The sequence below is a fragment of the Bufo gargarizans genome, chromosome 2, assembly GCF_014858855.1.
Source record: "Bufo gargarizans isolate SCDJY-AF-19 chromosome 2, ASM1485885v1, whole genome shotgun sequence".
NCBI lineage: Eukaryota > Metazoa > Chordata > Amphibia > Anura > Bufonidae > Bufo > Bufo gargarizans.
In genome coordinates, this window is record NC_058081.1 from 716,616,459 (window position 1) to 716,688,547 (window position 72,089).

General features: G+C 43.8%; 1 protein-coding gene across 1 annotated transcript; it reads right to left on the minus strand.

Moving 5' to 3' along the window:
* Positions 1-545: 545 nt before the first annotated feature.
* LOC122929132 (phospholipase A2 inhibitor and Ly6/PLAUR domain-containing protein-like) lies at positions 546-53,713 on the minus strand. The gene is made up of 5 exons (XM_044282626.1): positions 53,121-53,713; positions 37,785-37,916; positions 36,760-36,906; positions 33,826-33,969; positions 546-1,220 (listed from the first exon to the last, which is right to left on the minus strand). The coding sequence occupies exons 1-5, from the start codon at positions 53,161-53,163 to the stop codon at positions 1,030-1,032; spliced, it is 657 nt and encodes a 218-aa protein (XP_044138561.1). The 5' UTR covers positions 53,164-53,713; the 3' UTR covers positions 546-1,029.
* Positions 53,714-72,089: the final 18,376 nt, after the last annotated feature.

Below are 72,089 nucleotides of genomic sequence, written 5' to 3' on the forward strand. Positions count from 1 at the left end.
TGTAGTAACTGTCTACATACCTTATATTGGTACCTTGTCCTGTACTGATTCTGAGTTACATCCTGTATGATACTCCAGAGCTGTACTTATTGTTCGGCCGGTGAAGTCACTGTCTACATACATTACATTTCTTATCCTGCACTGATCCTGAGTTACATCCTGTATTATACTCCAGAGCTGCACTCACTATTCTGCTGGTGCAGTCACTGTGTACATACATTACATTACTTATTTTGTACTGATCTTGAGTTACATCCTGTATGATACTCCAGAGCTGCACTCACTATTCTGCTGGTGGAGTCACTGTGTACATACATTACTTACAACCGAACAAGAGAAAAGCCTAACTTAAACATTACTTATCCTGCATTATACTCCAGAGCTGCACTCACTATTCTGCTGGTGCAGTCACTGTTTACATACATTACAATACTATATACCGTACCACAGAACATAAGACAAAAAGTTTTGTCAAATGACAAACTCAGCTTTACTACAATACTGTTCTGTGGTATTAGTAATGACGGAGACCAGTGACACTATACTATGATTAGTCTTTTAATGAAAAAATCTGTAGAGAATATATACATTTGTCACATTATATTTGCGTCTTACATACTCTTTATGTTTGATAGCAATGCATGGTATAAGTAGTATCAGTACACATATACATAGGACTGGACAAGTACTGACTGTCCAAAAAGTTACAATTCTGTGCCAATGCTTATCGTCTTCACAACTATCATACCAGTAGATTGACTTACATCACTCAACAATACTAATGGTGTCCATTTGTGGAAGAATACAAAGCTTCTTGGATGTGGTCCTACAGAAATAGAAGTGTGAATCTGTGCTTTAGGTTCTACGTCTTTGTTTTTCATGGAAACTTTATAAAACAGTAAATCATAGTACATAAACAGTAAATAGTACATAAACAGTATGTCTACAAGAGATAAGTAAGGTGTTCTCGGGACAAATAAAAACTATGCAATGAAGAATTCAAAAAGTCATTATGGTCAAGTCATGTCCCTATTGTAAAAGTATTGATACAGTGGTTAGCACAGCCAGGAATGGCAGCAGAAATGAGTTGGTTCTCAAAGACTCCCCATTGTTTGTATTCTTCATCCCATGTACGGTGACTGAGGATCCCTGGAACGCTGCCCTCCCTTCAGATTTCTTCATGCTCTCTGAGGCGCAACCAGCCACTGTGATAGTAGATCCTACAAGATAAAATATAAGACACCCACTTATTATCAACCAGCATGAGTCAAGTGTCATAGTGTGTGTGTGTGTGTGGGGGGGGGGGGGGGTTAGAAAGAGTGGTAAAATGGAAGAAAAGAAAGCCAAGGAAGGGTAAATCAATTCCAAACTTTTGACCATTTGACCCACATTTTCGAAAAAGTTCTGATTTGAACAAATCCAAATTTTGTGTGACTATTCCACAGATTTATAGTTCTCACAGTGAAGAATCCTTGATACCTCAGGAGACTGAACTTTTTCTTCTCCAGTTTTTCATCATATTTTGTGTAAGGCCAATTTATATATTTGTATAGGTTAATAATGTCCCAACTTAGACGTCTCTTCTCAAGACTAAATACATTTATTTATTTTCATCTTTCTTCATAACTAGGACCCTCCATTCCTCTTATCAGTTTAGTCGCTTTCCTCTGTACTTTTTCCGGCTGCAGTGCGTCTTTTCTATGGACTGGAGCCCAGAACTGAACTGCGTATTCCAGATGAGACCGCACCAGCGCTTTGTAAGGCTGATAATATTACATCCCTGACCCCAGCAAGTCCATGCCTCGTTTAATGCATGACAATATTCTGGTGGCCTTAGAAGCAGCTGATTGACATTGTGTGCTGTTATTTAATCTGCCATCTTCAAGGACACCCAAATCCTTCATCTATAAGGGACTCTCCCAGTGTTACATCTCCTAGGACATATGAAGTACAGAGATTATTACTACCAAGATGCAGAACTTAACATTTGTCCATATTGAACCTCATTTGCCAAGTTGATTTCCAATCACTTCAGATTGTCCACGTCAGCTTGTAGTTTATGGACATCTTCCATAGACTGTACAGTTCTACACAGCTTAGTGTCATATGTAAAAATAGAAATGGTGCTATTAATCCTGTCCTTAATATCAATAATACATAAATTAAATAATAAAGAACCCAGCACTAAACCTTGGGGTCACCACTTATAACCCAGGACCATTCTGAATAGGAATCATTGACCACAACTCTCTGGACACGGACCTTCAGCCAGTTTTCAATCCAATTACAAACTATACTTTCCAAGCCTAGACCTTACTTTACTTATTTAGCGTCTATGAGGGACAGTATCAAAAGCCTTTGCAACATCCAGAAAGACTACATCCACAGCCGCCCCTCTGTCCAGGCTACTACTCACCTCACTACATCCACAGCCGCCCCTCTGTCCAGGCTACTACTCACCTCACTACATCCACAGCCGCCCCTCTGTCCAGGCTACTACTCACCTCACTACATTCACAGCTGCCCCTCTGTCCAGGCTACTACTCACCTCACTACATCCACAGCCGCCCGTCTGTCCAGGCCTCTACTCACCTCACTACATCCACAGCTGCCCCTCTGTCCAGGCTACTACTCACCTCACTACATCCACAGCCGCCCGTCTGTCCAGGCTACTACTCACCTCACTACATCCACAGCTGCCCCTCTGTCCAGGCTATTACTCACCTCACTACATCCACAGCCGCCCTCTGTCCAGGCTACTACTCACCTCACTACATCCACAGCCGCCCCTCTGTCCAGGCTACTACTCACCTCACTACATCCACAGCTGCCCCTCTCTTACTACTCACCTCACTACATCCACAGCCGCCCCTCTGTCCAGGCTACAACTCACCTCACTAGATCCACAGCCGCCCCTCTGTCCAGGCTTCTACTCACCTCACTACATCCACAGCCGCCCCTCTGTCGAAGCTTCTACTCACCTCACTACATCCACAGCCGCCCCTCTGTCCAGGCTTCTACTCACCTCACTACATCCACAGCCGCCCCTCTGTCGAAGCTTCTACTCACCTCACTACATCCACAGCCGCCCCTCTGTCCAGGCTTCTACTCACCTCACTACATCCACAGCCGCCCCTCTGTCGAAGCTTCTACTCACCTCCTCACAAAAACAAATCAGTCTGACAACTTCTGGCCTTGGTAAACCCATGTCGGTTATCACTTATGATATCATTAAGAGGTATATACAGTCCTTCAAACTTTTTTCCCAAAACAGAAGTTCCTTCAAAAATTGTAAGTCAGTGTAAGAATCAATAATGTTTTGAAGGCAAATAGGTAAATTAAATACCATATTGATTGGATATAGAATTCTATTTTCTTCATTTACTTTGCATTTTTTAATTGATAAAAAAAAAACTATTAACAATTCTATTTGTGAAAGCATCATTACTTTGCAGCATTTTTCCACACACAATTTTTCCACATGTCTAAAACTTTTCTACTAACTGACAGTACTGTGTAACACCTCTCTTATAACATTTGAAGTTCACACCATTGACAGTAGATGATGGAGCCAGTTCTGCTCCTCCTCCCTGCATGGTGACCTCTGCACATCTTACAGAGCATGCTCACAACAATGTCCCATAAGCTTCAGTAGAACACCTTATGAACCATGTGGTGATAGAGGGATCCAGATACTAAAATTATTGTTAGAAGTAGGCAACCCTTCCCTTTACATTCCATGTAGGGGGTCATCACCTCTTCCATGTCCTTCCAGGCCGGAGATTGTAGCAATAAAAACCAGTAAGATGAAACAACTTCATAGAAACCAGAGCCCTATCATAAAGTGTGAAGATGTTTGATACCAGCGTGATACAGACCAGAACCTTTAGAGGGGGCAGGAAAAGGGTAGTGTCTTTTCCATCGGAGGTCACACATGAACCATATACATGAAATAAATAAGTGAACAAATCCATATTTGAGCCATGCGCTTTCCCCTGAGAACAGGCCATGTATATGCTTCTATGGTATCAAAATCAAATAGATCTCAGCTCAGTAACAGGAAGCCATTAGATAACTCCATCTACCCTGCCATTACCTTTGCCATCTTTAGTACGCACGTGTGCTGGACATTCGGATGGGGTGGATGGAGGTAAGATGAAATTGCTAAGGTGAATACCCGAAAAGATATTTCGATACAAAGATTTTGAGGCAGACTTGGTTCCAGCAAGTGGTCGTAAAAACTGTCATAAAAGGTCATTACCATACTCCCTGGCCTCCTCTGATATCATAGGTTCATAGGGGGGGGGGGGGGACGGTGATGGGGGAAGATGCTGACACATGCATGGAGAAAAGCATTTCTTTAGGGATCACTAGCTTGATGGACCAATATTTCTGTCTTCCCCAGGAAACCGGACTTAAACATTGCGTAACGTATTAAGTTCTGTTTTTATCCCTTTTATTTTATAAACTGTTGTTTTGCACTGTATGTACAGTATATGTCTGTGTATTTTATGCTATATTATCTCTGATAACCTCATTGTTTGTACGCACTGTTCTTTTTTATATTAAAACTTCACTTTAACCTTTTAAAGCCTAAAGTTTTTTTTTTTTGCATTTTCGTCTTGCACTCCCTGCCTTCCCAGAGCCATAACGTTTTAATTTTTCTGTTCACATAGTATTTTGCGGGACAAGTTTTTAATTCCCAACGCCACCATTTAATATTGCATATGATGTAGTAGGAAGCAGGAAAAAATTTTCCAAATGGGATGAAATTACAAAGTAATTTCTACAGGTCAGTACGAATCCGACGATACCTTATATGTATAGTTTTTCTTGCATTTTGATAGTGATAAAAAAATAAAAAAGTGGGCAATTTAATTTTTTTTCGCCATATTTTCACCCCTGTAACTTTTTGGGAATTACGTGTATGAAGCTGTATGGGGGGCTCATTTTTTTGCGGAGCGATCAGAACTTTTTATTGATACCATTCTTGGGTGTGTATGACTTTTTGATCTATTTTTATTTAATTTTTTTGTAGAAAATGAAGCGATCAAAAACGTCGAATTGGCCATTTGGATGCTTTTTTCTGTTTTTCTGTTTGCCGTATGGGGAATATATTTTTATATTTTTATACTTTGCACATTGCGACACCCATGATGTGTATTTTTTTTATTTTTTTTGTTCTTTTATTTTTATTTTGGTAAAAGGTGATTTGCATGTTTATTTTTTTTATTTTTTTATTCATTTTATTTTATTTACACTTTTTTATAGTTCCCACAGGGAACTACAACATGCAATCATCTGATTGCTATTATCAAAGACTCCAATGCACTTGCATTGGAATCTATGATCATTTTACTAGTTTCCTATTATAGGAAATACTATGCAGCAGCCTCCTGTCATTTATAAAGACAGGGACTGCTGCATACACGCTCGGGTTCCTCCGATCATCACACCGGGGAGCCAGAGTGCAACTGAAAGGGCACACTTTCGGTTTCAGCAGCGCTCAGATGCCGTAGTCAGGAATTACCACTGCATCTGAGGGATTGAATGTCTGCGATCGGCATTACTGCCGATAGCGGACATGAGCAGCGGGCGTCTGCTAGAAGAAGAAGGTGGCCACCCGCGGCTATGGTGCCTGCAGTGGGCAGGAGCGTGCACCATCTCTAAACACCCGCCCAGAGCCGTACACTTACAGCGCTGGGTGTGAAGGGGTTAATAAGAGCCTTATTGTGTTCCAATGATTCCTATGACCTTAGAAGAAGTGTTACCCAGATTGACTTATTAACCCTGTGAATGCTAGCAGCTGCAGAGAGTACTTAGGTGTTATTCAATGTAATGGTGTCTCGTCAGCCTGATATGACGAGTGGTGGCAGCTAAGATTGATTAGTTTCAGGAAGGAGTGCTGACAGAGGGAGGTCCGGCGTGACCCTCCTGAATCTAAGCAGCGAATCCTGACAAACCACGTTTTTTATGTCCAAGATCTTGCTGTAAAGAAAATCTTTGGAACTATTGCTGCAGTATATCAAATAAGATTGTTTCCCATTATGTAAAGAAAATAAGAAAAAAATATATAATTTTCCTTTAAGCATGGGTGGAGCCCAAGGTCATCCATTACTGAAGCTGACGCAGGCTGCTTGTCGATATTTATAGCCCTAACTATGTTCAAGTTTTAAGAAGTTATTACACATGTAAGAAACTAATAATTATACAGGCTTGCCCTGTGTTTGGATAATTAAGAGGTTGAAAGCTGCCATGTTTCAATCATATCTTACATTGTCTTTCTGACATACAGTATAAACACTTATTCAAATATCTGTTGAGAAATTGCACCATTTTTCTATGACAAATCTTACAATTAACATCAATTTCAAGTAGTAATTGCTACAAGTTACGACGTTCTACTGATGAGAGAGGAGCTTCTGTGAGAACTGGAATGTCAAGGACTCGAGACTAATCATTATACTTTAATGTGACTGTAATTTCCATGTATGTCATTAGTAAGACATTGGTAATGCGGTGGGTGTGGACCCACTGTGCCACTTGACTTGGGGTTACTCCTGAGCGCGCTGTCAAGATGGTCCCCTGGTTTTTCACCCTGACACCCACATACTAGGATCAGAATATCATTGCAGGGGCAACCAGGTTGCTTCTCCTACATTCATCTAAAATCTGCTTTCAGAGGTTGCTGACCGAGGTGGGTCAAGTGACACTGGTGTATGGCAGAGGACAAGCCAATGTCAGGGCAAGCATTGCACGGTTATTAAGCAGAGGTTAGGCAAAGGAGGTTAGAAGACATAATAGATGCACACCCTTGCAGGAACTAGACAAACTAGCAACTTTTTTAATCACACACAATAAGAGAAGGTGCAAAAATACCCAAGAGAATGTTTCCATGGACTTGGCACAGATCAGGCCATGTGTGCACTAGCACCTTAAGAGTTAGGAACAGCAGGCACGTACACCCTATGGGAGTGTACAAAAGCTAAAGCAGGAGAAAGGAGGCAGGGGTGGATGACCCACAAGGGTCAAGAGACACCAGTGTGTAGCACCGAAGGGAAAGGCAAAACTTACAGTCAGTAAGATGCCAAGGTCGGGGCAGGAAGAGTATGTGCAAATCTGTGAAAGAAGCCAAAGGTGAAAGCATGCAGTGGAGGGTCAATATGTTTATCAGGCACTGGTCAGGACAGGCAGTGGAGAGTCAGGAATTGGGCAGAGGTCGGTACACAGGCAGACAAACAGAGCACCAAACCATATACAATGACTGTCAAGCTAGAAAGCTCTATTGCTCAGGCACCTTCCCACAGAAGAAGGTGCCTTAAGGACCCTAGGGTTGAGATCCATTGGCTAGTGAAGATCAGGGTGCACATGCTAGCCCTTTAAGATCTGAGAAGCATGTGCTTACTAAAGGGCAGGCTGGAGAGGAATGACTGGCAAATGCAGACCACGGCTTGAATGAAGAAGAAGGACATGGGACTCTGGAAGCTGTGCCTGCTGCTGGAGGGCAGAGGAGGGCAAGAGGGTCTGAATCACTGGAATAACAGAATAATCAGCTGAGTAACTGAAGCAACACTTGTGCCCACCTGGAGAAGCAGGATGGTGTTGAGCCCAGACTACTGATAAGACGTGAGTAGGAAGACATTACAATATAAAGGGTTGCATCGACAGTGTGAGCTGGTACTATAAGTAGCTTCACCCCTCCAACACATTATTCCAGTGGTCCAGTAAACATCCCAACGGAAAAGTTAATTCCTGTGAGCTTCTTAGTTTTGTGGTCCAACTGTAGGATATGGTTGTTGAGGAAATGGTATGACCAGGTTAATCCCAGGAGACCCCTGCAGACAGGAAGGCCTCTTGCACAATATATAGTATACTCTGTATTATTTAGTGTATTTTGTCTTACTTTTCCTTCCTACTTTCGCAATCAAGTAAGACTCCAATTGAGACTTCCCGGCAATCAGGTCTAGACCTGTATGTTGGCTGCATGTGGCCTGCATAGACCATTCAGATGCAGAAGTGCACAGTCAGCACTGTTTGCACGCTGCATATTTTACCTTTTGTAATTAAACTAATCCATGCAAACACCTTGTCATCTATAACACAAGAGATTATATCAAACAAGTTCAAGCAGAGATCCAATAGCAACAAAAACCAACAAGCCAAGTATGGCAAAGTTAATATATCACTAGGCAGGAGGCTAATATATATATGTAGAGGGAGGCATAAAGATAGTCTAAATGCCACCAGGCTTTGCCTCTCAGAAGACTATTGTGTAGCTACAGACCAATTTATGAACAGGTGGAAAGTCAAAATCACTCCTGAAGAACAACATATTGCAGTTTTGACCCTGTACAGTAGATGGAGCTGTTAAAGTAAGGATTGATTATACAATACAAGCTCTAAATACCACATAAAATTTTTGAGAGAACATGAATGCTGTGATCTCTAGTAGTGAATCATTCATTTAGGTATTTGCTTTATGCTCCCTTTTACTTTCAAACCATGATACTGCCACTCAATTGTCTTCTATTGTATCTTTAAATATTTGTTCATGGACTACTAATCTAAACCTAATACCCTGATTAACTCAGGTTACATTGTATTTTGAAATGTGACACATGATGAGTAAACTTTTCTTCTGTGCAGCCATATAAAAAGAAAACTAAAGCTGATTTATGAGATGATGATGTGAATGTATAATAATATTGTAAACATAAAACACAGAAGACCAAACAGCATATGGATGAACAACATGTTGGTTACAGGGTCAATCTGTCATACTGCTCCCACTGCACACAAATAGACCTACAATAATACTGCTCCCACTGTATGAGAGTATAATTACAATAATACTGCTCCTATGTACAAGAATATAACTACTATAATACTGCTCCTATGTACAAGCATATAACTACTATAATACTGCCTCCTATGTACAAGAATATAACTACTATAATACTGCCTCCTATGTACAAGAATATAACTACTATAATACTGCCTCCTATGTACAGGAATATAACTACTATAATACTGCCTCCTATGTACAAGAATATAACTACTATAATACTGCCTCCTATGTACAAGAATATAACTACTATAATACTGCCTCCTATGTACAAGAATATAACTACTATAATACTGCTCCTATGTACAGGAATATAACTACTATAATACTGCCTCCTATGTACAAGAATATAACTACTATAATACTGCCTCCTATGTACAAGCATATAACTACTATAATACTGCTCCTATGTACAAGCATATAACTACTATAATACTGCTCCTATGTACAAGAATATAACTACTATAATACTGCTCCTATGTACAAGAATATAACTACTATAATACTGCTCCCAGACACAAGAATATAACTACTATAATACTGCTCCAATGTACAAGAATATAACTACTATAATACTGCTCCCACTGTACAAGAGTAAAACTACTATAATGCTGCTTCTTTGTACAAGAATAATACTACTATAATACTGCTCCTATGTACAAGAATATAACTACTATAATACTGCTCCTATGTACAAGAATATAACTACTATAATACTGCTCCTATGTACAGGAATATAACTACTATAATACTGCCTCCTATGTACAAGAATATAACTACTATAATACTGCTCTTATGTACAAGAATATAACTACTATAATACTGCTCCTATGTACAAGAATATAACTACTATAATACTACTCCTATGTACAAGAATATAACTACTATTGGGGGGCGGAGCTTGACCGACGTCCTGACCGGCCGCATGTGAGAAGAGCTCTCCTCTCCATAGCCTCACAAAGTGGTTTATTTCGCGTACTGACTGCTGAATTATGGGGAAAATCTGCAAATATTTGCCCAAAGACCGTCCTGAACCCCTCAAGCAAGACCGGGGGCCCTCCGAAATGGAGAAATACTTTAATAAGCGGTCTGCAGCTCCGGTAGCAGAGCGACCTAAGATGGCGCCGCCGGATCCTGAGGACGGCATGGAGGAAGCTGAGAGAGCGGACAGCCCGCTTACTGAGGGCTCTCAGGGATCGCAAGCTGAAGCAGCCGAACCTATTTCAAAGCTTTTCCTGCAGCAAGCGCTCATGTCGGTGATACAGCCGGTGATGCAGGAGCTCACTGAGATAAAGGAGGACATTAAACACATCGGCCATAGAGTCGAGAGACTGGAATCTACACAAGGGGCCATCCTGGAACACACTCGCGTGTTAGGAGACAACAGCTCTGCTTACCTGTCCTCCCTGGATCACGCTTATGCCCTGATTGAAGATCAGGAATACAGAAGCAGGCGCAAAAATGTACGCTTCAGAGGCCTGCCAGAAGCGGTGCCACATGAGGACCTTCCTGCTGCTGCGTCCGCCATTTTCACATCCCTGCTGGGCCCTGATGCTGCGGCTGCAGTCACAATAGAGCGCATCCACCGCTCCCTGCGACCCAAACCCAGGGAGGGAGAACCCCCTCGTGATGTAGTTTGCGGCCTCTTGCGGTATGTTGATACCGCTGCTATTTTCAAAGCAGCCAGAGAGAGGGGAGAGGTAAAATACGACGGCAACAAGATTCTGCTGTTCCAGGACCTCGCGCCTTCAACCCTGAACAAGAGAAGAATTCTGAGACCTGTCACCGAGATCCTTCGCCACAGCAAGATCCCCTTCAAGTGGCTCTTTCCTTTCGGGCTTACTTTCTCCAGGGACGGCAAGAGGTGCACTATTCGAACCCCCAGTGATCTGCCGGCGGCATAGGAGCTGCTTAACACCACGCCACAGGACATACCATCATGGCTGCCCTCGGCGGACACTGGCGTCCCGCTCCCAGAACTCCCTGAATGCTCCAGATGGTCGAAGGTGCCATCCAGGAAAGGCCCAAGAGCAAAACAAAGAATTACCTGAACATTCTCAGCAGGTCGTATGTGGGTCTTTGTTAATGCAGGCTCCTCAGTGAATGCTTATTAAGGGGTTGGAGCGCATTTAAAATAAGTCAAGTTAGTGCCGTTCAGGCACATGTTGAGCGGTTGCATCCGCTCATTGTTGGCATGGGTGAACCCCATAGTAGTTATGGTTGCAATGCATTCTTTATGCTGGTACTAAGAGAGTACATATAATGTTTTGTTACTCCCGGTTATGTATGTATAGCCAGATTCTTTCCGGCAGTCAAGGTAGTGGCTTTGTCCACACAGATGAGATACCTTTTTGGCACACTTTGTGGGGCGGGAACCCTGATTTGTGATCAGGAGTAGTACTGCCTGACACTGAACATGTCAGCCTGCTCCCACCATGTCACCGGTGGTTCCTATGCTCCTGCAAGGAGTTCCATCATCTCCTTTGACCATATTGGGCTTGAAGAAGTTCCCGTGTTGTTATTTTTAGCAACCTTCTGGCTCAAAGGTACAAAGGAACTTGCCCAAAGCAAGGCGTTATTCTGTTTGTTCCCCCTGTTTTCCTGTCCATGTACACATTCTTCATCGTACGCAAATACTTGTATGTACCTCTACCATGATATCTGCAGTTAACTGTACCTCGTTTAATGTGAGGGGGTTCAATACCCCTCAGAAGCGTTCGCAGGTAATCAGACTATTGAAAAAGAGACGCACTGACGTCTGTTTTTTTCAAGAATTGCACCTTAAGCTAGGTCATGTTCCCAAACTCTCCCAGTCTTACTTTAGTCAGTGGTTCATCAGCTCTCACGCCAAAGCTTCCAGGGGCGCGGGGATTGCCATTTCCAAAAGGGTTCCCTTCTCCCTTACTTCGTCTCTAACCGACTCAGAGGGACACTTTATGTTCATAAAAGGTAAGATAGGGACTACACTTGTAACATTAGCGAGTCTATATAGCCCTAATCGGGGTCAAGGGGTTTGGTTGCGGTCCACACTGTCTAAATTGACTGCTTTTGCAGAGGGTATTTGTTTGGTAGGGGGGGATCTTAACGTGGCCTTAAACCCACTAATGGATGCTTCTGATCACTCCTCCCAACTGACTCAAGCAGCTATTGGTAGGATTAACAAGCATTTAGCAGAGGCCCATTTATTGGACACCTGGAGACTGACCCACCCTACAGATTTGGATTACACATTCTTTTCAGCCCCACATAAGGTTTATTCCAGGCTAGACTATATTTTCATTACTGACACCTACGCTGGATTGGTGAGTAGCTCCACCATTGATCCTATGACGGTGTCTGACCACGCTCCTGTCACGACGTCCGTGGTGTTCTCTGAATTACCCCAGCCTTCTCGACAATGGAGATTGAATGAAACTCTGCTAGATGATGAGGAGGTGGTGAGAGACATCAAGGCAAAAATACAACAATTTTTTGTAGAGAACTCCACGGACGACGTCTCTGTCACCACCGTCTGGGAGACGCATAAGGCGGTTATAAGGGGGGAGTTGATTGCCTTAGGCAGTAGGAAAAAGAAAGAAAGACCCCTCGTGGATAGAAGGGAAACTCTCTACCGCCATTCGCCCTAAGAAACCTCTCTCCACATTTTACAAAGAGCTACTCTCCTCTGCACCTCCAGATCTGTGGTTCCTAGCGGCCTGGGAAAAGGAGCTGTCTATGTCTCTATCGGAACCTGAAAAAGCGTTTATCCTCACACACTCGCACGGATTCAACCGTTGCATCAGGATTCAAGCTAACTCTTATAAATTACTCACAAGATGGTACAAAACGCCAGAATTCCTTCATAAGCTTAATCCCGCTATCCCAGACAGTTGCTGGAGGTGTGGAGGAGGACCCGGTTCTTTATCCCATATTTGGTGGAGTTGTGAGATAATTAAACCTTTTTGGGTAGAAGTGGTTACAACTATAAATAAGATATGTAATACCCAGGTTAGGCTAGATGTAAAGCTTCTATTACTTTGGTGCCCAAATAGCACGCTTACGCCTTCTAAGTTTAGCCTACCAACCATGCTTATAACAGCAGCCCGACTACTGGTCCCTCTCCTCTGGAAGAATGATGCGGCCCCTTCGGTCGTGATGTGGACCGAAAAAATTGACCAATTATACCGGTTTGAAGAGCTGGCCCACTGGGAGAACCATTCTAGAGCGACATTTGAAAAAATATGGTCCCCCTGGAAACGATATCGCAAGTTCTGAGCTTTGATTGATTAGATGGAAAGCTATAAGATTGACATCTACTCCACCCTATCTCTCCCTCCCCTAGTTTATCCTTCCTTCGTCTTGTCGTGTTCTCCCCATCACATATCTGTTTCACAGACTATTGTGTTTTGTGTTATGTTAGCCATCATTTGAGATGCAGTGTACTTGCTGATTAAGCCACTATCCAGCTGCGTCTGGTTCACGTGATGTATGTTATTTTACATAACTTTGTGCATTTCTTCAATAAAAAGAAATCTGACAAGAATATAACTACTATAATACTGCTCCTATGTACAAGAATATAACTACTATAATACTGCTCCTATGTACAAGAATATAACTACTATAATACTGCTCCTATGTACAATAATATAACTACTATAATACTGCTCCTATGTACAAGAATATAACTACTATAATACTGCTCCTATGTACAAGAATATAACTACTGTAATACTGCCCCTATGTACAAGAATATAACTACTATAATACTGCTCCTATGTACAAGAATATAACTACTATAATACTGCCTCCTATGTACAAGAATATAACTACTGTAATACTGCCCCTATGTACAAGAATATAACTACTATAATACTGCTCCTATGTACAAGAATATAACTACTATAATACTGCCTCCTATGTACAAGAATATAACTACTATAATACTGCTCCTATGTACAAGAATATAACTACTATAATACTGTTCCTATGTACAATAATATAACTACCATAATACTGCTCCTATGTACAAGAATATAATACGGGCGGAGCCTGACCGTGAAGCTGAATGGCAGCAGCTTCCTGAGCTCCTCACTTACGCTGGTGATTTAACCCCTTTTATCTGCTACAAAACGCACACTAATGGGGAAAACTGGCAAAGACCGACCCAGGGAACATCTGGAGCTGACGCCTGCTCGTTCACGACAGCCTGATATGGAGCAATATCTTAAGAAACAGGCAAAGTCGCGTCCCTCTGAGATCTCCAAGATGGCGCGGCATGCGCCTCAGCCATCAGACGCTGAAGACCCGTCAGAAGCGGGAAGCGCATCGGAGGCATCGGTCTGCGGGCTCCCGCGGAGACGCTCAAATTTATCTAAGGAAGTCCTCAGAGAACTGCTAGACGCCGCGCTTGCTCCCTTGAAGAGGGATCTGGAGGATATTAAAGAAGACCTCCGGGGCCTGGGCCATAGAGTAATGGCGCTTGAAAACTCGCAAGAGACGATCCTCCAGCATGAAGGAAAGACCTGCCAGGCTCTGCAAGCGCACCGAGACCTGATCAATGAAGCTCTCCTCCGGTTGGAAGACCAGGAGAACCGGAGCAGACGCCGGAACCTGAGGATTAGAGGCTTGCCTGAATCCATCGCGCACGAGGCCCTCCGCAAGGTAGCGTCTGAACTTTTCTCCCAGCTACTAGGCCCGGACCGGGCAGCCAAAGTGGTAGTGGAGCGCATGCACTGCGCATTGCGACCGAAGCCGAAGCCATCAGACCCGCCGCGTGATGTGATCTGCGGTCTGCTGAGCTATGTAGACACGGCAGACCTACTGCGATCCGGCAGAGAGGCTGAAGATTTGAGGTATGAAGATTCCTCTCTATTATTTTTCCAGGACCTGGCGCCCACTACGCTAGTAAAGCGGCGTATACTCCGGCCATTACTGGAGGCTCTAAAGGCATCCGCCACGCAGTTCCGGTGGTTATACCCATTTGGCCTAGCCATTTTGAAGAATGGAAGGCAGCTAACGGTCCGCACGCCGGCGGGTTTAAAATCCATCTGGGGCCCGCTGGGCCTGGCCCCTATTGATATCCCATCTTGGATGCCTGCAGACCAAGGGGAACCCTTACCTGCTCCCCCAAGAGTCGAGATCTGGTCCGATGTCTCCCCAGGGAAGGCTGAAAGAAACAAGAGAAGCCGCCTTGTTACCTGAAATAGCAAGTTTTAACCCTTTGCTACTGTCATAGGGTTCTTCTACCCACTTTGTGCAGCAGTTGCAGCTGTGCATTAAGTCACCGGGCTGTGTGCCCTTATCTCCGATCCTGCAATTGCATCCGAATGGAGAAGTTCCTGTTCAAGTTATGGACGTTACCCCACTTTGCTGTTCATAGCGGCCTGGATATCCAGTAAAAGTTTATGGCTGGACACGTGGCCTATTGTTCACAAGAGACCGTGAGTCCATGTCGCTGCGTCTTGGTTCGGACTGTCGTATTAGCTGAACTGTTTCCTACCCCAAATAGTTCAGTTATGGGGTTTCACCAGTCCCTCATCATATGAGGTACACCCCCCCTCTGAAAGCCTTTTGTCGGCTCTCAGTCGTCCCATGGAAGCCCCCCTCTGATGTTGGATCCCGGCTTGGAGTCGTGATGAAAAAGGGTCCGGCATGCATCAGATGTTTCATGGGACTTCTACAGTACGAGTTAGATTGTCTGATTCGATTGGACGTCTATTTGTTCTTATTTTGCTTTATCATTTATTTGTCGTCTTCCACTGTTTGTCCGCTTGTCTCCTTCCTTGTGTTCTCCTCCCCTGCTCTTTTAAGATTTACCATATATACGCAGAATGTACTTTTCAGGTCGTATATGCTCTTTCCCCCACTCTGTGATAGGTTGCCATGGCTGCCTTCGTAGTATCCTCACTAAATGTCCGGGGTCTGAACGAACCATGTAAGAGATCTCAGGTTATATCTCTTTTACAAAAAGATAAAACTTCTATAGCTTACTTTCAGGAAACGCATTTTAAAACTGGGAAGATCCCAAAATTACCTACTGCGAGATTCTCCCAATGGTACCATAGTACTCATTCATCAGCTAGCAGAGGGGTCAGTATTGCAATACACAAAGCTCTTCCGTTTAAGCTCACTGCGACTTCCGTAGATCCTGAGGGGCGCTTTCTATTCCTCAAAGGCCTGATTGCTGACACTTCTGTTACACTGGCGAATATATACGCCCCTAATAGAGGTCAGGTCCCATGGCTCGTTCAGACCCTTAGACAATTGGGCGCCTTCAAAGAAGGAATGCTTATTTTAGGCGGGGACTTTAATGTGGCCCTGGAACCGTCTCTGGACTCCTCCTCAGGCAGGTCGTCCATTACACACAGACTCTTGAGGCGTCTTAAGATCTCTTTGCGGAGGCTGGGTGTACTGGATGTGTGGCGAACATTGAATCCCTCTGGGAGGGACTATTCATTCTATTCTCATGCAAAAGCGTCATACCATAGAATTGACTATCTTTTTCTCTCATCAGCTAATGCCCCACTGGTGACCAGTGCTAAAATTGGGAATATTGTATTATCTGATCATGCACCAGTCTCCTTGACCCTCTCTCTGGCCGACCTCCCAAAGAAAGATTGGACATGGCGACTAAATGATACCCTTATTCAGGACCCTGATAGTGTCTCCAAACTGTCAGCTATACTGGTGGAGTTTTCTAAAATAAACACATCTGGTTCCTCTGCCCCATCTATTCCCATTATATGGGAGACACACAAAGCTGTGATAAGAGGAGAACTGATTGCACTTGGCTCTCATGTCAAGAAGAAGCGCTCTCAAGCCCAGAACCTGTTAATGTCCCGAATCTCGGCCCTTGAGCTTTCCCATAAACAGTCCCAGGCCATTCAGGTAGCTGCGGAGCTATATGAGGCCAGGAATGACCTGAAGAATTTTTTAAATGTCACTTCTGCCAAATTGCTGTTTAGAGCTAAATTTAAGGCCTACGCCCATGGTGACAAGGGAAATAAACTGATGACAGCGCTCAGCAAACAGCAGCAGACGGAATCCTTTATTCCGGCCATTAAGGACTGAAGTGGCAAAGGCCTTTTGTGCCCTTTATTCTGACCTGTACAACTTACCCCTCCCAAATCAGTCGACTCCTGAAATGATAGCCAAGGCATCGGATACATTCCTTAATTTAATTAATCTCCCATCACTGAGCGCCTCTCAGGCCTCCCAACTCACTTCTCCAATTACAGATGCAGAAATACTAAATGTATTATCTTCTATCCCTTCTGGGAAGAGCCCCGGCCCTGATGGGCTAAATATCTCATACTACAAGACCTTTAAAGACACATTGCTCCCCTATTTTAATTCCCTGTGCAACTATCTGCTAACGGGAGGATCTCTGCCCCCTCAATCCTTAATGGCCCATGTGACCATTATCCCCAAGGAAAACAAGTGGGCCCCGAAAGAGATACCATTTCTTGGCATCCTGGTAACAGCGGATACCAAGGAACTGTTCCCCTCCAATTATCTACATCTACTGCAGTCTATCAAGGCGCAGCTTCAGTCCTTAAAAATGCCATTTATCTCCTGGATAGGAAGGAAAAATTACTTAAAAACTTATATAATCCCCAGGTTTTTGTACCTTATACAGACATTACCAATCTGGATTCTGCAGTCATACTTTGTAGAAGTCCGCCGGACGCTGTCCCTCTTTCTTTGGAGAGGTCGGTCCCCTAGAGTGGCCTATACCATTCTGACTAGGGAGAAGAGGTTTGGGGGATTTGGGTTGCCTGATGTTCATGGGTACTACAAAGCCAATTTAATGTGTAGAGGCATGGACCTCCTTTCAGAACATTCTGGAAATATTAGCTCACGCTTGGAACAAGCATTGCTCACCACCCGTGAGAAATTAATACTGTGGGGTATTCGCCCATGTTCCCCCACAGCTTCTAAACTACCACTATTGTGGAGAGGGGTGCTACTCACCTGGTCTTCATTGTATAGCTCCAAGACACTTAACTTTCCCAGCCCTGATCTTCCATTACATCTTCTGCAATCCTTTATCAATCCCACAGTACTAGATGCCACAGGAGTATGGGCTTTGCTCAGGAAGCACACTTTGCAAAAAGTGTTGTCTATAGAGGGAAAATTGGATTGGGAAGGGGTACTCGGATTGCCTAGGGTCAAATCAATAGCATTTCTTCATCTTAGCAGTTTTAAGAGGGATATAAAGCTCTTGCAGTTACAGACCTCACACCTTGTCTCACCCACTTGGTTGGAGCGGAGGCTGAGGTCCGCTCGACCCTCCAGCGGACCCTTCTCTGTGATGTACAAAGAATTACTATCCTCCGCTTATTCTGAGCCTCATTTCCTAAGCTCCTGGGAAAGGGAGTTGTCCCTTCAATTGTCTGACCCAGAAAAAGCTTTTATATTGACCAACTCACATGGTTTCAGCCGGTGCATTAAAATTCAGGAGAACTCGTATAAGTTGCTCACCCGCTGGTATAAAACACCTGAGTTCCTTCATAGACTCAATCCGGAGGTTTCTGAGGTCTGCTGAAGGTGTGGAGCGGGCATCGGCTCTCTCTCACACATATGGTGGAACTGCCCTATTATTTGCCCATATTGGAGACAGATAGAAAGCGAGCTGAACAAGATTTGCTCGACCTCCATTGTCTTGGATCAAAAGCTGATCTTACTCTGGTGCCCCAATGAAGCGCTAACCCCAGCCAAATTAGATTTACCTACTATACTTATTACAGCAGCCAAGCTCCTAATCCCCCTTCTATGGAGACAAACCAGGCCTCCTACTGTCTTGGATTGGATGGAGAAAATAGACCAGCTATATAGGTTTGAGGAATTGGCCCATTGGGAGTTACATACTCGTGCAAAATTCCTGAGAACGTGGCTTCCCTGGAAAAACTTCAGATATCCAGCTAATTAGAGCATTTCCCTACTCCCCCCCCCCTTCCCCCCCTTTTTCCCCCCCTCCCTTTCCCCCCCCCTTTCCCCCCCCTTTCTTCCCCCTGTTTGTCTTTTCGTCCTGTCTATTTTTATTTCTGTTATTCAGTCCTATCTTGTTATTTGAGTTGTGGTCCATGTGCTCACGTAAAGATGATGTCTTGGTTCATCTCTGTATTGAGCTTAATACTTGGGGTATCTATTGAGATGTCTCCTACTTACGCTTATCATGTATTACCCTCTATGTAAAATGGATCTTGTATCAGTATATCTATGTTTGCACATGATATGACCAATAAAAAGAAAATTGGTTAAGAATATAATACTATAATACTGCTCCCACTGTATGAGAGTATAACTACTATAATACTGCTCCTATGTACAAGAATATAACTACTATAATACTGTTCCTATGTACAAGAATATAACTACTATAATACTGCCTCTTATGTACAAGAATATAACTATAATACTGCTCCTACGTACAAGAATATAACTACTATAATACTGCTCCTACGGTATGTACAAGATTATAACTACTATAATACTGCTCCTATGTGCAAGAATATAACTACTATAATACTGCTCCTGTGGTATGTACAATATTATAACTACTATAATACTGCTCATATGTACAAGAAAATAACTACTACAATACTGTTCCCACTGTACGAGAATATAACTACTATAATACTGCTCCTATGTACAAGAAAATAACTAGTACAATACTGTTCCCACTGTACGAGAATATAACTACTATAATACTGCTCCTATGTAAAAGAATATAACTACTATTATACTGTTCCTATGTACAAGAATATAACTACTATAATACTGCTCCTATGTACAAGAATATAACTACTATAATACTGCTCCTATGTACAAGAATATAACTACTATAATACTGCCTTCTATGTACAAGAATATAACTACTATAATACTGCTCCTATGTACAAGAATATAACTACTACAATACTGCTCCTATGTACAAGACTATAACTACTATAATACTGCTCCTATGTACAAGAATATACCTACTATAATACTGCTCCTATGTACAAGAATATAACTACTATAATACTGCTCCTATGTACAAGAATATAACTACTATAATACTGCTCCTATGTACAAGAATATAACTACTATAATACTGCTCCTATGTACAAGAATATAACTACTATAATACTGCTCCTATGTACAAGAATATAACTATTATTATACTGTTCCTATGTACAAGAAAATAACTACTACAATACTGTTCCCACTGTACGAGAATATAACTACTATAATACTGCTCCTATGTAAAAGAATATAACTACTATTATACTGTTCCTATGTACAAGAATATAACTACTATAATACTGCTCCTATGTACAAGAATATAACTATTATTATACTGTTCCTATGTACAAGAAAATAACTACTACAATACTGTTCCCACTGTACGAGAATATAACTACTATAATACTGCTCCTATGTACAAGAATATAACTACTATTATACTGTTCCTATGTACAAGAATATAACTACTATAATACTGCTCCTATGTACAAGAATATAACTACTATTATACTGTTCCTATGTACAAGAATATAGCTACTATAATACTGCTCCTATGTACAAGAATATAACTACTATAATACTGCTCCTATGTACAAGAATATAACTACTATTATACTGTTCCTATGTACAAGAATATAGCTACTATAATACTGTTCCTATGTACAGGAATATAACTACTATAATACTGCTCCTATATACAAGAATATAACTACTATAATACTGCTCCTATGTACAAGAATATAACTACTATAATACTGCTCCTATGTACAAGAATATAACTACTATAGGGGGAGCGGAGCCGAGCCACGCTGCTGAATGGCCGCACGAGCTTGAGCTCCTCCAGCATTCCGGCTCATTTGCCCTATATAAGCCTATAATTTGCTTGATTATGGGGAAACCTGGCAAGGAAAAGAACAGAGGAAGCTCAGAGTCTACCCCACTGCGCTCCAGACAGCCTGAGATGGAGAAGTTTCTTAGGAAAACGCCGAGGTTCACAGCGCAGAAAGGCCCTGACATGGCGGCGTCTGTTGCACATGACTCCGATGCAGGAGAATTATCAGATGCAGGCAGCGGCTCCGATACCTCGGTTAGAAGGCCTAGAGATCCACCTCTCTCAGAGCGGACCCTGCGACGGGTCCTTGAATCAGCCCTCTCGCCCCTGAAACAAGATCTGTCTGATATTAAGGACGACATGAAGCATTTGGGACAGAGAGTGGTAGCGCTAGAAGCTACTCAGGAAGCCATTATGACCTACGAAGGTGAAGTGTCGGAGGTACTGGCGTCTCATAAGGCCTTAATAAACGATGCCTTCCTAAAGTTGGAAGATCAAGAAAACCGTAGCCGCCGGCGCAATGTCCGCATCCGCGGCCTACCTGAGTCGTTTGCAGCGGAGGCCTTACCGACAGTGGCACGGGAATTGTTCTCCAAACTGCTTGGTCCTGACAGAGCGGCGGGAATCGTGGTGGAACGCATACATAGGGCGCTGCGCCCCAGGCCTAAACCGCAAGAACCGCCGCGTGATGTGATATGTGGCTTATTGAGTTATGTTGATACCGCCGCCATCCTTAAAAGTCAAAGAGAAACGGAGGTACTGGAGCACGAAAATACCCCGATCCAGATGTTCCAGGACATTGCACCATCCACTTTGGCCAAGCGGCGTCTATTCAGGCCTCTCCTGGACATACTAAGGAAAACCTCGACCCCATTCCGCTGGCTATACCCTTTTGGGCTGGCGATCTCCAGGAATGGTAAACAACTTACCGTGCGCTCTCCTGCTGACCTGGAATCTGTCTGGCGATCCCTGGATGTTCCTCCGATGGAAATCCCCTCATGGTTACCGGCAGATCAAGATGGCGCCCTTCCCACACCACCTCGTGTGACCGCCTGGCAAACAGCGTCCGCGGGCAAATCGGATCGTTCGGGCCGCAGCAGGATGGACAGAGCTCCTACCTGATCAGAGGTGTTTGTACGCATTTCGTGCTATTGTTTTTACCGCCCCAGGAAAGGAGATGACTGTCGCTCGCCTCCATGTATACGGGTTATTTACGGCGGACTTGTCCTTTCTACGTTCTCTACGTTTTCTACATTTTAGACGTTTTCTATGTCTTAATGTTAAATTTTTTCGGCCTATCTCATGTTTGGGCTTAATGCTCTCTTAAGCTATATATGTGGGTCTGGGCCGCTTTATTGCTGTTACTGGACGCTTCCTTTAGGTCGACGTATTTTGTTCCTCATTGCAGGGTAATGTCCGGATAGATTAAGATGCTGGACGCATTTTTTGTTTTTGGTCTCTTTTGTTTAGACCATAGGTACTTTTCTTGCCCCCTAACCAGTCCAACCCTGTCTTGGCTGGTGATAAGTAAAGTACCAACCCCTTCTCGGACGGGGGCTTTGTCTGAGATAGTCACTTGTCAACTTGACATGTTTAATGTTCTCTTATTAATTTTTTGTTCTTTTCTGTTTCTTCCACCCTCCTTCCCCCCTCCTGCTCATGTCATCTGTCTACCTTTCCGTATTTCCATGGTCGTATTATGCCTTTATTCATCTGAATGTATGCAGTAATGTCCTCTATAGTGGTCGCTTCACTAAATGCACATGGGCTGAACGAGCCATGTAAAAGGTCTCAAATACTATCTCTCCTTCTGAAAGATAAGGTCTCTGTGGCTTTTTTGCAAGAGACCCACTTCAGAACGGGTAAAGTTCCTGGTCTTCCCCCTAAGAAATTTGTCCAGTGGTTTCACAGCACTCATGATTCTGCCAGTAGGGGGGTTAGTATAGCCGTGCATAAAGGTCTCCCCTTCAAACACACGGCTATCTCAGCAGACTCCGAGGGCAGGTACATTTTTGTACGGGGTTTATTGGGTGAGTCCCCAGTAACCTTTGCCAATGTGTACGCTCCCAATAAAGGCCAAATTCCATGGCTCGTTCAGACCCTTGCTGTACTGTCCTCCTTCTCGGAGGGGTTACTGGTTTTGGGGGGTGACTTCAACGTCGCCCTGGAGCCTGCGGTGGACACCTCGGCGGGTAGACCCTCTGTATCTTATAAGCTCTTGAAAAGGCTGAAGATCTCTTTAAGGAAACTTAAAGTATTAGATGTATGGCGGGCCCTGAACCCCAGTGGCCGAGATTATACATTTTACTCACATGCTAAACTTTCTTTCCACAGATTGGATTATATTTTCCTATCTAGTTCGCATATACGTAATGTCTCTGGAGCCCGGATAGGTAATATAACATTATCTGATCATGCCCCGGTTATTGTTAACTTCTCCCTGTCCGGACCACAGAGAAAGGAGCGCTTATGGCGTCTCAATGACACCCTGATCTCAGATCCAAGTCACGCCGGTAAACTCAAAGCCTCTATATCTGAATTTTTCGCGCTTAATGACACCCCAGATTCACCCCCGTCCCCTTCCATACTATGGGAATCCCATAAGGTAGTCCTGAGGGGGGAACTTATTGCTTTAGGCGCTTTTGTGAAAAAACAAAGGACACAAGTCCTAGATGACTTATTGGCGACCATAGCTCGTCTAGAATCCTCTCATAAGGAATCGCGAGCTATAAGCACCCTAGCGGAGCTAACTGAAGCCAGAGCAAAATTAAAGAATTTACTGAATGTTACCTCTGCAAAGCTAGTCCTACGTTCCCGTTTCAAGGCTTATGCTCACGGGGATAGAGGAAACAGACTGATGTCGGCAATTGCCAAGAAGCAGCTTTCTGACTCCTTTGTTTCCTCTATTAAAGACCCTAAAGGCAAAATACATAAATCCACTCCAGAAGTTGCCAAGGCATTTAGCGCCTTTTATGAGGCCTTGTATAATTTACCACCCCCTGATGGGACTACTCCTGGTGACTTATCTGAGGCTACTGACAAATTTTTGCACTCTCTAGACCTTCCCTCCATACCCTCATCTAAAGCGTCTCTCCTGACTAAGCCCATTTCTGATTCAGAGGTCCGCAAGGTACTTATGTCTATTCCGTCAGGTAAAAGTCCTGGCCCTGATGGATTTTCCATTGTATATTACAAATCTTTTCAAGATGTTTTAATCCCCCGTTTCAGGAATTTGTGCAACTATCTTCTGACAGGGGGTGCTCTTGCTCCTCATTCCTTAATGGCGCACATTACTGTTCTCCACAAGGAAAACAAGGATCCAACTTGCTGCAGTAATTATAGGCCAATATCGTTGCTTAATAATGATGTGAAGTGGTGGGCGAAGATTCTGGCTTCCAGGCTTCAAGATATTCTCCCTGACATTATACATGAGGAACAAGTGGGCTTTGTCCGTGGCAGACAGGGGTCGGAAAATACAGTGCGGCTTTTACATCTTGTGAACTGGGCCAAGAGATCCTCTAAACCTTTGGTCCTGGTAAGCACAGATGCAGAGAAGGCCTTCGACAGGGTCAGCTGGCTCTTTATGTCGCGGACCCTGGCGAAGTTTGGCCTCCCGGACCAGTTTATTAATGCTGTTAACACCCTATATTCGGCCCCCTCTGCCAGGGTCAAAGTCAATGGAGCATTATCCCCACCATTTCGCATCACCAACGGGACAAGACAGGGGTGCCCCCTTTCCCCAGCGCTTTTCGTGCTGGTGATGGAGACCCTTCTGTGTAAAATCAGATCAGACCCTGTTATTAAGGGCCTTCAGGTGGGCTCACAAACCCATGTTACTGCAGCATTTGCGGATGACCTACTGGTTATGGCCTCCAACCCTGCAGAAGCCTTGCCCAAATTGTTGAATACCTTTGAGGATTTTGGGTTTGTATCCAATTTTAAAATAAATTATGGGAAGTCTATGGTACTAAACATCTCTTGTCCCCAATCTGTAGTCAATAATCTTAAACACACCACCCCATTTGCCTGGGCCTCCAGAGACATTACGTTCTTGGGAACACATGTTTCGGCCAACATTCAGGATCTAGCATCCCTTAACTATGCCCCACTCCTGCAAGGGATTCGCACCCAGTTACAGAATCTGAAACTCCCTTTTGTTTCATGGATAGGGAGAAAGAATTATCTGAAAACTTTCATCCTCCCCAAATTCCTTTACTTGCTGCAAGCCATTCCTATATGGTTGCCGAACTCATACTTTTCAGAGGTCCGCCGAGTGTTCACGCGCTTTCTCTGGAATGGCAGGTCACCACGTATAGCCTACTCTGTCCTTACAAGGGATAGGAAGTTTGGAGGCTTTGGGATGCCTGATGTAAAGTCATACTACACTGCTGTTCAGTTATGTAGATGTGTAGTTGCCTTGACCCGCAAATCTAGCTCCCTTTGCTCACGTCTCGAATCTGTACTACTCACCAACCAAGATCAGCTTACTCTATGGGGTGTTAGGCCCTTCTCAGCCAACCACTACGCCTCCTCCCCGGTGTGGAAAGGTATGCTAGTAGAATGGTCTAAAATGGTCCAAACCAAGCAGTTTACCTTCCCCAATCCGTATATGCCTCTCAAATTGCTGCAGAGCTATATTCACCCTTCTGTGCTAAACCCCTCTGGGATTTGGTCTAGGCTCGCTGACTTATCCCTGCGGGATGTCCTTCTCCCAGATGGCAGTTTACAATGGGATTTAATAATGGACCGTCCCGAAATTAAGACCGCTTCCTTTTTCCATTTGGCAGATTTTAAAAGGGATATCAAGTCCTGCGTTAGACCCCTCGTTGGCAACAGCTCCCCTTCTTGGCTCGAGAAGAAGGTCTTAGCTCCTAAACTTCCCTCTAGACCACTGTCCCTGATGTACAAGGAATTGCTTTCTTCCTTACCTCCGGAGTTGGCTTATGTGACTTCATGGGAACGAGAGCTTTCGGTGACTCTGACGGATCCGGAGAGGGCCTTTGTTCTGGCTCACTCTCATGGTTTTAGTCGTTGTGTGAGAGTTCAGGAGAATTCATTTAAACTGCTAAGTAGATGGTATAAGACTCCTGAATTCTTACACAAACTTAACCCTGAGGTTTCTGAAATGTGCTGGAGGTGTGGCATAGAAATTGGCTCATTATCACACATCTGGTGGCTATGCCATAAGATCCAACCGTTCTGGAAATTGATAGAATCAGTGATTAATAGTGTTTGCAAAACCAGAGTCGTCCTGGACGCCAAACTTATCTTACTGTGGTGCCCGAATGATACGCTCACCCCCGCCAAGAATAACCTCCCTACAATGCTGATTACAGCAGCTAGATTGCTGGTCCCCTTTTTGTGGAAATCTGATTCTCCTCCAGATCTCAATATGTGGACGGATAAGGTAGATCAAATCTACCGCTTTGAAGAATTGGCGCATTGGAAAACAAACTCACGCCACTGCTTCCTGAAACTATGGTCCCCGTGGAAATCACACAGGAATTTCACATGATAGAGCAGGAATCCTCCCCTTCCCTGGTTCTCTTCACCTTCCTATCCTTGTGTTCCCCCCCCCCCTTTTTTCCCTTTTTTCTCTTTTCTTTTCTTTAAATGTTTATTTCTGATGCAGATGATAATCGCTGGAAATGTTTACATATGACTTGTATGATGGATAACTATTGTGACTTTTAATGTTATGATTCTGCCGTCATGTGTGGGCATGAAGCCTTGTTTTCTTACCACAATAAAAAGAAATATGGTTAAGAATATAACTACTATAATACTGCTCCCATGTACAAGAATATAACTACTATAATACTGTTCCCACTGTACGAGAATATAACTACTATAATACTGTTCCCACTGTACGAGAGTATAACTACTATAATACTGCTCCTATGTACAAGAATATAACTACTATAATACTGCTCCTATGTACAAGAATATAACTACTATAATACTGCACCTATGTACAAGAATATAACTTCTATAATACTGCTCCTATGTACAAGTATATAACTACTATAATACTGCCTCCTATGTACAAGAATATAACTACTATAATACTGCCTCCTATGTACAAGAATATAACTACTATAATACTTCCTCCTATGTACAAGAATATAACTACTATAATACTGCTCCTATGTACAACAATATAACTACTATCCCCGGAAGACCTGAAAGCAATATGGGGCCCTCTTGGGATTGAACCCATCACAGTTCCCTCGTGGATGCCGGCTGATCAAGGGGACCCCCTGCCTACCCCTCCGGGTATAGATTCGTGGCAGCAAGTTTCACCTTCCAGAGCTGGGAAACAAGGAAAAGGCCGGTCGCAAGCACCTGTTACCTGACTTTGTTCCGGGAAGCGCTGAAGGCGCTTTTGTTCACTCTCCACTGAGTTCAATGTTCTGTGACTTTGCTGGGTCCCAAGACGTAGGAACTCTGTCTGGCTCTGCCTGAGCTGAAGTTTCATCGTTTGTCCATTTGGACTTATTTCAGGTCTTGGCCCACTGCCCCGTTCCCATGGGTTTTGGGCCGGACCCTATGCTTTACTACCTTGCCTGCATGAGATGCAGGTTACGAGCTGTATGTTAGCGCACTGATTGCACTGTTAGTTATGCGGGGGTTATATGTCTGCCCTGTTGTCAGTTATGTTACTGATTATGTCCTCTCCCTCACCCCCTTCCTTTCCACCCCCGGTGGCCCCACAGGAGCCCCGCTCTGACAGATCCCGGCTGTTTGCCGCTATGAAAAAGGATCTCCATTGTGTCAGATGCTGGGTGGGGTCACGTGCTCCCTGTCCATGGGGAGACATTCTTTGTTATTTGGGTTGTGTTACTGTCTCATTTGTTATGTTTTTTCTTTTGACTTTCCCTTCCTCCTCTTTCCTCCCTTTCTTCCTCTTACTCCGTCCGTGGCTTTCTAGACTGGATGTCCTCTTGCTCTGGGCCGACAGGCCTCCTCTGTCTTCACTATGGCCTCTGTTGTAGTTGCCTCACTGAATGCCAGGGGTCTGAACGAGCCATGTAAGCGGTCTCAGGTGCTCTCTTTGTTACTGAAAGATGAGGCCTCCGTTGTATTCCTCCAAGAAACTCATTTTAAATCAGGGAAGATCCCGAAATTGTCCCAAAACGCATTCCCACAATGGTTTCATAGCTCTTTTGCCTCGGCTAGCAGGGGTGTCAGCGTGGCCGTCCACAAGCGCCTACCCTTCAAACACTCCGCTGTCCTTGCGGACACTGATGGTCGCTTCTTATTCGTTAAGGGGCACATCGCTGACGCGCCTGTTACCCTGGCTAATTTATATGCCCCTAATAGGGGTCAGATCCCCTGGCTCGTCCGGACTCTTGAGCAATTACAGGCTTTTAGTGAGGGCATGCTTATACTAGGAGGCGACTTTAATGTGACTATGGAGCCAGGCCTTGACTCGTCCTCTCAGAGGTCTGAGTTGTCCCACAAACTTCTGCGACGTCTGAAGACTGCGCTGAAGAAGTTGCGGGTTATTGATGTGTGGCGCACTATGCATCCCTCTGGTAGGGATTATACGTTTTATTCAAACGCTAAAAAATCCTTCCATAGGTTGGACTACTTGTTTTTATCCTCCCCCCATATTTCTCAGGTGGTAGACACGAGGATTGGGAACATTACGCTTTCTGATCACGCCCCAGTATTTCTCCGGGTGTCTATGACAGCTCTTCCTAAACGTGAGAGAATATGGCGTCTTAATGACACATTGATCTCCGACCCTACCATTGCAGCTAGAATCTCCCGGATTGTGTCTGAATTCTTCTCTCTTAATGCAGTGGGCGACCCTCCTCCCTCTCCCTCCATCTTGTGGGAGACTCATAAGGCGGTGGTCAGAGGAGAATTAATTTCCCTGGGCTCGCATGTTAAAAAGTTGCGCTCCAAGGCTGTAGATGACCTGCTGTCCCGCATAGCGAGTCTTGAACTGACCCATAAGCAAACCCAGGCTCAGGCTCTGGCTGCTGAATTAGCGGAGGCCAGGACGGGACTGAAAAACTTGCTCAACGCCAAATCAGCAAAACTTATATTCCGCTCCAGGTTTAAAGCTTATGCCCATGGGAACAAAGGTAATAAACTGATGTCTGCCATGGCTAAGCAACGTCACGTGGATTCATTTATCCCTGCTATTCTAGATGCGGAAGGCAATAAGCACAAGTCGACTCACGATATAGCGAAAGCGTTTAGTGCTTTTTATGCGGATCTGTAGAACCTCCCCACTCCAGACCGTCCTGGTTCAGCCTCTATTGAGCAAGCCACAGATGAGTTCCTGTCCACTCTGAAGCTGCCCTCTGTCAGTCCCCTGCAAGCTTCCCAACTAGTCGCCCCTGTATCAGGAGAGGAAATTGGCAAGGTCCTTTCCTCCATTCCATCAGGTAAGAGTCCTGGCCCGGATGGACTCCCTATATCGTATTACAAGACCTTCAAAGACGTTTTGACCCCTCACTTTCAGGCACTTTGTAATTTCCTCCTGACTGGAGGTTCTCTACCCCCCCAAACGTTAGAGGCCCACATAACTATAATCCATAAAGAAAACAAAGACCCCCTCCACTGTGGCAGTTATCGCCTGATTTCACTGCTAAATGCGGACGTCAAGTGGTGGGCCAAGATACTGGCGCAGCGAATACAGCTGATCCTGCCGGATCTTATTGATAGCGAGCAAGTGGGGTTTGTGCGTGGCAGACAGGGCTGTGAAAACACGATACGTTTGCTCCATCTTATGGATTGGGTTAGAAGCTCCTCCACGCCTCTGGCTTTGCTGAGCACGGACGCGGAGAAGGCCTTCGACAGGGTCGGTTGGCATTATATGTCACGGGCCCTGTCGAGGTTTGGTTTCCCAGATTCGTTTATATCTGCGATCTTCACTCTGTATTCAGCCCCGTCTGCCAGACTCAAAATAAATGATACGCTTTCTCCCTCCTTTTCCATATCCAATGGGACAAGGCAGGGGTGTCCTCTCTCCCCATCTCTATTCGTCATAGTGATGGAGACTCTGCTGTGTAAGATCCGGCAGGATCCTGCGGTTAGGGGCTTGACCATTGATTCTCGGACCCACTTGACAGCCGCATTTGCAGATGACCTACTTATTATGACTTCCAATCCCGAAACATCCTTCCCTAGGCTTTTGTCTCTTTTTGAGGAGTTTGGCCATGTGTCAAACTTTAAAATTAACTATGGCAAGTCCATGGCCCTAAACGTTACATGTCCAGAATCGGTTAAAGAGGCCCTTCAGAATAATACCCCCTTTCACTGGGCTACAACAGACATAGTATTTTTGGGTGTGCATGTCCCGGCTCAGGCGAAGGACTTATTTGCTCTGAATTATGCCCCCTTATTGTCCTCAGTTAGGAAGCAGCTGCACTCTATTAAACTGCCGTTTATTTCTTGGTGTGGGAAGAGGAACTACCTCAAGACCTTTATAGCTCCTAAATTTTTGTACCTTCTGCAGGTGTTGCCTATCTGGCTGCCGCACTCATTTTTTGTAGACATCCGCAGAGTTTTCTCCCTCTTTTTGTGGGGAAGTAAACCCTCCAGAATTGCTTATTCGGTGCTGACCAGAGAGAGGAGGTTTGGTGGCTTTGGTCTGCCCGACATACGTTCCTACTATGTGGCCTTTCAACTATTTAGAGGTCTATCCCTCCTCAATAGCACTTATAGTGCTCCATATGTGTGTCTTGAGCGCTCCCTGCTCTCCACTAGAATGAAGCGGATTCTCTGGGGGCTGTCCCCTTGTTCTCCGGGTAGTTCCTCTTTGCCACTCCTATGGAAGGGTATGTTTGTTGAGTGGGCCAAGCAGTTTAAGGATAGAACACTTGAGTTTCCCATACCGGGTACTCCGCTTTCCTCTTTACAGTTTTATGTCCATCCGGAAGCTGAGAAGCCCTCAGGTATCTGGCCTCTTTTGGCCGAGATCCCTTTAAGTGAGATCCGGTCCCCGGATGGGTCCCTGGATTGGTCCACGGTCTTGAATGACCCTAAAGTCAAAAAAGCTTCCTTCCTGCAGAGTTTTGCCCTGCAGAAGGAGATTAAGATGATTAAGCTACCACCCCCCACCACCTCTGGAACCCCCTCTTGGCTGTCTAGGAGACTATCAGATGCCCGTAGGATCCCTAAACCGCTGTCTACCATATATAAGGAGTTACTCTCAGCCTCCCCTCCTGAGCTACATTTCCTTTCTTCATGGGAAAGGGAATTGTCCATCCACCTTACAGACCCGGAAAGGGCTTTTGTCCTTACGCACTCTCACGGCTTTAGCCGCTGTATTAAGGTACAAGAAAACTCGTATAAGCTGCTTACGAGATGGTACAAGTCCCCGGAGTTTTTGCATAGGCTTAACGCAGATTTCCCAAGTGAGTGCTGGAGGTGTAGAAAAGACGTAGGCTCTCTGTCACACATTTGGTGGCACTGTGAAAAGATTAAAGCGTTCTGGACCAGTATAGAAGCTCTGATAAATGAGGTGTGTGCTAAGCAGGTTAAGCTGGATCCTAAACTGATCCTGCTTTGGTGCCCTAATGACTCGCTTTCCCCCTGTAGATCTGATCTTCCTACTATGCTCATCACGGCGGCGAGACTGCTCATCCCGCTGCTTTGGAAGGATACTGAACCTCCCACTGTTTCGATGTGGAGGGATAAGGTGGATCAGATCTACAGGTTTGAAGAGCTGGCCCACTGGGAATCTGGCACGCGTTCCCGCTTTCTAAAAATCTGGTCACACTGGAAGACATATAGGAAGTTCCCCTGACGGAGTTGGGGAAAACTCCCCTACCCCCCCCCCCCCCCTTCCTTTCCCTTCTTTCCCTCTCTTTTCCTCTTCTTTGTGTTATATTAGATTTTTATTGTCTGTCACATTTGATGTATCATTTTGTACAACATGTGTTGCATTGACATGCAATTGTGGTCACGTCCATGGCTGATTTGTGACTATGCCTTACCAGTGATGCTACGATGGTTTGTGATCGATTGATATGCCTTACTCTTTGAATAAAAATAAATTTGGTTAAGAATATAACTACTATAATACTGCTCCTATGTACAAAAATATAATTATACATGGAGATGTCACATATATTTCATGGAGAAGAGTCAATACTCCCAGTCCAACATCAGCACTGATGATTATTATACCCAATTTCCAAGTCTAGTTCTAGCCTGGGACAGTAATGTACGGTAGTACAGAACTTTATGTTTCTTAAGAAAGATGTCTTAATAAAGTTTGATTTGCGATAAAACATAGGATTACTGTATAAGACATAAGAGGCAAGTGACTTCCCTATTTAAAGGAAATTCTGTGGTATTAGGCTATTTCCAAACACCATAATATCTCTCTAAGGCAGGGTTCACACAGAGGATTTTGTCAAGGTCAAAATGCACCATGAATTCTAGGGAAGAAACCCTTTGGGTTTTACCACGGTCTTTCAATTTGAATGTGGTGGACCGTGGATCCGCCAAAATTTTCTGCCAGATTCGATGGAGCTCATCTGTAGGCAGACTCCAAATAGTGTCTCCATAGAGACATGTTCATTCTTGGCACAGTCTGGAAAACCATGTCTAAATGGAAAAAACTGTGGATTTGAAGGTAAAATCAACAGCCATGCCCGCTGTAACAGCTGCATGCCATACATCATGCGGTTTTATCCATGGATCCATGCCAAAATCCACAGCTGGTTTTTCCGTCAAGTGTGGCCATACCTTTTAGGATATTATGTCAGTGTTACTTAAAGGGGTTGTCTATGCTTGACAAAAAAATTACTTCTAGACATAGTGCCACTGTTGCTCATAGGCAGTGCCTGGTACTGTAACTCATCCTACAGTAGTTCAAGTAAATAATTAAAAAAGATCCCTTAATATTATCTAAGTGGGGGCTTCAAAATAGGCTACAAGACATGCTCCTCCCTTCAGTCGGCCCTCTCAGCCATTCAGGAGACATGAAAAGGGGGTCACATAAAATACTTTCTTACAACTTACTGTGAGACCTAAGGAGCAAAAGGAGATTTTTTTGCATCTCCTAGCCTTCTAGGCATAGTACATTGTTGAGGCAATTTTGAAGGTCTACTGTGTGTCCAACCATTCAGATTCCATAGGAAGTTATTTATATATCGCAATCTTAAGGGAGCATGGTCTGATGATTAGTCCCTTTAACTGAATGAATAGCATTTCCCTATTGTTTCTTCTAAGAACAATTTATCATGTGCCAAGAATCTACGAGATGTTGTCCTTTTGAAGCTTTGTCAGTGGCCTTCAAGTTTGATAAATGTTAAATTGTACCATTAATATGTAAACAGCATAGGGCTAGATGTGGAAGCAAGTGTCCACCCTTCCTTCAGAACATCATCAGGACTTTCTCCATGTATACAAACAGTTCCAACTTGGCATAATTTTAAACCAAATTGAAATTTCAAAAACATCTGTTCAAGTAAGTAAGGAACAGGCAGGACACCTCCTCTTGGGAAATCTAGAGTAGAACAATGACGAGTCACAGTTCTTGCAAAATATTCCCTTTAATAGAAATTAAACAAACAATGATGTAGCTTAGTGAATTGGGCAAACAACATGGGGTCACTGGGGACTAATCAGAAAGAAGTGAAGGTCATCGAGAGGGAAGGCCTACTTTTTGCTATTTTATAACAGATAGCTGAGATGTTCATGAAGCCAACATAGTAGAGGCACCATAGGATGAACCTCAATCAATTTCTAGAGGGAAGAGGGAACTACAGTACTATTTCTTCTTGCGGAGAGCACCTAGTAGACGTAAGAAGTCTTTTAGACCAGGTTGTGCTCCCCTGGACAAAATGGTATGCCAATTAGCTCTCTTTCCAAAAAGAAAGCTGAAATGCTGGTGGTGGCATCCGCTGTTTAGCTTTTATTTGTTTTTGGAAAGAGAGCTAATTTGCAGAAGAAAGCGGACATTGCACTATACTGTGTGCAAACCTCATACTTGAGAGACTCTACTACTTGGCCTGCGCAATTGATTCTTGTTCATGTCTCGAAAGGAATGGAAGAAGTTACTCAAACCTACACAATTGCTAGTGATGTTCATTAAGATCAAAGTGAAAACCAAAAGGCCAGAGGAAGAAAAGAAGAAAAGAAACCTAGTCCCCACCTCTATCTTATAAAATAGGTAACGACTTACCTTCTTTCCTGGAGGCTAAATATTGAACGCAATGCATTTCGTCTCCCGTGCAGTTTATGTGGGTTTTAACATCACAGGATTGAGAATTTTTTTCAAAACACGATGGACAGCTCACTCCATTAACTGTGGAATTTGTTTGTTTCCCTGTAATTTATCAAAAAGAAAAAACAAATTAATACTTTTTTTTAAAGGGGTGTTTCTATCTTGGACTTTTACCCTCTGTCCACAGGAATGTTCGATAGGTGATTGTCCCACCTTCGACATTTGGACCAATATTAAGAAAAAGGCTTCATCAATCCCCAAATTGTGACTGCTGTGAATGGGTGTGCATATATTCAATTCTATAAGAGCTCCATGTGGTTCCTTCTTGTTCTTATGATGATGGTGAAGAGGTAGGACCCATAACTATCGTATATTTATGGAATAACCCTTTAAGTTGAATCATGGAGGCTAGTGTATTTTTTCCCCTGTTATGGTGCTTGTTTTTACCAGTAGAAAAAAAAAAAAAAGATAATGGTATTATCAGAATTTATATGCTAATAAGTAAAGCTACCAGAATCCAACAATATCTACAACGGGGGGCTAGAACCCTTCATAGAACTTTACAATTTTGACAAATTTTGTACCTTTACTAAAGACTAGTGCTATGAAGGAGACAATTGAAGAGAATCCAACTGAGTAAAGGTGCCATATCATAATCTTTGCCAAAAAAAAAAGTAGAGGACAGACCCAAGGGTCACCCTCCACTTCTCTCCTCTAGGAAAGAATAGTGACAAATATGTTCAGAGATCAGTGGTCTCCAACCTTTGGTTCTCAAGTTGCCTAGAGCATGAGAGGTTATAGTTTGGCAACTGCTAAGCGCCATAGGTTTGAGTCTACTGTTCTAGGTGAGCAAACACCTAGGGAAGAGACACCATTTAGTGTGTTGCCATGTCTCTTACCTCATGCCCCTGGGTACCTCAGAAGCAAATAAAATAATATGTAAGAAAATAACTTATTTTAAAGGTGATCTGTCACAATCATCCTGGTGTTGGATGGGAAACAATTTATAGAGCAGGAGGAACTGAGTAGACTGATATAAAGTATTGTTGGGAAATTCAGTAAAACATTTTATTCATACTGTATAAATCCCTGCTCATTGTGGACCTAAAGGGGTAGTGCAATCAATAGATACTGATGACCTGTCCTCAGGATAGTTCATAGATATCTGATCGATAGGGGTCTGAATCTCAGCACCCCAGCGATCAGCTTTTTGGAGAGGAGGCAGATGTCGTGCTAGCCCTACTTCTTCTTCAAGAATACACTGTGTATGCAATGGCAGCACAGTGTAGTTACAAATTCTGGTCCCATTCAAGTGAACAGAACAAGCACTTGAAATTACACTACATAATTGAGACTTCTGAGATGAGTAGTGTAATCTTGAAAAGAAAGTAGCGCTGGTATAAGTGTTGCCTCCTGTTCGAACGGGTAATCTGTGGGGTTGCCGGCAGTCGGACATCCACCTATCATCCTGAGGGTAGGTCATCAATATGTACTGTTATTTTCACAAAATAATGGCCAATAATACCCTATTTACATTTATCAATTAGTGTAAATTAGTGTACCCTTCCCTATTAAATTTGTAATTAGAGATGAGCAAATTTCTTAAAAGTTTGATTCGGCCGATTTACTGAATTTCATGAAAAAAATTGATTTGTGACGTAGCAGGTGCAATAACAGGGAGCTGTGATAGCGCCGCCACTGTCATTGTACCCCTCAGATGCTGCGTTCATACTTGATCGAGGCATCTGAGTGTAAAATTGACAATAAAAAATAAATAAACCAAATTTACCGCCTCCATTTGCTCGCGACGGGCCGGCAGCTGCCATCTTGCTTGAAGATCTCGGACGAAATTCTGTGCGGCACAAGATTAAATCATCATGCTGGCTCAGATTTCGGCCGAGATCTTCAAGCAAGATGGAGGCTGGTGGCCCGTCGCGAGCAAATGGAGGAGGTAAGTTTGAATTTTTATGTTTTTTGTACTATTTCAGGTTAAATCAATTTGCTGACACGAAGCACGAGAAGATTCGGCTACTAGGCGAATTGGATTTGTCCTTAAATTCGGATAGAATTTCACTTTGTGGGATTCGTTTCGCTCATCTCTATTTATAATCTTTATTCCCACTTAAACTCAACGCTAAACCAAGCTCAAGTCAAAGCTATCCACGCTAGTAAATCTGAGCAGCAGCAGTAGAATGGGTTTTAACCATTAGCTTTGAGTTTTGGTGGGAGTAAAGATTATGGGGGTCATTTACGAAGCAAAGTACGTTATGACACTTTTGTGGCCGAATCTGGGACTTTTCCCTGTTCACACCACTTTTCCGAAGTGACAGAAAAAGGGGTCGTGGCATGGGTGGGGAAGGTGGCGGGCCAGCTGAAAATATCTTAAATCTACGCCAGAAACAGGCATAGATTTAAGCAAGTCGCATGACCAGCACCAAAGTCATTCATGTACCGGTGTCTCTACATGTTATGTTATGTTACTAAGTCCTTGTATAGCGCTCTAGAGGAACTCAATCCGATCGAAGCGCTTGTCGATGGCTATATTGGTGGGCCCCTCGTCATCCTACACAAATAGCCAGGTCTTAACCAACCTCCTGAATTCCAGGTAATCTGATGTTGTTCTAATGTGTTCTGGGAGGGAGTTCCAGATTTTGAGGGCCAATACTGAGAAACGTCTGTCCCCCCCTTGTCTTATCTGCATCTAAAACACCGGTCTTAATAAATTACCCCATATAAGTTTAATAGGGAAGGGTAGACTAATTGATAAATGTAAATAAGGTATTATTGACCAAATGGCTTTTTAAAAATAATGGTTAACCACACCCCGACATTTATCAGGGTCAGTTTGAATTGCAATATGTTCTGGTTGCACATTCCTTCTAGAGTACATACAGTCCATGGGGCCTTTGTTGCAATAGTCCTGATTACAGCACATTGTGGTCACTCTCACACGGAACTTCTCTGTGGTTAGTGTCGCTGGATGACTGCAATTATAGAAACTTCCACAGGATTTCTCCAGGACGGCACTTTTCATTTCTCCTAAAATAGAAGACAGAAGAAGAAAAATATCCGGTTAAGTCTATCCAAGAGGATACTTGTCTGACCTCAAAACATTTTTTTTTCCATCCAACTCCCATTATTACTTTGACCATTTTAGCTAGGTCAAATTGATGAACAGAAGGAAGCCCCAATCATGAGGTGACATGAGCAACGTTTGCTCGTGGAGCAGACAAGCGGGCGGCCCTCACTGTCATAATATGAATAGGGGCAGAATTTACAAAACATTTGCAAAAAAGATCCAAAGTTTAAACAGTGTTAAAGAGGCCTGGTGGCTCAGTGATGATATCAAAGGGGTCGTGTGTCTCTTTTCTGCCTACCACAAAAGAGCGCTGGGTAAAAGAGCGCTGGGTTTGGTAAGGCACTGCATGTTCTATGGATTAGTGTTGCAAGTACGCCATTTGCCTAGTGTGTGTGAGTAAGGCATGTTCCTGATTTCTAAAAGGGCCATTGCGTGCAAAAATGACCCTGGCTCCAGCCATCAATATTAAAATCCTGAAGAACCCCTTTAAGGGCCTTTCCCACACCTTCCTGAAACTGAGACTATGCAAAGGATAATTGGTTATTTATTTCTTGTGGGAAAGTAAATATCTCCTGGACAAGGTTCGCAATAGGGATAAAGAACACACACTCCCTCAGTCTCCGCTCTCTGATTTAACCCTATTCCAAATCCGATAGTGATAGAGTTTTTACTTCTCTAGTAGACCAGTCATGGTTGTTAAAATATGACCATCACCACCCATTGTTACATACCTGTACATCCATTTGTTATCTTTGGTATAGAATATGTTTTACTTCTGAAAAATAGAAATTGTCACATGAACTCAATTTCTACTGCAACCCATAACCCACTTACTTACCATTCCCATCTTTTAGAGTTGTCTCGGTGAGGGTCACCAAACAGCGACTTTGTGGAGATTTACAGAGCTCATAGTGACCAGAACAACTATTTGAGTTGAGCGAAACACAAACTTCACATTCCAGGGCAGCACCTGAGGGAGTAAGGGAACATATATAGGATTATTATGTCTCAGTAAACAGGACAATGGATTAAGCTCTGGAAAAAAAGAAACCTGTGGTTTTCCTCCATGGTGTAGATGTTGCTAGGGATTGGCAGACATGCCCAGTCCTGCCACATTATAACTGTTAATCCCAAGTATCAATGGATGTGAAGTATGAACATGAACTAAAAAGCTTGACTTGAACAGTTTTTTGCTTTCAAAATTTCTATTGGTAAAAGTTTTAATAGCTATTCCTTTCAGGGTTATCTCCAGGAATGATGATCATAGCAAATCCATAAAATTATGAAGGATATGGATCCCTGTGGTCAGGTTGCTGGATCTCCTCTGACTCATTAGAACGTGGCTGCGTCAATCAAGTTTACCTTGACTTCTCTTTAAGGGGTTTTCTGATTATAACAATATTTAAACAAGTGCCAACAGCCTGCCCCCTGAAACAGAAGATTTATACTTACCTGCTGCATGCCTCTCTAGTCCACTTCTAGTCACCACACTGTTTCCATCCAGTAGTTAAAGGGAATGGTCACAAGCACTGCTCCAGCCAATGACTGGCTTCAGAGGAGACGTGCTGCTTTTGGCCACGTACTAGGGATGAGAGAACTGAGCTTCGGATACTAGATTCGAAGTCGCTTCGCTCCACACTTCGTTTTAATCGTCTTGTCAGAGCCCATACATTTTATTGCTGTACGGCATTAAAACGAAGTTTGGAGCGAAGCAAATTCGGACTCGCTCTTCTCTACACATTACCGCCAGTGGGTGGAGCGGTGCATGTGACCATGCCCATGGAAAACCCCTTTCAGATGTTCCATCAAATATCAGCATTGCATTGTAGCAAAATCATTAAGTTCTCCAGTCATTTAGCACCTACATAAATTTTGGAGATGGCTGTTTATTTTAATAAGGCCCAGATTGGGACACCTCCCACCCACATTCTAAAGGTAGAAATACATGGGCGGCTAAAGGGAGGCACGAGACACTGCCGTGAGGCAGCCAAAGACCTTATGGGCATGCAAGTCGCAGTGTTTTTTTAATAGATCATGCCAATTGAGTGCTTATAGTTAACAGCCAACAACGCTTTCCAATTCATGGGTTCATGTACAAACAGTCAGAAATAACATAGCAACAAACAAGTCAACAATTAAAACAAGAGAAATTAGGTCCCTGCTCACAAGAGCTTACAATCTATGAGGAGATAGTTCTGACATAAAAGGTAAAACATGCGTTTTGCGCACAATAGTCCAACACAATAGGGAGTTAGACAGAAAACTGCCGACACCAGCCGATATCTGTAGTGCTTCTGAGTACATGAGGTTCTGGTGGATAGTGGTGGATGATGGATCAGGTTCAGTATAATGAGGTGGGGAGAGGGGTGAATGGGGAAGAGTTGGATCAGGGGATTTCATAGGCCATGCTAAAAACATGGGATTTAACCAAATCACTTGGGGTAGGGAGTTCGAGAGAACTGGTGCAGCTTGGGAGAAGTCTTGGAGATGGGAGTCAGAGGTTCGGATTATAGTGGATGTCAGCGGCAGAATGGTAGACAGAAATAAGGGAGGAGATGTAGGGCGTGCAGCACTGTGGAGAGCTTTGTGGGTGGGAATCAGCAGTTAAAATTTAATCCAGTACTGTATGGCCAACCAGTGCAATGACTGGCACAGGGCAGAGGGCATCAGAGTAGTTACTGGCTGCTGCTTTCAGGATAGATTGGAAAGGGGAGAGTCTGGTAAGGAGGAGACCGATTAGTAATGAGTTGTAGTAATGGAAATAGATCAGGACAGCAATGAGTTTTTGTGGGTTCTACAGTAGAAAGGGACGGGTGAAGGAAATATCAGTGTCAAACATAACACCGCAACAGAGGTCATGCTGCCCAGAAAGGATGGTAGTGCCACACACTGAGATGGAGATATCAGGTATAGGTAGGTTAGTCAGGGGTTCACCGCCAATGAGGCGAGGTGAGGCGATTGCCTTAGGCAGTTCCAGGTATGGGGTAAGAGGGGGCCAGCAGAAGGGCCGCTTCTATTATGTAAACACTCATCTCTACATATTCAATTACATTGATATTCTCAGGACAGAAAAACAGTTGAATGCTGCAACGGGACACGGGAGTGATGTTTCCCGGGCCCACTGTTTCCTCTAATAGGCTTTAGTCTAGTTCCTGTACCCTATCAGAGGCCGGTGTCATCATCATCATGCTGCCTGAGCCGGTCTGCATAGAGCTCAGGGCACAGACTAGAAGGGGTCTCTGTCTTGCACTGCATCGCTGACAGCAGAATGGACGTATTTGAGTTTATTTTTATTTGGCAGTATGCTGCCTTGCCACAATGGGGTGGGGTCATTATTTTGTAACTGGAGGAAGCACTATGGAGACATTGCAGTTGTAAAAAGGAGCATTTTTGTACTGGCAAATATTCTAAGATGGCCACTATGGGGACATACGTTCTACAGGGGGCACAAAAAGTTTTTTTTTTTGTACTGACACACCTTATAAGGGAGCATTTTTTTGTACTGGCACACATTGCAAAGTGGAAGTATTTTACTGGCAAACATTATAAGGGGTCATATTTTGTACTGGCACACATTATAGGGGGAATTATTTTACTGGCAAACATTGTAAGGGGTAATTGTTTGTACAGGTATACATTATAAGGGAAGTTATTACTACTATAGGGGCATTATTACTTCTGGGGGCAAAATTAGAAACATTTTAACTATTGGGTGCACTCTGGCAGAGAATTATTACTATTGGTGGGACTTTTGGGTGGACAATAATTTTTAAAGGACACTATGTTTACGTCACCATAAGTTTCAGGGGCACCATTTGCTAGGCATAATTACGTGCAACGTGCACCAATAATTATTGAAGGGGAAATATCTGCGTGGCCATAGCATTTTTAGGGGTATTATCTGTTTCTGCAGTATAGTATTGTGGAGCACAGTATTAGAGTTGGCAGGATGGGTTCAGAAGGTGGGAGGACGATGGAACAGTAGGAAACTAAGATGCCTGTTTGCCAAACTCTGCAGAGACAAAAGATGGCTGAAAGAACTCCTCATGGTGGTTTGGTCTCAATGGAGACGATAAAGAAAGAGAACATCTACATCAGAGGAGACATCACTGGATAGAAGAGGTACTGTATGTGGTGCTGTGTTGGATAGAAGAGGTACTGTATGTGGCGCTGTGTTGGGTAGGAGAGGTACTGTATGTGGCGCTGTGTTACCTGTATGTTTCGTAGAAATTTGCATTGGGCATTGGGGGGGTCTCCGTTTCAGTTTTTGCCTGACTTTGAAAGATTCTGTTTCGGATAGACAGATGACATAATGTTAGAGACAGCGGACAGACAGACACTAGTGTTTTGTAGTAGGACAGGGGTGATGTCAGGGACAAAAGCAATAAACAAGCGTATTAAAATGGCGATGTTGTTTTTAGACCTTGACCAGATTTCTTGACCATTTGACACTTGTTTCAAGCCCTAAAGGAAGAGGATAAATGAGCCCAATAGTATGACTAGGGTTTACCTATTGCACACCCCACTTTAATGCACTTATGTGTGGCTGGGTATGTTTGTGGATCCCTTAGGTCAGGGAAGGCTATCTCCAGGTTAATGTATTATTGTCAATTTAATTTCTGTTTCAAAATAAATACACCTAATCCAGATTTTCTGAAACGTGTCAGTTTGTGGTTTCTTGAAACATTGTTTCAGATAAGTATAAACACAATAATGCTCTCCAGAGTTCTTTGGGCTGTCTGAAAGGCGACTCTGTAGTAAATATAGTTTGAACAATACGGGCACGCAATACTTACTGGGGAAACAGAATGTAATATAACTCCAAGATTAGTGAAAACCAGTTTAGGCAGCCTCTGAGTCCTTGAGTATTAAGGAACCATGGACATGCTTTATGTTTGGGGCTGCTGAGGCAGCATTATGACCCTCCTGTGGTGGCTGGCAGACCATATAAAGTGCCTGATGTGAAGACAGAATGTAGATGAAGAGCTAATCTTTTATTAGTAAGTTCAGTGTACAGTAGACATTAAAATATTTAAATATCAATGACCTTTTCTCAGAATAGTTCCTCAATATCTGGTGGGTGGACATCTGACTTCTGGCTGCTGAACTATTTGAATGGGCCGTGGTGTTCTGACGAGCGATGCAACCTCTTCATAGTATGCCGAACACAGTGTCATACATTGTATAGTGGCTTTGCTTGGTATTGCAGCTCAATACCATTCTATTGAATGGGACTGAGCAGCAGAAAGGCTATATGACTGATAGACATGACGTCACAGGTCATGGAAGAGACCACAGAACCCAATGAAGCAACACAGCCCCTTTATGCAGCTGTTCAGCGGAGGTGCCAAGACTTTGATCCCCACCAATTTGATATTGATGATGATCTGGTCATCATTATTTATGTCCTGGAAACCCCTTTAAGCTCTGATGCTTTTCCTAGTGGAGGCTTCAGGGAGACAGAGTCTAACATTTATGACATCTTTGCAGCTCCCCAGAGGTCTGTTCTGAATCAGCAAATAATTTGGGATCAATTTAGATTTAAAAAAAAAATGAAAAAAGGTGTTCAAGAACAGGCATTGACTTTAAAGGGGTTCTCTGGGAATTAAGAAAATTAAATACCTAAGTATTACTTTACTATAAATATATTCCCCAAAAATATTTTATGATTTATAATGGCTCGTTTTGTCTGGGGAGCAATTATTAGGAGTAATAAAATGGCCGCTTTACTATTATTACACACAAAACCTATCCTAATCACACAGCAGGACACACCAACTTCCCCACCTCCTCTCTGTACTTCATATTTCCTCATGAACTCCGTTCCTACAGAGATTCAGCTGAAGATCATATTAAACAGTATTCAGGACTAGAGATAAGCACATTTTTCAAAAATTAGATTCAGGCCGCTTCAGCCAAACTTTTTGAAAAAATGTGGTTCGATCCGAATTTATTTGTGGCAAATTTAGTTAAAAAAGAGCTATTTCCTGGCTGCAGAGAGCCTTTATAGTGGTGTAGAACACTGTGCCTTGCAGTAACACGCATAGGGAGTCTGCTGTGGTAGTGAAATAATACTGTGGGTCTGTATGACATGCAGATGACAGGCGTCGCTCTTAGAATCACTGCACACTTCACTTATTTGGGCAGTCACGGGGCCAAAACTGACCAAATAACTCAAGTGTGAACTCAGCCTTACAGGTCGATGTTAGCGTCAAGAAGAAGTGCACTCCTTTTACATCATTGTCAGCTGATTCCACATAGATGTCTACAGAACCTGCTCTATTAAACACTTATACAAGTAGAGCCCCCAACAGAGTGGAGAGGGTGTCAGCAGTAAGTTTGTTTTGACGTCACTGATTATTTTGCCCTTCCTCTGATCCGTCAGAACAATAACCCACAAAAAACAGATCCTGTCTGTTGAGCATCCGCCTTCACTCAGTCAGCATTTGGTCAGTAATCCATCAGTATTGTTAATGGAAAAAAAAAAAAACAAACAGGAGTGGATCCAAAACACAGATGATAGGTGAATGGAATATTTGCGTGTCTTCTGTGTTTTGTACCCAGTCCTCCTTTTGGCTACCAAATCACAAGCCAATTCTGATAGGACCATACAGGCCTTACAACTACTACACAGACAGGATCCGTTGTGCGTCTAATTTTTCCTTTCTTCTGACAGATCAGAAGAAGGCTCAAATAAATGATGATGTCAGCCAGGCCGAAAGGCAAAATAGTGGCCCAGTTATGAAGTGGTGAGGTGGAAGCAGCATGAGAAAACCACAGAGTGGCCCAATGACAAAGTGTGGAGGTGGCGGCAGCTGCAGCATCAGGAGGAGGCCACAGAGTGGCACAATGACAGTGTGGAGGTGGTGGCAGAATCAGGAGGCCACAGAGTGGCAAGGAGACATAGTTTGGAGGTGGCAGCAGCATCAGGAGGCCACAAAGTGGCAAGATGACATGGTGTGGAGAAAGCAGCAGCATCAGGAGGCCACAGATATGGCAAGGAGACATGGTGTGGAGAAATTAGCAGCATCAGGAGGCCACAGATTTGGCAAATTATGGCTTGGGACTCACCACTTCGGCTTGGCACAAGCTATCAATTCTCTGAAAGGTGCAGAGTCCACCACTTGGAAAGGGAGAGACTGCAGCACCAGCAACTTGGCCAGGAGCACGTTCAGCTTCTGCGCCGTTGGATGAGTGCATGCATACTGTTATCTCTTAGCAATCGCTTCGGTGATCGATTGCTGACGGAATGACTGACGAGGAGCAGGAGAATCAGGACCAGCAGATGATGGGAAGGACAGATAGCTTTCTTTTGCTGAGGTGGTGGAGCCTTGACTACCTGAAACCGGGTGCCTGCCACTGGGTTGCTGCGGCATGCTGGATGACCACATTGGAGCCATGGTTCTCCCAGTCCACTTTATGGTGACCCAGCATATGCTGACACAGGGCCGTGGTCCCTACATTGGCACCCTGGCCACGCTTCACCTTTTGCCCACAGATTCTACATATGGCCATGTTCATCTCCTCCGGCGGCTTAACAAAAATCTTTTACATTTCCGAGTAGGCGATTTCACTCCCAACATTACGCACTGACTGACTGCTATCTCCACTGCCTCCGTGAACCCGTGCACCAATACTTTCATGGCAGGTAGGCTCCTGCGAAGTGGGTGGTCTACCCCATGCACATTTGTCTCCCAACCTCCCACTGCTGCCACCCTGCTGACTCCTAGCCAATCTAGAAACTTGCTGGCTCCATCGCTGGCTCACAGGAAAGTTGCCCCCTCTTCTCCCGATGATGATGAAGCCCCTTCCTCACCCAGCTCCCAAGTGCGATCAGCTGCATTATCCTCATCGAGTACTGTCTGCACGTCACTGATGTCCTCCTCAACCATCTCTGGGTCAGGAGCCTGACTGCTTGCAACACCAGCTCCCATGCCACTCTCATCATCACTTCTTGCCTGCCTACCGGAGGAAGCGGCAGATGTCTCCTCCAGATCTTGGTTGGGCAGTAGCTGCTGACTCTCCTCTAGCAGCTCGTCCATGCTGAAAAGTGGAGCTGAGCCTACGGCATTTAATACTTCTCGTGCTGAGGGAACTGAAAATGACAGAGGAAGTTTCAGGACTGTTCCCGGGCCATGCCAACTAAGCGTTGTGTCAGAGGACAGAGGGGGTCTCTGATGTCACTTGGGACGAAGTGGATGAACCAATCAAAAACTGCTGGGTTGCTGGTCAAGACACGACTGCTAGATGACACCAGGAGCTCAGGCCTCTCGCTCTGACCTCTGCTGCCACGGCCCCTTACTCTGCTGTGACTGCTGCCTGCCCCAGAAACATTTAGGCCTCTGCTACTCCCCTGTGCAGGGCCTGGCACTTCTCTGTCTGACATACTGTTAGATCAGATAAATAAATAAAAAGGAAATTAAAACACCCCAAAAAAGTAGTTTTCTCACTTCAGCAAACAATGGCTAATAAGCCCTTTTTTTTACCACTAATACATGCCAAAAAGGGCTGTAATCTTCTCACTTCACCACAAAATGGCAAATACTTTTTGCGCCACTAATACATGCCAAAAAGGGATTTTCAACATAAAACTGCACCGCTGAATGACAAATAGGCCCTTATTTTTTTCCACTTTTAACATGACACAAAAGGCTTTAGAACATAAAACTGCACCGCTGACCGGCAAATATATTTTTTCTTTTTCCACTAATACATGCCACAAAAGGGCTTTACAATATATAGCTGCACTGCACAAGGGCAAATAAGACATATAAATATGTCCTTGTAATAAACACTATAATGCCTGTATCACACAGCACTTGCACCCCAAAAAGAACGGTTTGCTGGAATTACACAGCTGTATAATGGCAATTTGGATCCCCAGTCAGTGCAGCAAGGTGTAATAGGATGGTTCCTATTACCCAGGCTGTAACCTCCCCTACTGAACCCTGTTCAACATAAATAATGTGGAATGATGCCTCCTTATCCTTTCCCCGCACCTTGACTAATCTTTCCCTGCACTTGTAAATAGTTTTTTTTTTGCACAATGAAGTTTTTTATAACACTGTCCGTAGCGGCTTCTGACGTCTTTCCCTGCACTAAGTACACTGGTAAGTGGCAGAATCCAAGATGGCTAAATCTATTTATAGGGCTGTGAAATCACAGGGCTGGCTTGCTGCTGATTGGCTGCATGCATGGCATTATGGGTAATCCCAGAGTAGCTTTCTCCATGTCCTCACACATGCAGCAGACATTTTAGGAAAAAAATGGTGCAAATAGAATTTTTCCTGAAATTCAGATCTAATTCCACTTTGTCAGTTTTGCTTGGCTCATCTCAATTCAGGACAATAATTCCTGACAAGTAGAGCATAGAGGAGGACGAGGCAGCTCTTTAGCTCAGTGCTCTGAAGCAACTTGTGCTTCTGTGTGATTAGGACAGATTTTGTGTGTACTAATAGGATAGGGGCCATTTTATTTCTCCTAGTGATTGCTCCCCAGAGAAAACGAGCCATTATAACTAATTAAAGGTATTTGGAAATATATTTTTTATAAAGTAATATTGGCATATTTTTGTTTTCATAATTCCTGGAGAACCCCTTTAAGCTGAAAACCTGAATAATCTATATAGACTGGTTGCTAAGGATTTACTGTCTTCCAACCCTATTGAACAAATAGCAGTTTTTAGGCATTGTATCCATAGTAACCCATTTGTCAGACATGACTCAGTTGTTCAGCTCAAAGCTAGATTGGCATTTCAAAAATATTCCCCTAAAAAAAAAATTTGTGCTATAAAAAAAAATAAAAAAATTGGGAAAATTATGAAATTCTTGCTCAACATGGCAATGAAAATATTGAAGGGAAAAGAAGAAAACATCTCTGGTAAACACTGGCCTCTTGCCAGGCTATAGACACGTGCTGAGATTCCCCTTGGTTTGGCAGTGCGTACTTCAGGAAGTCAGTGCTTGCATGTGCCAAGAATAAAATGAATAACACATGTGTCCCCAGAGCAATACAAGTTCAGCCTTATACCACAGAATGATGAAAAAGGACAAAAATGCGTGTGTCTGGGCACAGGCCGTCAGTCACGTACAGCAAATCTACTTTATAATCCATTTGAAGTTAATAGGCATAATTAAAGAAGGTGTGATCCGGGAACCCAACCAGACACCACAGTCAGAACTTCTCACATCTGTTGATTTACACTTTTTTTTAGATATACTTACATTGATGGGTCTTCTTCCCAAAATGGGAAACCTCCATTATCCCTACTATTGGATGAAAGGAATGTGCCCTTTTGGGACCTTTTTTGATACCCCTCTATTGGGTTCCAGCTCTATCCTCCCCCCAGTCACTGCAGGTAGAGATGAACGAAGTTATCAAAAATTCTATTCGGCTGCTTCGCCGAAGTTCTCAATGAAATTTGATTAATTGTGAATTACTTCATCGCAAATCGCATTCCATTGTATGTAGCAGACGCAATGATGGGGAATAGCAATTGTGCCGCCCATGAACCCGTCAGATGCCATGTTCAACGCTTATAGCGGCATCTGACAGTTACATTGAGGCCTTTCAGGGGTTTAAATAGGGGTAACACCTCATCCATTTGCTCGGGGAGAGGTGAGGTGTGTATGTTTTTTCTTTGTTTACCGCCGTTTCAGGAAAAATATATTCCTTCCGACAAAGCGCCAGGAAATTCGGAATTGTGCTGAATCAAATTTTTCCTGAAATTCAGATCGAAGTCAATTTGTTTAACTTTGATTCGCTCAACACTAACCGCAGGTCTCGGGTCTCTCTGTGTCAACGTCTTGTTTGATGCGGGTCATGTGACCGCTGCAGGCAATTACTGACCTGCAATGTAAAAATCACGTAAAAATCGGCAATGTAAAAATCACGTAATGCAAATTCATAACGCAAAGTACAGGCATGGGTCACTTTGACTACAAGTTTCCTGAAACTGGAGAAAATGTTTGGCACGGCAGAACATTAGAATAGCTTCATATGCACATAGAGTGCTCCAATATATTCACGATTGCGCTAATCGGCAGTGATTAGAACATTTTATCGCACTACGTGCAACTTCACATTTTAGAAGGTCTGACTGCAGATTACTGATTGGTGCACTAAATATTGTTGTGAACTTGACATTGTTTCCTTCTCATTGGCCCACAAGCAAGAAGCAGAGAGGAATCATGTGTTCAGATGGGAAAAAATTCTTATATTCGATATAACTAATATATAGCACTATATTCTAAATATTAGCGAATTTTCGAAGTGGTGATATTCGCGATAAAAATTCAGTATTTGAATATTCGTGCTCAACACTAGTCTCAGCCAGTGATTGGCTGGGTCCAGAAAGTGGAGAGAGGTGGGGACCAGAGCAACATCAGAACAGCAGCAGTGAGGGATCAGGGAGATGATATATTTTAACCCTTTATGCCCTTTGTTTTTCGACTGGAAAACTTGCATAGAGTCACAAACATGAGTTTTTAGACCTTGACTAAAGTTATTAGCCAAGCTTAGTGGATACATTACAGGTTACAACCCCTCCCGGCACTGATTCACACAATCACACAGCACCCCATTTTTAGCAATGATATTGTGCCTTTGGAGAGACACAATTGGGATGCAGGTCTGAATAGAGACTTACTGAGCAGTTAGACACATTCTACCTGCAAATGCATTGAGGTCCTGAAGTGAAATTATGTCCAAATCAGTGGTGGAACCATGTCCATCTCAACAGAGCTACAGTGATTCCATTCCCCTTAACATTGTTGATGCTCATCTTGTTATTCAGCTGGATGTCTCAAGTCATGCCATTGGGTTTGGTACTTTCATTTACAAAGACTCAACCTGGATGCACATCTCAGTCTTCATTGCAGGCGCTACATTAAATAGAGTTTTCAGGGTGATATACCGTAAAGAGCTCTTAGAGATTTTCTACATAGCTGGTACCAAGGTCATTCTACCATGGTGTATTAAATGTTCATGATCATTGTCTAACTAAAATAATTGATGGCTTTCCTTCGAGCTTTCAGTCATCCAGACTTTTGTGTTTCCTTCTCCATGCTAATGTTTTTTCTTTACACCAGGGAAAGCTTTAAATGCATCCTGGAATCATGAAGAAGGACCTCGATAGAGGCTACAGTTGTGTCAGTTGTGTCAAGATGAAACCAAAGAAGGATATTTCCACCATAAATTGTATTTAAAGGGGTTGTCCGGGTTCAGAGCTGTTTACAATAACACACTGCCGGACAGAAGCTTCCGCCCGGCAGTGTGTTCGGTGAATGTCACCGGCTCTGATGGGCATGCTTTAGCGCTGCTTTAGCCATTTTACTGGCTAGGGCAGTGCTAAAGACCGCCCATCAGTGCCGGTGACATCACCGGGTTTCATGGCAGCCCCATGGAGAGCCCGGTTTGTCACCGGAATTCCTGAAAATGCCTTTGCCCTGTGCGATTTAGCACAGGGCAAAGGAGAGCATCTGGGCATTAACTGCTCCGATGCTCAAGTCAGGGGGGCTGCCTGGGTGAAAATGGAGGTATGTCCGGGTTCAGCTCTGAACCCAGACAACCCTTTAATTCTTGTTCACAGATCTAGCTCTGAAGAGCCAGTTTCACATTCCCTCTGCTGTGATGTAATTGATTGTCTAACTCTATAGAATTCTTACTCAACATAATGACACAGAAAGATTCATTGCACAAAGTATGTAAGAGTCAGAGGACTCAGATCCCTCTTCAGGACTTTCCTGTTCAACAAAGACAATTTACTATTCAGGAAGAAAGGATCTGAAATTATGGGAAGCCAAGAGCAGAGAAGCCTGTTTCCAGGTTTTGTCCTTAATGCATCCTCATGTCACAACTGGCCATATATAACCTGATGACTATAGTACTTATGGTCTCCAATATCAAGTTGAGCATCAAGTAACTCCAGTAGAAGCCAACAGTAATTTTTATGCTTATCTTCACCTCGTCACATTTGACTCCTATATGAAACTTTTGGCAGTGTCCTCTTTTTATTGCTCATACAGTGGAAGTGGTAATTCCCAAACAAATCTCATAATGGTGTTGTGATCTTTGCTTATAATCCCCAAGCGTGCTTGATGCTTTTTTCATAATTTCCCCAGGAGATGAAAGGTACAAAGAAGTGGTGTTAGCTGCCTCTGCCTATTATTATGTGTAATGCTCAGAAGAGTAGCACCTTGAACAGGGCCCTCACTTTCCATGTACTATTTGTAATACTGTTGTAGAGGACATGTTGGACCTCTTCAGGCATCAAGGCCCAATGGCAATTGCTACCTGCAATGCAATACTATTCTGGGCTCTTTCAATGCTCCTCCACCATTATGTTCTCCAGGCCATCTTGCTGTTCTCTACACTCTGCATTTTCTCTAGGTACACTACTCAAAAACAAATCATACCATTGCAGGCTAAGTTTAGGACTGTTGGCTTCTTAACCCACCCAATAGACACATCAAAATGTTAAAAACAGTCCCATGCACATAAGTTAATATAACAGTCCCCTGGGGCATATACAGGTATAACATAGAGACAAAATGTTTATTTTTTTTTCTCCTCCTGCAGCTTGTCAGCTCCCCCACTGCTTCCCCTTCATTCAGGCTGGCTGAGATCACAGCCAGCTGAAGAGGAGGGGGGGGGGGGGATAATTTAACCCTTCATATATTGGGCTGGGTAGACTTTTAATTTGAGTGCTAACAATCTAAGCTTTTAAACAAGACCAAGTTCACATTCAAAGAGATACAGCTATTAGAAATCTTATTAGGAATGAAAGCTACAGGTGTATACAGCTTTCACTGGGAACCATTTATAAGGGCTGTAACTTGCAATGTATAAAATCTGGTGCAAAGCTATTGGTCTTGTTTAAAAAATTAGATGATCAGATTTAAAACAAAACCAAAATGACTGTAGTTGAGTATTAGAGATGAGCGAAGCTTTGAAAAATTTTATTTGACAAATATAATTGAAAATAAAATTGGATTTGGGACAAATTAACTTGTCACAAATCACTATGTTAAGACTATTCAGCCTAATCAATGAGACCATTTTTAATGGCCGCTTAGACAGAAGTGCACCCGTCTAACGCCTGTTAAAACTGTAATATGTTAGTGCAATATGGCCTCTTGGGTTTAAAAAAAAAAATTTAATTGACTCACCTCAGAATTTACTCTCTGGTGCTCTGGGAGAGTGAGGTGGTGTCATCACACTTAGGACAGGTCCTTCTGCAGGTCTTTTCCACTAAAGAGAGGAGTGGACTGCCTCTGCGCGAGCAAATGGATGAGGTGAGTAATTTTTTCCTCTTCTTTCTAAGACAACTCTAGCCGCCACTTTAGGAAAAATTATTAATTGCCATGAAGTGTGAGGAAATTCCGCTTTGTGGCAAATAAATTTTTCCTAAATTTCAGATCAATATGCGTTTTGGATGCTTTGATTTCCTCAACATTAGTGACTGTATCCTAATGATACGCTAATAAATAGCCGTCAGAAGTGCCCTACACAGTCCCTGTTGCTTCCACACAGTATTGTCCTTTCCTGCCTGCACAAACACTCTGCAATGAGGTACCATTTGGTTCCTGACCTCTGGAATTGGCCCTAGTTATTTGACCACTTTTATTGTCTGCTATCTGTCTGTCTCTTGCTTATGACTGAACTCCACCTGCCTGGTCTCGATTTCTGCCCACTGCCTTGGTACCGTGAACTGGTGACATCAATTCCTTCATGCACCAATGTTGCTAACCGAGATAATTCTGGGAGTAGTGGCTTGAGGATCTCCTGTGGAAAAGTCTGTACCTCCTTGAGTGGGTTATGGGTAAAGAATTTACAATCTCTTAATCTCCAGTCCCTGCCCTGGTTCCACATCAACTCCATTCAGTAATGTGTGTGAGACACTTCTGATGGATTTTACATTCTGCATTCTCTATAGTTACTATACTGCTAATGCTCATAAATAATATGGATGTACAAAAGTTCACACAGCTAGAATACAGGTCTAATTCAGCACCACTGTTAGGGACACAATGTTGCATCTTCCATGGGACTAATTAACCAGACCTATTCAACCCCTTCATAATGGTTCAGCAGAAAGGTGGAAAATCCTGGCATTGGGGCTATAATATACAGTAGATGCAAAATTAAGCTATTTTCATGATCCATACAAAAACTGTGCACTGGCATGATCAACTTTGCTACATCTATATGGACTAGTGGTTTGCGCCAATTTTTATTGAGCAAGTTGTGGGGGACTCAGATATCATTGTAGAGAGAGCAAAGCAAGGTATGGGACTCTATAGGGCACTGTTGTTGACATAGGATCTTTGCTACTTTATGGCTACAAGGACAAGAGTTGTAATTAAATATAAGAGCCCCTAAAAGAATGTCTGATGACTGGAAACCTCTTTGGTCGAGCTACGTATATACAGGTGGGACTTTGTTTAAACTTCCATGACTTCATGTGCACTGAATAAATATTTCCATACTCGTCCCTTCTCTTCCAGACGTATATTATACCTTTAAGCACAACACAGATCCCTCATACAGGACACCATAGTATAGATTATAGGAGGGGGTCATATTAATATACATCTATATATGCACAGTCACAACCTGCTTCCTGGCATCCCCTCAAAATCTGTCCCAATAAGGTCAGTCTACTTGCTCAATCACGTATAGCTGCCAAGGATAAAAATACTACAGAGGTACAAAAGGTCAAAATAACCAATTCAATATGCAGGTTATATAACAGGTCTTCAGGCATGGAAAATAATTCTAAGTAGAGATGTGGCAGAGTTGAGTTTGGAACATATTTAGGATCATATGTGGTTTTGCACAGGAGGGCGGTAGAACCTACGGCAGATGTTACAGATGTAGGAATGATGATTTTGTTTTATGTAGCAGACTTGAGTTTTCCAGAATTGAGTTTATCATTCGACATAACTTCACCTCTGCATCATCTCCATAACCTTCTTTAGTTGCAATGTAACAATTACTTAAATATATTGGAAATGTGAAAATGTCAAATTTGAAAACAAAGTTGGAAATTCATTGTTTACCCATATTTTACCCAAACCCCTCCACTATACAATGCTAGAAGACTTCTTAAAATGCAGTCCAAGTTGACTAATAGTAGGTAACCTTATAATTAGATAAAGGTATGCCTCATTACCTGCCGTTAGTAGAGCAGAACAGATAACGAGGAGGAACATCATGGTGCTTCCTTCCTGCAGATGAAGCAGTTGCCAAGAGTACCTCGACAAATGAAGGACCTTAGGATAATTTCTTAGATCTTTAAGACAAAGTTTCCATGTGTCAGCCTGTTCCTTTCTTGCCTTACTTTGTATCTCGAACAACAAACTAGTGTCTTTCACCACAATACACCTTTTTTTCAACTTAAATTCCACCCCCTGGCAAGAGTCGTAGGTGCCTTTTCTTTACTAGATCAAACTGGCAAAAATCTCTCGTCCTTGAAACAAATCCAGGTAGGTTGAGGTTACGAAGCTACACGAGATGAGGTTTTAGGAAGGTGTCCTGTGAAGCCTTCAATTGGAAGGTGCTTCAAGTCCCCAGCTCTTTTCAAATCCTGAAAATAACCTTTGCTCACTTGAAAGGCCACCACCGAATAGATGATAAAGTCAATGACATTCGAGTCCTTGGAAGCAAGTGTGCCAAGAGAGAAGGAGGGAGACTTCAAAAGGAGCAGAGAGGACGGTGCTGCTGCATAGGAGATAATCACAGTAGTTCTGGTCCCTGCTTCAGGAAACACACACACCCCTGTCTTGGCAGGAGAGGGTTGCGTGTTCTTGAACTGCACGTCTGGGCAGGCTTATGTGTGGTGTAGCTATAGTTGAAAATTTAACAGTGACTAATCACCCTGGTGTCTGAAGTTCAACTATACAGTACATATATACATATATATATATATATATATATATATATATATATATATACAGTACAGACCAAAAGTTTGGACACACCTTCTCATTCAAAGAGTTTTCTTTATTTTCATAATTATGAAAATTGTAGATTCACACTGAAGGCATCAAAACTATGAATTAACACATGTGGAATTATATACATAACAAAAAAGTGTGAAACAACTGAAAATATGTCATATTCTAGGTTCTTCAAAGTAAATACCTTTTGCTTTGATTACTGCTTTGCACACTGTCGGCTTTCTTTTGATGAGCTTCAAGAGGTAGTCACCTGAAATGGTTTTCACTTCACAGGTGTGCCCTGTCAGGTTTAATAAGTGGGATTTCTTGCCTTATAAATGGGGTTGGGACCATCAGTTGCGTTGTGGAGAAGTCAGGTGGATACACAGCTGATAGTCCTACTGAATAGACTGTTAGAATTTGTATTATGGCAAGAAAAAAGCAGCTAAGTAAAGAAAAACAAGTGGCCATCATTACTTTAAGAAATGAAGGTCAGTCAGTACGAAAAATTGGGAAAACTATGAAAGTGTCCCCAAGTGCAGTCACAAAAACCATCAAGCGCTACAAAGAAACTGGCTGACATGCGGACCGCCCCAGGAAAGGAAGACCAAGAGTCACCTCTGCTGCGGAGGATAAGTTCATCCGAGTCACCAGACTCAGAAATCGCAGGATAACAGCAGCTCAGATTAGAGACCAGGTCAATGCCACACAGAGTTCTAGCAGCAGACACATCTCTAGAACAACTGTTAAGAGGAGACTGTGTGAATCAGGCCTTCATGGTAGAATATCTGCTAGGAAACCACTGCTAAGGACAGGCAACAAGCAGAAGAGACTTGTTTGAGCAAAAGGTGGCTACTTTGAAGAACCTAGAATATGACATATTTTCAGTTGTTTCACACTTTTTTGTTATGTATATAATTCCACATGTGTAAATTCATAGTTTTGATGCCTTCAGTGTGAATCTACAATTTTCATAGTCATGAAAATAAAGAAAACTCTTTGAATGAGAAGGTGTGTCCAAACTTTTGGTCTGTACTGTATATATATATATATATATTATAGATATATAGGAAGTGAATGAAACAGAAAAAAAAAAAGTCAACTCACTTTTTACATATGCATAGTTTAATACTATTGTCAGGGGCGTAGCTAGAGTCTCAAAAGATCCGGAGCCCAAGCCCCAATAAATATGGCCCAATTCTCTAAGTCACCCCCTCCTCCCACACACTATATTTTGCTGTACTTGCTATACAGCAGCATGTACCTCTCACACCCAGTGCCTCCCAGGTGACGTCTCCTCCGATGTAGATCTTCTCTGTCATCATCTTCTCTATTTGGTCCGGACAACTTCTCTCAGCCACCTCGTCTCTGCAGAGTGTGGCACACAGATATCTTACATGGAGTGTTATCCACAGTGTTATCCTGCTGCTCGCTGTGCCCCCCAATACCCCCAAATACTGTCCTGAAGAAGTGCCCCCCATAGTAATAGTGCCCCCATAGTAATAGTGTTCTTCATAGTCCCACCAATAGTAATTTCTTTCTAGAATGCCACCATTAGTAATACTGCCCCCTACAGTGCCCCCAACCGTGATAATGCTCCCCAAGATTGCCCCTATTAGTAGATGAGCTCTCCAGTATTTAAAATAACCTCACAGAGCCCCAAGTAGAAATAAGACCCCCTATTGTTCCCCCAGTGGTAATAAAGCTCTCTACAGACCCCTCAGTAGTAATAAGACCCCCATAGTGCTTTTAGTAGAAATAAGGTGGATCTATAAGTCCCTCCTATAGAGGCCCCAAGAGTAATAGGAATGCCTATAATGTCCCCTGGATTTTGCAGTTCCCTCTGTAATTATATTCCTCCCTCCACCATACAGTCCCATGTAAATAACATTACACCATATCTCCTGCCCCCTCCAAAATACAGTCCTATGTAAATAACATCACTCCCCTCCCTTCAGCCCCTCCAATATACAATCCCATGTAAATAACACTATTTCCCACCCTCCGCCGTACAGTCCCATGTAAATAACATCATACCATCTCTCCAGCCTCTCAGCCTCATGTAAATAACATAATCTCCTCCCCAGCCGCCTTCAACATTCAGTCCCATGTAAATAACATCATTCCCCCACCAGCCACCTTTAACATACATTCCCATGTAAATAACATTGCCCCCTCAACATTCAGTCCCATGTAAATACCATCACTCCCTCCCACAGCTGCCATCAACATACAGTCCCATGTAAATAACATCACTGTCTCCCCCAGCCCTCTCCGACATACAGTCCCATGTAATCAACATCACTGTCTCCCCCAGCCCCCTCCAACATGCAGTCCTATGTAAATAACATCACCTCCTCCGCAGCCGCCTTCAACATACAGTCCCAAGTAAATAATATCACCCCGTCCCCAGCCATCTCCAACATGCAATCTCATGTAAACATCATGATTCACTGCCTCAACATTCAGTCCCATGTAAACATCATCTTCCCACCAGCCACCTTCAACATGGAGTCCCATGTAAATAACATCACTCCATCCCACAGCCGCCATCAACATACAGTCCCATGTAAATAACATCACTGTCTCCCCAAGCCCCCTCCGACATACAGTCCTATGTAAATAACATCACTCCCTCCTACAGCTGCCTCCAACATACAGTCCCATGTAAATAACATAATCCCCTCCCACAGTCGCCATCAACATACAGTCCCATGCAAATAACATCACTCCCTCCCCCAGCCCTCTCCAACATATAGCCCCATGCAAATAACATCACTCTCTCCTACAGCCACCATCAACATACAGTTTCATGTAAATAACATGACCCCCTCCCCAGTCATCCAACATACAGTCCCCATGTAAATAACATCCCTCCCTTCAGCCCTAACATACAGTCCCAGTTAAATAACCACAACTCCCAGCATTGCTCTGCCTCTCCCTTCACTTACCTCTCCTCATGTACCAGACATCACCACAGCTTCTTCCCCCAGGACTTCTCCTCTTCACTGCCGTCCTCTCCTGCACTGGTCACATGATGGTGACATCATCGCAGGACCTTCTCAACCACTGCCTGTTTTACTGGTCACATGACCTGTGATGTCACCACGGGTCCTTCAGCTCTTCCAATGCATTAGATTCAATTGTATTGCCGTCCTGAGGATGGCAATACAGTTGTATCTAGCTGGCAATGCAGGACATTCGGAGCCTGGGACAAAACATCAGGGGCCCAGGCCCTGAATGTTTTAACCTAGCAACGGCCATGCTATTGTGTATCATATTATTGTATATTATACATTCATTTTGAATTAAATGTTGCTTTTTATTTTGTATTATATTACATTGTAATATTTGTATTACATCATGCATTATATTACTTTGTATTCTATTATGTTTTAGTCTATTATTTTGTATTACATTATATTGTCTTAATATATTTGTATTGTACTATGTTGTATTATATTGTATTGTATTATATAGTACTCATTTGGTATTACATCATATTGCATTGAATTGTTACATTATTTTGCAGTATATTATATTTTTGTTTGTATTGCATTCTTTTGTATTATATTACGTTGTATTATATTATTTTGTGTTATGTTGCTGTAATTTATTATTTTGTATTATGTTGTATTCATTCATATTCCATAAAATTGTACTGTATTATTTTGTATAGTATGTTGCTGTCATGTATTATTTTGCATTGTGTTGTATCACATTCTTTTGTATTATATTATGTTGTATGTTTTACTTTGTAGTACAGTATTTTGTGTATTGTATTACTTTGCATTACATCATATTGTACTGTATTATTTTGTCATTATGTTATGTTGTAGTAGTGTATTATATTGTATTGTGTTGCATTCTTGTATCATCTTATGTTGTATTGTTTTGTATTCTATTATGTTGTATTGCTATTTTATAAGGTTGAACTTGATGGACCTGCATTTCTTTTCAGCCTATTTAACTGTAATAATAATTTGTATCATATTATAGTGACATCTTTTAATAGAGCATCTGATAATCCAGAATGTCTAAGAAAACCGTATAAGAGACTCCTCTGATTAACCACTCCACCCCCCTTCCACAAGCCACAGATTAACCGCTTCCATTTTGCATTTCCTCACATTCAAAAAGCCAGAACTTATTTATTTTTCAGTAGTGATGAGCAAAGTTTACAAAACTTTGATTTGGCTACTTCGACGAATTTCACAAAGAAATTTGCTTTGTAACAAATTACTTAATCACAAAGCGCATTTCTATGTAAGTAGCGGGCGTGATTATAGGGGAACAGCGATTGTGCACCCCCCCCCCCCTTCATTGAACCCGTCCGATGCTGAGTTCATCGCTGATTGCGGCATCTGAGATGAAAAATGAGGGCTTCCTGGGGTTACTCAGTTAAAAAAATATAATGCTTACCTTATCCATTTGAGCATGAAGACGTCGCTACAACCATCTTGATTGGAAATCCCGTGCAAAATCTCACATGGTGCATGATGAAGCCATCATGCTGGCCAGCGTGGTGACATCATACGAGATTTTGCATCGGATCTTCAAGGCAGCGTCTTCACCTTCAAATTGATAAGGGAGTATGATTTTTTTATTTTTTTGCTGCATTTCAGGGAAAATTGATTTGTTAACACAAATCACGAGGACATTTGGCTTTGTGGCAAATTGAATTTTCCCTGAAATTCGGATCCAAGTCCACTTTGGATACTTCAATACGCTCAATCTTATTTTTCATCCACATACAATAGCTATGTGAGTCATGTATTTATTTTTCACCCCTTAGTGATCAAGCCTGTTTGGGCCTTAATGACCAAGCCAAATTTTGGAAATCTGACATGTGTATATTTAGCTTAGAATAACTTTGTAACAGTTTTGCACATCAAAGTAATTCTGACATTGTTTTCTCGTCACATATTGTACTTTACTTAGGTGGTAAAATTCTACTAATAAAATATGCATATCTTTATTAAAAAAGTGAAAATTTATGAAAATTTGTAAAAATTGGCAAATTTTCCAATTTTCAACTGCAATATTTCACATACATACATAAATACTATTCAATATTTTTATCAGAAATATATTTCCACATCTTTACTTTACTTTGGCTGCACTTACAAAAAAATTTTACTTTTTTTTTTTAGATGGGGGGGGCGCCCTAATAACTTTATTTAACACATCTGGGGGCCATATTGCCCCGATCGGAGTGCTGGAGGACCCGATCGGGGGATAATTTGAACTTCTCTCTCCCCTCCTGAGAAGAGAGACCTTACTGAGAGGGTAAGAGGGGGGGGGGGGGGTGAGGATCGGGACCCAGCTTAGGGCCAGAAGCGCTGGGGGACCCGATTGCTGCATCGGAGACTTTCTCCTCTCTTACATGAGAGGAGGGAGAAAGTTTAGTGCGGGCAGCTCCGCTTCCGGCATTTTCTAAGTCACGGTCTCTGATCACTGCCCCAAGCCCTCAGCTACCTCCGGTAGCTGCAGGGCACGTAGCTACAGGGCTTGATTTTATCGCTAACTTGGGCTGAAGTACCATCGTAAAAAGGCGGCGCTGCAGCCAAGGGCCACTTAGTGACTGCCGTAAAAACACGTATGGGTGTTAAAATTTTTGTATTGATTTTAAATCAGGAGTTACTCATACATCAGCTACACAAAGAAACATGCATAGAATAAAAACATTACAATGCTTAATAGAGCGTTAAGAGGTCCAGTACAAATAGGCTTAATAAGGAGAGCTGACATTATAACAACATTACAATGTATAGGAGCATGATATACGGATGAGATTCAGGACAGTGTATAGCCAGAGCTCATAACCTGTAGAAGAAAATATCTATAAACAGGAGCTAGTGACCAGTTCATTTAATTGTCCCGACAATAGAACCATAGTTGGTTCCTATTCATTGTACAGAACTTGTAAATTGTGATACAGTATTAGGAGTCAAGCTCCAATGCAATAACCAAAGTCAAAACTTAACTCTCCATATGAATGGAGTTGAAGAAAAATGGACAAACAAGGGCAAAGTGTAGGGTAGGGGGAGGGGAGGATTATCGTGAGATATGAAAGGAAGATCTTCTGATTTTCGAGTCCAAAGTGATCCCAAGTGATACGGTAGGGCCGATAAATTAGTAAATTAGTCAGGCAACCCGCAGTGATATAGGGATGAGATTTAGAAGTATTTATTCTATAACAGTGAACTTAAATATCAGACCTACTTCTATTTAAGTGTTAGTGGGAACAGCTTCCTTGTATTATTTGTGTGTAGTGTTGGCTTTCCAGGTTACCCAGAGGTTGCATATTTTAGTATATCTGTGATGAGTTTGTAATTCCCAATGAGAGAGTTCTTCCAACCTAGCTAGAGATTCAACTTTTTCTCTCCAATGAGAAATCCATGGTTGAGTAGTCAATATCCAATTTGCAGAAGCCCTGGGCCCCCTTAGTCTGGACATCTCCTCAATAAAAGAGGATGTTAAGCACATAGGCCGGAGGGTGGAGGCATTAGAGGAAACCCAGGCCGCAATCCTACAGCATCAGAGCGAGTTGTCATCAAGTCTGTCGCTGGCTCAAAGCCATATTAACTCTTTATACACAGCCATGGAGGACCATGAGAATATGAGCAGGCGCAACAACTTGCGTTTTAGAGGGATTCCTGAAGCGGTAATCCAGATATGCCTCAAAATTCTAGGTCCTGACTCTGCACATGAGGTCCTGCTTGAACGGGCCCATAGAGCTCTTAGACTTAAACCGCAGGCGAATGAGCCCCCCAGATATGTAATTTGCAAATTCCTGCACTTCCCTGTGAAAGAAGCCATACTGGCAATCGCCAGAAACTCAAACTCTGTGGATTGGGAGGAAAACAACATCACTATTTTCCAAGATTTGGCGCAATCTACTCTCAAAAAACGTAAAACTTTGAAACCTCTCACAGATTGGCTACGGCAGCACAGAATTATTTACAGGTGGACATTCCCTTTCGGTCTATCTTTTCTGCATGAGGGACGATGCATCCACATTTCCTCTTTTGCAAATCTGGATAAAGCATATGATCTCCTCCAGCTTTCCCCACTGCCCATTGAAACTGGGACACGGTCCAGAACTTGAGCTCTCTACCTGACCACACCAAAACACCTTTTCCACCCCCAAACATCTGTCCATGGTGGATAAGTAGTCTGCTCTGCTTTCTTCCCCCTAGGTTTGGGAGATCAAAAAATCAACAGACGGGACTTACTACCTTCAAGTTACTATTACTCTGATTAACGTGTGACTATATCCTATATACTGGGAGGAGAGCTTAGCTTGCATTTTCTCATTCTCTTTATCCGGGCTTCACTCTCCACCCAGTATTAGACGTCGAGACAGTAGGGATTTCTCCCTTGAGTTTTCCCATCTGTTTTTAAGGTCAGGCTAGTCATGTTGCCAATTATTAATCCCATGTGACGTCCAAGTTACTTCCCGTGTAATTTTGCCCTTCTATACCCCAGATAACAAGTGAGTAAACCTCACTCGCACGCCTATACCTCTAAGCACCCTGCAATATCCTCTCCGCCAGTCGGTTTAGATTAAATCTCCCCCCCATCATCTACCCCTTGCCTGTTTTATAGTGGGCAAGAATATGTGAATCCTCCTTGCCGCCCTGCTGACTCCCAGATTCCTCCACTACCACCACATGAGTCATTGCACCCCAGTATAATTGTCATTGAAGTGGGAAATGCTTCTGGGTATACTACCCTTTCCCCCCCTACATGCTGCCTAATCAGAAAGGCGCAATTGATATACCCTACCTTGTTTGGATGATATTCACTCATCTTTTGTCTCTACTTACTGTTTTGTTTTGTGTTCCACATTGTTCTTATTTTGACAGGTACTCAAGAACTACTCCACTATTCTCTCAAGTGTGTGAGTGGGGGTTCCTGCAAGGAAGGAGGGCTTGTGAATGGGATTGTCTGGGAGTCTGGATGTTCTCTGGCTCCCCTTGGGCTGCTCTCTTTCCACCGCCTTATATCTGGTTGGTCAGTTTTCTCTTGATACACCACCCATAGCTGTCCAATTTCTCACCTCTCTAAAAAAAAATATGGCAGACTTTAAACTAGCATCATACAATGTTAAGGGACTGAGATCCCCCTCCAAAAGATGCCAGATTTTCTCTCTCCTGCACAAAGAGAAATGCTCAGTAATCTTTCTACAGGAGACACACTTCAAACATGATAATTACCCCAATCTTTCCTATTCTAAATTTCCCACCTGGTACCACTGTGGTGCCGGGGGTGCAGCCTCGAGGGGGAGGGGGGGGCAGTATAGGCTTCCGTAGAGGCCTTCCTTTCCAATACAAATCTCATGTTCAAGACCCAGATGGTCGATACTTGATCCTCATAGGTCAGGTGGGACAATCTATATTCACGTTTGCAAACATCTACGCCCCAAACACTGACCAACTTAGCTGGCTTATCCCTGTCTTTTCCTTAATAGAACAACACAGGGAAGGATTCCTAATTGTCGCTGGTGATTTTAATGTGGCCTTTAATCCTTTAATTGACACATCCTCCAAAAAATCCCCCGTCTCTGTGAAGACTCTCAGATTGCTGCGCACAAAATTGCACAATCTAGGAATTATAGACATATGGCGTTGCCACAACCCTGAAACAATTGACTATTCTTTTTATTCTCCTGCGAAAAACTCCTATAGCAGAATTGATTACATTTTAGTCCCAAAAGAGAAACTACAAATCTGTTCATTACCTAAAATAGGGGACATTACCCTGTCTGACCACTCCCCCGTCTTTTGTCACATACGTCCAGACCAAAAAACTGTCAGACAACCAACCTGGAGATTCAATGAGTCTCTACTAAATAACGCCAAACACACTGCCCAAATATCCTCTTACTTAGAGGAATATTTCCTAACCAACAATACCCCTGACGTGTCCCCCCATGTTCTCTGGGACACCCACAGAGCCTATATTAGGGGCAGGTTAATCAGTCTCTGCTCCTTTCTTAAGAAAGAATCAGAGAAAATACTTAATACCCTGCTAACACATATTCACCAGGCAGAAAAAGCACATAAGCAATCTTTAATGGCCCAACAACTGACAAAACTTTCTTCTCTCAGGACTCAGTTTAAAAACCTTCTGAATGAGCGCTCAGCCAAATTTTTCCTGTCCGTTCAGCAGAAGATTTTTGCCCATGGCAATAAAGCCTCCAAATATGTGATGAGCCGAATCAAACAGAGAAGATCCTCCCGTTATGTTCAATGCCTTAAATCCCCTCAAGGCGTCCAACTATTCAAAGCAGAAGAAATTGCTGAACAATTTAAATTATTTTATAAGTCCCTTTATAACCTCCCAGCCCCCGACCTTCCTAATCCCTCCTTGAGTAGAGAGTCCAATATTAACTCCTTTCTGGAGACTCTTGACCTCCCTGCCTTAACCCTGTCACAGCAGAAATCCCTGACCAAACCGTTCACCATCCCAGAACTAACTGCAGCCATTAAATCTAGCCCTAAAGGCAAGTGCCCTGGCCCAGATGGTCTCCCCATATCTTACTTCTCGTCCTTCAAGAACATCTTATTACCCCACTTACTCCCTATCTGCAATCTTACAATGGCCAACCACCCACTCTCCTCTCTATGAGTAAAGCAGTCATTACAATAATCCCCAAAGAGGGGACCTCACAGCTTGCTCCAATTACCGTCCAATGTCCCTACTAGAGTTGAGCGAACACCTGGATGTTCGGGTTCGAGAAGTTCGGCCGAACTTCCCGGAAATGTTCGGGTTCGGGATCCGAACCCGATCCGAACTTCGTCCCGAACCCGAACCCCATTGAAGTCAATGGGGACCCGAACTTTTCGGTACTAAAAAGGCTGTAAAACAGCCCAGGAAAGGGCTAGAGGGCTACAAAAGGCAGCAACATGTAGGTAAATCCCCTGCAAACAAATGTGGATAGGGAAATGAATTAAAATAAAAATTAAATAAATAAAAATTAACCAAAATCAATTGGAGAGAGGTCCCATAGCAGAGAATCTGGCTTCACGTCACCCACCACTGGAACAGTCCATTCTCAGATATTTAGGCCCCGGCACCCAGGCAGAGGAGAGAAGTCCCGTAACAGAGAATCTGTCTTCATGTCAGCAGAGAATCAGTCTTCATATCATAGCAGAGAATCAGGCTTCACGTCACCCACCACTGTAAGAGTCCATTTTCATAAATTTAGGCCCAGCACCCAGGCAGAGGAGAGAGGTCCCGTAACAGACAATCTGGCTTCATGTCAGCAGAGAATCAGTCTGCATGTCATAGCAGAGAATCAGGCTTCACGTCAGCCACCACTGCAACAGTCCATTGTCATAAATTTAGGCCCAGCACCCAGGCAGAGGAGAGAGGTCCCGTAACAGACAATCTGGCTTCATGTCAGCAGAGAATCAGTCTTCATATTAAAGCAGAGAATCAGGCTTCACGTCACCCACCACTGTAAGAGTCCATTTTCATAAATTTAGGCCCAGCACCCAGGCAGAGGAGAGAGGTCCCGTAACAGACAATCTGGCTTCATGTCAGCAGAGAATCAGTCTTCATGTCATAGCAGAGAATCAGGCTTCACGTCAGCCACCACTGCAACAGTCCATTGTCATAAATTTAGGCCCAGCACCCAGGCAGAGGAGAGAGGTCCCGTAACAGACAATCTGGCTTCATGTCAGCAGAGAATCAGTCTTCATATCATAGCAGAGAATCAGGCTTCACGTCACCCACCACTGTAAGAGTCCATTTTCATAAATTTAGGCCCAGCACCCAGGCAGAGGAGAGAGGTCCCGTAACAGACAATCTGGCTTCATGTCAGCAGAGAATCAGTCTTCATATCATAGCAGAGAATCAGGCTTCACGTCAGCCACCAATGCAACAGTCCATTGTCAGATATTTAGGCCCAGCACCCAAGCAGAGGAGAGAGGTCCCGTAACAGACAATCAGGCTTCCCGTCAGCCACCAGTGCAACAGTCCATTGGCATATATTTAGGCCCAGCACCCAGGCAGAGGAAAGAGGTCCCGTAACAGACAATCTGGCTTCATGTCAGCAGAGAATTAGTCTGCATGTCATAGCAGAGAATCAGGCTTCACGTCACCCAACATTGGAACAGTCCATTGGCATATATTTAGGCCCCGGCACCCAGACAGAGGAGAGGTTCATTCAACTTTGGGTAGCCTCGCAATATAATGGTAAAATGAAAATAAAAATAGGATTGAATGAGGAAGTGCCCTGGAGTCCAATAATATATGGTTAAGGGGAGGTAGTTAATGTCTAATCTGGACAAGGGAGGGACAGGTCCTGTGGGATCCATGCCTGGTTCATTTTTATGAACGTCAGCTTGTCCACATTGGCTGTAGACAGGCGGCTGCGTTTGTCTGCAATGACACCCCCTGCCGTGCTGAATACACGTTCAGACAAAACGCTGGCCGCCGGGCAGGCCAGCACCTCCAAGGCATAAAAGGCTAGCTCTGGCCACGTGGACAATTTAGAGACCCAGTAGTTGAATGGGGCCGAACCATCAGTCAGTACGTGGAGGGGTGTGCACACGTACTGTTCCACCATGTTAGTGAAATGTTGCCTCCTGCTAACACGTTGCGTATCAGGTGGTGGTGCAGTTAGCTGTGGCGTGTTGACAAAACTTTTCCACATCTCTGCCATGCTAACCCTGCCCTCAGAGGAGCTGGCCGTGACACAGCTGCCTTGGCGACCTCTTGCTCCTCCTCTGCCTTGGCCTTGGGCTTCCACTTGTTCCCCTGTGACATTTGGGAATTCTCTCAGTAGCGCGTCTACCAACGTGCGCTTGTACTCGCGCATCTTCCTATCACGCTCCAGTGCAGGAAGTAAGGTGGGCACATTGTTTTTGTAGCGTGGATCCAGCAGGGTGGCAACCCAGTAGTCCGCACACGTTAAAATGTGGGCAACTCTGCTGTCGTTGCGCAGGCACTGCAGCATGTAGTCGCTCATGTGTGCCAGGCTGCCCAGGGGTAAGGACAAGCTGTCCTCTGTGGGAGGCGTATCGTCATCGTCCTGCCTTTCCCCCCAGCCACGCACCAGTGATGGACCCGTGCCACCCCGCTGTGACCATGCTTCATCCTCATCCTCCTCCACCTCCTCCTCATCTTCGTCCTCCTCGTCCTCCAGTAGTGGGCCCTGGCTGGCCACATTTGTACCTGGCCTCTGCTGTTGCCAAAAACCTCCCTCTGAGTCACTTCGAAGAGACTGGCCTGAAAGTGCTAAAAATGACCCCTCTTCCTCCTCCTCCTCCTCCTCCTGGGCCACCTCCTCGTCCATCATCACCCTAAGTGTTTTCTCAAGGAGACATAGAAGTGGTATTGTAACGCTGATAACGGCGTCATCGCCACTGGCCATGTTGGTGGAGTACTCGAAACAGCGCAACAGGGCACACAGGTCTCGCATGGAGGCCCAGTCATTGGTGGTGAAGTGGTGCTGTTCTGTAGTGCGACTGACCCGTGCGTGCTGCAGCTGAAACTCCACTATGGCCTGCTGCTGCTCGCACAGTCTGTCCAGCATGTGCAAGGTGGAGTTCCACCTGGTGGGCACGTCGCATATGAGGCGGTGAGCGGGAAGGCCGAAGTTACGCTGTAGCGCAGACAGGCGAGCAGCAGCAGGATGTGAACGCCGAAAGCGCGAACAGACGGCCCGCACTTTATGCAGCAGCTCTGACATGTCGGGGTAGTTGTGAATGAACTTCTGCACCACCAAATTCAGCACATGCGCCAAGCAAGGGATGTGCGTCAAACTGGCTAGTCCCAGAGCTGCAACGAGATTTCACCCATTATCACACACCACCAGGCCGGGCTTGAGGCTCACCGGCAGCAACCACTCGTCGGTCTGTTGTTCTATACCCCGCCACAACTCCTGTGCGGTGTGGGGCCTGTCCCCCAAACATATGAGTTTCAGAATGGCCTGCTGATGTTTACCCCGGGCTGTGCTGAAGTTGGTGGTGAAGGTGTGTGGCTGACTAGATGAGCAGGTGGAAGAAGAGGAGGAGGAAGTCGAGTAGGAGGAGGTGGCAACAGGAGGCAAAGAATGTTGCCCTGTGATCCTTGGCGGCGGAAGGACGTGCGCCAAACAGCTCTCCGCCTGGGGCCCAGCCGCCACTACATTTACCCAGTGTGCAGTTAGGGAGATATAGCGTCCCTGGCCGTGCTTACTGGTCCACATATCTGTGGTTAGGTGGACCTTGCCACAGATGGCGTTGCGCAGTGCACACTTGATTTTATCGGATACTTGGTTGTGCAGGGAAGGCACGGCTCTCTTGGAGAAGTAGTGCCGGCTGGGAACAACATACTGTGGGACAGCAAGCGACATGAGCTGTTTGAAGCTGTCTGTGTCCACCAGCCTAAATGACAGCATTTCATAGGCCAGTAGTTTAGAAATGCTGGCATTCAGGGCCAGGGATCGAGGGTGGCTAGGTGGGAATTTACGCTTTCTCTCAAATGTTTGTGAGATGGAGAGCTGAACGCTGCCGTGTGACATGGTTGAGATGCTTGGTGACGGAGGTGGTGGTGGTGTTGGTGGTACATCCCCTGTTTGCTGGGCGGCAGGTGCCAACGTTCCTCCAGAGGCAGAGGAAGAGGCCGAGGCGGCAGCAGCAGAAGAGGCCGAGGCGGCAGCAGCAGAAGAGGCCGAGGCGGCAGCAGCAGAAGAGGTAGCAGGGGGAGCCTGAGTGACTTCCTTGGTTTTAAGGTGTTTACTCCACTGCAGTTCATGCTTTGCATGCAGGTGCCTGGTCATGCAGGTTGTGCTAAGGTTCAGAACGTTAATGCCTCGCTTCAGGCTCTGATGGCACAGCGTGCAAACCACTCGGGTCTTGTCGTCAGCACATTGTTTGAAGAAGTGCCATGCCAGGGAACTCCTTGAAGCTGCCTTTGGGGTGCTCGGTCCAGGATGGCGGCGGTCAGTAGCAGGCGGAGTCTCTTGGCGGCGGGTGTTCTGCTTTTGCCCACTGCTCCCTCTTTTGCTACGCTGTTGGCTTGGTCTCACCACTGCCTCTTCCTCCGAACTGTGAAAGTCAGTGGCACGACCTTCATTCCATGTGGGGTCTAGGACCTCATCGTCCCCTGCATCGTCTTACACCCAGTCTTGATCCCTGACCTCCTGTTCAGTCTGCACACTGCAGAAAAACGCAGCAGTTGGTACCTGTGTTTCGTCATCATCAGAGACATGCTGAGGTGGTATTCCCATGTCCTCATCATCAGGAAACATAAGTGGTTGTGCGTCAGTGCATTCTATGTCTTTCACCGCTGGGGAAGGGCTAGGTGGATGCCCTTGGGAAAGCCTGCCAGCGGAGTCTTCAAACAGCATAAGAGACTGCTGCATAACTTGAGGCTGAGACAGTTTCCCTGGTATGCATGGGGGTGATGTGACAGACTGATGGGGTTGGTTTTCAGGCGCCATCTGTGCGCTTTCTGCAGAAGACTGGGTGGGAGATAATGTGAACGTGCTGGATCCACTGTCGGCCACCCAATTGACTAATGCCTGTACCTGCTCAGGCCTTACCATCCTTAGAACGGCATTGGGCCCCACCATATATCGCTGTAAATTCTGGCGGCTACTGGGACCTGAGGTAGTTGGTACACTAGGACGTGTGGATGTGGCAGAACGGCCACCTCCTCTCCCAGCACCAGAGGGTCCACTAACACCACCACGACCATGTCCACGTCCGCGTCCCTTACTAGATGCTTTCCTCATTGTTATCGTTCACCACAACAACAAAAATATTATTTGGCCCAATGTATTGTATTCAAATTCAGCTGAATATAAATTTGAGGCCTAGTATTTAGGCGCTGGGTGACCGGTATAGATTTACTGACAGAATTAGACTTGGAAATGCACAGTAGCGTGTGTGTGAAGTTATTCTGAATGACCCTATGTGCACCTTCAATATTATATACCCTTTTAGGGATAGATTTCAAATAGCTCTGATATAGCAGAAACCACTAAATTATGAAATTGCTAAATTGGGAATTGTACTTCAACCCAGAACAAGAAATGTGCTTTGACGGACACTAAATAACTTGCCCAGCCAGAACAGTACAGCGGTAACAACAGATTTAGCGGGATATAAATTTGAGGCTTAGTATTTAGGCGCTGGGTGACCGGTATGGATTTAGTGACAGAATTAAAATTGGAAATGCACAGTAGCGTGTGTGTGAAGTTATTCTGAATGACCCTATGTGCACCTTGAATATTATATACCCTTTTAGGGATAGATTTCAAATAGCTCTGATATAGCAGAAACCACTAAATTATGAAATTGCTAAATTGGGAATTGTATTTCAACCCAGAACAAAAAATGTGCTTTGACGGACACTAAATAACTTGCCCAGCCAGAACAGTACAGCGGTAATGACAGATTTAGCTGGATATAAATTTGAGGCCTAGTATTTAGGCGCTGGGTCACCGGTATGGATTTACTGACAGAATTAGACTTGGAAATGCACAGTAGCGTGTGTGTGAAGTTATTCTGAATGACCCTATGTGCAACTTCAATATTATATACCCTTTTAGGGATAGATTTCAAATAGCTCTGATATAGCAGAAACCACTAAATTATGAAATTGCTAAATTGGGAATTGTATTTCAACCCAGAACAAAAAATGTGCTTTGACGGACACTAAATAACTTGCCCAGCCAGAACAGTACAGCGGTAACGACAGATTTAGCGGGATATAAATTTGAGGCCTAGTATTTAGGCGCTGGGTGACCGGTATGGATTTACTGACAGAATTAGACTGGGATATGGCCAAAAAATAACCACACTATTGCTGGTTAAATGCACTTGGTGTGACAGCTTGACCAACCACACTACTGAGGGTTAAATGCACTTGGTGACAGGCGCAGCTTGCCCCTGATGTAGTATATGGCCAAAAAATGAACAGACTATTGCTGGTTAAATGCACTTGGTGTGACAGCTTGACCAACCACACTACTGAGGGTTAAATGCACTTGGTGACGGGCGCAGCTTGCCCCTGATGTAGTATATGGCCAAAAAATGAACAGACTATTGCTGGTTAAATGCACTTGGTGTGACAGCTTGACCAACCACACTACTGAGGGTTAAATGCACTTGGTGACGGGAGCAGCTTGCCCCTGATGTAGTATATGGCCAAAAAATGAACAGACTATTGCTGGTTAAATGCACTTGGTGTGACAGCTTGACCAACCACACTACTGAGGGTTAAATGCACTTGGTGACGGGCGCAGCTTGCCCCTGATGTAGTATATGGCCAAAAAATGAACAGACTATTGCTGGTTAAATGCACTTGGTGTGACAGCTTGACCAACCACACTACTGAGGGTTAAATGCACTTGGTGACGGGCGCAGCTTGCCCCTGATGTAGTATATGGCCAAAAAATGAACAGACTATTGCTGGTTAAATGCACTTGGTGTGACAGCTTGACCAACCACAGTACTGAGGGTTAAATGCACTTGGTGACGGGCGCAGCTTGCCCCTGATGTAGTATATGGCCAAAAAATAAACAGACTATTGCTGGTTAAATGCACTTGGTGTGACAGCTTCACCCTGATGTAGGCTTTAGCCAAAAAACAACCACACCATTGAGGGTTAAATGCACTTGGTGACAGGCGCAGCTTGCCCCTGATGTAGTATATGGCCAAAAAATAAACAGACTATTGCTGGTTAAATGCACTTGGTTTTACAGCTTCACCCTGATGTAGGCTTTAGCCAAAAAACAACCACACCATTGAGGGTTAAATGCACTTGGTCGCAGCTTGTGCTGGCGCACCACAAGACACAAAATGGCCGCCGATCACCCCAGAAAAAAGTGACTGACAAACGGTCTGGGCAGCCTAAAAACAGTGAGCAATTGAGTATCAGCAGCTCAATGACCCACAGCTGCAGATCGATCAATAATCAAGTCCTTTGGAGGAGTTAATCTGCCTAATCTTGCCCTACTGTCGCAGCCGCAACCTCTCCCTACGCTAATCAGAGCAGAGTGACGGGCGGCGCTATGTGACTCCAGCTTAAATAGAGGCTGGGTCACATGGTGCTCTGGCCAATCACAGCCATGCCAATAGTAGGCATGGCTGTGACGGCCTCTTGGGGCAAATAGTATGACGCTTGTTGATTGGCTGCTTTGCAGCCTTTCAAAAAGCGCCAAGAAAGCGTCACAAAAGCGCCAAGAAAGCGACGAACACCGAACCCGAACCCGGACTTTTACGAAAATGTCCGGGTTCGGGTCCGTGTCACGGACACCCCAAAATTCGGTACGAACCCGAACTATACAGTTCGAGTTCGCTCATCCCTACTCCCTACTTAACGTTGACCTTAAACTTATAGACAAGATGTTAGCCACAAGGTTACAAAGCCTCCTCCCTGAATTAATCCACCCAGACCAAGTGGGCTTTGTCAAAGGGCGAGAGGGCAAAGATAATACCACCAAAATACTAGATGCCTTATTTTTTGCTTCACATAAATCCAGCCCCCTGGTCCTGCTTGGCACGGACGCAGAGAAAGAATTTGATAGGGTCGATTGGACTTATATTAAGTTGTCCCTGTCTAAGTTCCAAATACCGGAACAATATATCAACTCTGTATTCGCCATGTACACTTGCACCTCGGCGTCCGTGTCGGTCAATGGACTCCTTTCCTCACATTTTCCCATTAGAAATGGAACGAGGCAAGGGTGCCCCCTCTGGCCCCTCCTATTCGTCCTGGTGATGGAATCCCTCCTGCAAGCCCTTAGACAGAACGGAGAAATTCAGGGAGTGAAAGTGGGGACCCGAGAATTTAAATTGGCAGCCTTTGCTGATGACTTACTAGTCATCACCACTAACCCACATAGATCCATGCCCAAGATCCTCTCAACACTCCTTTTTGGTTCCCTTTCCAATTTTAAGGTCAATCCCTCCAAATCCCAGGTTCTACATGTAGGCCTCTCTCCCACCAGTCTCTCCTCCCTTCAAACAAATTCCCCTTTCAATTGGCAAACCCAACAGCTATCCTACCTGGGGATCAAACTATCCCCCCACTTGCCTGACTTATTCAAACTAAACTACAAACCCCTCTTAACATCTATGACAGCCCAGATGGACTCTTTAGACTCTCCTTATCTCTCTTGGTTTGGTAGGAAGAACATCTTTATGTCCCTGATCATGCCAAAACTCACATATCTGATGCAGGTTCTCCCTATTGAG

Bases quoted from the DNA above. Each gene is read 5' to 3' on its own strand.
- LOC122929132 (XM_044282626.1), bottom strand. From the start codon at position 53,163: ATGATGTTCCTCCTCGTTATCTGTTCTGCTCTACTAACGGCAG. The intron at 36,907-37,784 runs GTAAGTAAGTGG...CTTCTATTTTAG, and splicing joins AACTCTAAAAGATGGGAATG to GAGAAATGAAAAGTGCCGTC. The intron at 1,221-33,825 runs GTAAGTCGTTAC...TTTATCTTGTAG, and splicing joins TTTAGCCTCCAGGAAAGAAG to GATCTACTATCACAGTGGCT.